At 43.9% G+C, this 68643-nt stretch overlaps 1 protein-coding gene across 1 annotated transcript; it reads left to right on the top strand.

Moving 5' to 3' along the window:
* The first annotated feature begins 25113 nt into the window (after window positions 1–25113).
* LOC139410081 (E3 ubiquitin-protein ligase RNF220-like) lies at window positions 25114–68333 on the top strand. The gene is made up of 14 exons (XM_071155519.1): window positions 25114–25729; window positions 55061–55187; window positions 56069–56111; window positions 58053–58145; window positions 58298–58340; window positions 60117–60160; window positions 62794–62881; window positions 63529–63631; window positions 63923–64009; window positions 64158–64195; window positions 65228–65318; window positions 65790–65898; window positions 68054–68128; window positions 68262–68333. Exons 1-14 carry the CDS (start codon window positions 25114–25116, stop codon window positions 68331–68333), a joined length of 1629 nt encoding a protein of 542 aa, XP_071011620.1.
* Window positions 68334–68643: the final 310 nt, after the last annotated feature.

Below are 68643 nucleotides of genomic sequence, written 5' to 3'. Positions count from 1 at the left end.
ATAGTTTGGACACTGTAGCCCATGTTCTATAGTTGGAACACTGTATGGACACTGTAGCCCATGTCCTATAGTTGGAACACTGTATGGACACTGTAACCCATGTCCTATAGTTGGAACACTGTATGGACACTGTAACCCATGTCCTATAGTTGGAACACTGTATGGACACTGTAACCCATGTCCTATAGTTGGAACACTGTATGGACACTGTAACCCATGTTCTATAGTTGGAACACTGTATGGACACTGTAGCCCATGTTCTATAGTTGGAACACTGTATGGACACTGTAACCCATGTCCTATAGTTGGAACACTGTATGGACACTGTAGCCCATGTCCTATAGTTGGAACAATGTATGGACACTGTAACCCATGTCCTATAGTTGGAACACTGTATGGACACTGTAACCCATGTTCTATAGTTGGAACACTGTATGGACACTGTAGCCCATGTCCTATAGTTGGAACACTGTATGGACACTGTAACCCATGTTCTATAGTTGGAACACTGTATGGACACTGTAACCCATGTCCTGTAGTTGGAACACTGTATGGACACTGTAACCCATGTCCTATAGTTGGAACACTGTATGGACACTGTAACCCATGTCCTATAGTTGGAACACTGTATGGACACTGTAACCCATGTTCTATAGTTGGAACACTGTATGGACACTGTAACCCATGTCCTATAGTTGGAACACTGTATGGACACTGTAGCCCATGTTCTATAGTTGGAACACTGTATGGACACTGTAATCCATGTTCTATAGTTGGAACACTGTATGGACACTGTAGCCCATGTTCCATAAACCAGTTAAGTAACATATCAATAACGCAGCAGTGGAACGACTCACAGATGCCCAGAGGTCCTTGCTGTTGTCGTTATGCCACTCTGGTGTCTCCTGTAGCAGCGTGAGCCAGAAGGGAGCAGGGATCAGCAGGCCCCGGCACCGACCCCACCACAGAGCCAGTCTACTGGCTAATTCACTATTGATCTCAATGCTGGGCCAGTCTTCTCTTCTGCTTGGTTTGGAACTGAGTATCTGTCACAGTTGGTCTAGCTCCCACAGGGGGCATGGAAAAGAGAGAAACCATTTGGCTGTGCTCCAAATGGTACCCTATTCCCTATGGGGGTCATAGGGCTCTGGTCAAAAGGAATGGACTAAATAGGGAATGTGGTGCCATTTGGGATGCAGGCAATGACTGCCTTATAAGTATCAAGGTACACACACTGTCAACACAGCAAAGAATGTGTGAGAATTAGTTGAGGGATTGAATGAGAGGAAGGCGGTTTCTGTTGGACGATGTCGCTAGTGACTCATGATGGATTCCATTTGGAAAAAGAGTAGGAGGGTTCACTTCAGGTAGTGACACAGGTGGCTGTACTTATAGCTCTGAGCTGCACATGTAGCGAAGTCGTATTTATTATATATGAATATTATATATACCTCACATGTGACCCGTGATAAGACTATGCAATTAATAGGAACTATTCAATTTGATTAAAACGAAATAACTGACCGCATAAAAATGATTTAGCTATGTGCAAGCAGGATTATTGTTGAGTTGAAGGAATAACCTACCAAGAAAGAATTGTCTATCAAAAGCAGAAATGTTTAATATCATTGTAAACTGTATTATTACATTTTACAAGGCATAGACATACAGTTGAAGTCGGAAGTTTACATACACTTAGGTTGGAGTCATTAAAACTTGTTTTTCAACCACTCCACAAATTTCTTGTTAACAAACTACAGTTTTGGCAAGTCGGTCAGGACATCTACTTTGTGCATGACACAAGTCATTTTACAGACAAATTATTTCACTTATAATTCACTGTATCACAATTCCAGTGAGTTAAAAGTTTACATACACTAAGTTGACTGTGCCTTTAAACAGCTTGGAAAATTCCCTAAAATGATGTCATGGCTTTAGAAGCTTCTGATAGGCTAATTGACATCATTTGAATCAATTCGAGGTGTACCTGTGGATGTATTTCAAGGCCTACCATCAAACTCAGTGCCTCTTTGCTTGACATCATGGGAAAATCAAAAGAAATCCGCCGAAACCTCAGAAATAAATTGTAGACCTCCACAAGTCTGGTTCATCCTTGGGATCAATTTCCAAATACCTGAAGGTACCACGTTCATCTGTACAAACAATAGTACGCAAGTATAAACACCATGGGACCACGCAGCCGTCATACCGCTCAGGAAGAAGACATGTTCTGTCTCCTAGAGATGAACGTACTGAGGTGCGAAAAGTGCAAAACAATCCGAGAACAACAGCAAAGGACCTTGTGAAGATGCTGAAGGAAACAGGTATAAAAGTATCTATATCCACAGTAAAACGAGTCCTATATCGACATAACCTGAAAGGCCGCTCAGCAAGGAAGAAGCCACTGCTCCAAAACAGCCATATAAAAAGCCAGACTACGGTATGCAACTGCACATGGGGACAAAGATCGTACTTTTTGGAGAAATGTCCTCTGGTCTGATGAAACAGAAATAGAACTGTTTGGCCATAATGACCATCATTATGTTTGGAGGAAAAAGGGGGAGGTTTACAAGCCGAAGAACACCATCCCAACCGTGAAGCACGGGGGTAACAGCATCATGTTGTGGGGTTGCATTGCTGCAGGAGGAACTGGTGCACTTCACAAAATAGATGGCATCATGAGGGAGGAAAATTATGTAGATATATTGAAGCAACATCTCAAGACATCAGTCAGGAAGTTAAAGCTTGGTCACAAATGGGTCTTCCAAATGGACAATGAACCCAAGAATGCTTCCAAAGTTGTGGCATAATGGCTTAAGGACAACAAAGTCAACGTATTGGAGTGGCCATCACAAAGCCCTGACCTCAATCCTATAGAAAATGTGTGGGCAGAACTGAAAAAGCATGTGCGAGCAAGGAGGCCTACAAACCTGACTCAGTTACACCAGCTCTGTCAGGAGGAATAGGCAAATATTCACCCAACTTAATGTGGGAAGCTTGTTCCACAAGCTCCAATACGCTATTCGAAACGTTTGACCCAAGTTAAACGATTTAAAGGCAATGCTACCAAATACTGATTGAGTGTTTGTAAACTTCGGACTCACTGGGAATGTGATGAAAGAAATAAAAGCTGAAATAAATGATTCTCTCTACTATTATTCTGACATTTCACATTCTTAAAATAAAGTGGTGATCCTAACTGACCTAAGACAGGAATATTTACTATGATTAAATGTCAGGAATTGTGAAAAACTGAGTTGAAATGTATTTGGCTAAGGTGTATGTAAACTTCCGACTTCAACTGTAAGTTGCAAGGCATTACTGACAATAAAGTGAAATTTCAAAATGTCTCAATTTCATATTCATCATCTCCAGCACCAACCCAAAATCAACATGCAGTATGTGAAATTATTGCATTTCTATGTTTTGTAGTAATAAATATAGAGGAAGATAAGGGCTTCCAATGACATCCTCGGTGTGCATCATGTAATTTTAACCAATTATGAGTAGGCACTGCCTACTAAATTCCTACTAATTGTCTACTTTGGAATTGGAAAATGTTGCCATTGGAAGCACTTATCTTCCTGTCTTTTTTACTACAAAATATAGAAACGCGATATTTTTACATCTGTTGATGTTGATGTTGAGGTGGTGCTGGAGATGATGAATATGAAGTTGACTTTTTTCTTTTTTTCTTTTTCATAGTATTCACAATCTTGGGATGATCAGAGTGGGCGAGAGAGAAGTCAAGGCCATGCCCCAACAGTCCATGGGAAGGAAAGAGAGGGAGACTGGCCGTGTCCGAAATCTGGCTTGCCTACTACACTGAACAAAAGTATAAATGCAATGTAAAGTGTTGGTCCCATGTTTCATGAGCTGAAATAAAAGATCCCAGAAATGTTCCATTCGCACAAAAAGCTTATTTCGCTCAAATTTTGTGCACACATTAGTTTACATCCCTGTTAGTGAACGTTTCTCCTTTGCCAAGATAATCCAACCACCTGACAGGTGTGGCATATCAAGAAGCAGATTAAAAGGCATGATTATTACACTGGTGCACCTTGTGCTGGAGACAATAAAAGCCCACTCTAAAATGTACAGTTTTGTCACACACCACAATTCCACAGATGTTTCAAGTTGAGTGTGCAAGTGGCATGCTGACTGCAGGAATGTCCACCAGAGCTGTTGCCAGAGAATATAATGTTAATTTCTCGACCATAACGTACAGTAGTTTTAGAGAATTTTGCAGTACCTCCTATCTGCCTCACAACCTCAGATCACGTGTAGCCACTCCAGCCCAGGACTTCTTCATGTGCGGGATTGTCTGAGACCAGCCACCCGGACAGCTGAGCGAGCTCTGGGTTTGCACAACTAAAAAAATTATCTCAGGGAAGCTCATCTGCGTGCTCGTTGTCCTCACCAGAGTCTTGACCTGACTGCAGTTCTGCGTCGTAACCGATTTCAGTGGACAAATACTCACATTCGATGGCCACTGGCACGCTGGAGAAGTGTGCACTTCACGGATTAATCCCGGTTTTTAACTGTACCGGGCAGATTGCAGACAGCGTGTATGGCATTGTGTGGGCGAGCGGTTTGCTGATGTCTACGTTGTGTATAGAGTGCCACATGGTGGCAATGGAGTTATGGTATGGGCAGGCATAAGCTACGGACAACGAGCACAATTTAATTTTACCGATGGCAATTTGAATGCATCGAGATACCATGGCGAGATCCTGAGGCCCATTGTCGTGCCATTCATTCGCCGCCATCACCTCATGTTTCAGCATGATAATGCACGGCCCCATGTTGCAAGGATCTGTACACAGTTCCTGGAAGCTGAAAATGTCCCAGTTCTTCTATGGCCTACATACTCACAAGACATGTCACCCATTGAGCATGTTTGGGATGCTCTGGACCGATGTGTACGACAGCGTGTTCTAGTTCCCGTCAATATCCAGAAACTTCACACAGCCATTGAAGAGGAGTGAGACAACATTCCACAGGCCACAATCAAAAGCCTGATCTCTATGCAAAGCAGATGTGTTGTGTTGTATTAGACAAATGGTGGTCACACCAGATACTGACTGGTTTTCTGATCCACGTCCCTACTTTTAAAAAAAAAGTTATCTGCGACTAATGAATGTATTCCCATTGACTCATTTCCTTATATGGACTGCAACAGTAAAATCTTTGAAATTGTTGCATGTTGCGTTCATATGTGTTCAGTGTACTTACTAAAACTGCATACGGTGTACTAATCGTATTACATACAATTTAGAACATGCTGTTTAGTAAAAAATGAATGCAATAAGCAGCAAATATCAGCATACTTGGCTCATCGTACTGAGACTGCGTAATCTAATGCGCAATTGCGTTGATTCCCGCCATTTGTTCGTTTTGGAACAGCGTGTCCCCTCACCTGAATATCATATGTTGTCAGTCACACGTGGATCTCGAAAGATGATTCTCTTCCTCAATAGTGTGCAGCGAATTCTACTAGATGAAAAGCCGAAATGAGTATGACATCCTGGCCTTGAAAGCATTCTCAATTTTCAAAACTTCACATACTATAAAACTTTCCTTTTTTGCATACCCAAAATGCCTACTATTTAGTGTGTATCTCACCAGAACAGGTCAGGAACAAAAAGAGAAAGAGCAATGCATCTGAGACCCCTCTATAACCACTCAACCATGTTTAGATTCAAAATCTGAGTTGTAACCAATAGCATTTCTGTTGAGTTAACTTCCAATCAGATGTCAAACCTACAGGATCTAAAGACAACAGCACCACTTGCTTCATAGAGACGTGACACGAGGGGGTTGGTGAGGTAATGCAGCATTCCTAAGATGACACAAAGGAACTCTTGCATACAGTATTAATAAAGGAGAGGTCGGGAGTTGGGCCGGCCTACACACAGGACTGTTGATGGAGATTCTATGGATGAAAAACGTTGTTCAACGCCAATGTGTTAAATTATATTTGCTATTATTGGCTGATTTGAAATGGTATGGAAATAGCTAGCTACCTGGAGTTGTCCATGGTCCTGAAAACCACAGTCCTGAAAAGCTCTCTATCTCCTATCCTCTCCTCCTCCCATCCTCTCACTCTATCTCCACCCTCTCCCTCACTCCATCCCTCCTCCTCTCTCTCTCTCCCTCCCTATCTCCAGTAACAACATTCCCTGGACTAATTGGAATGCTGTCAGCAGGTAAATGCTTTGTGACCAGGCTAGTGACAGTCACGCCATCCTACTCTGACTTTCCCGGGGACCATCAGTGTGACGAGGACAGCTTTGTGCCAGTGTCAGCTCAGGGATGTGGGATGTGGCCTTTGAACAGGAGCAGGGATGGCTGGTTGGTACTGACCTGACACACACACACATCACACAGAGCAGCAAAGGATAGGACAGCCACACAAAGCGAGTGGAATGATGCACTGCTGTGGTCTGACAGACTCCACACACCAAGGTTATTATAGTTTTGTGTTTTTGTATTCGTTTTTATTTCTATTAGTTTTAAGATTTTAAAAAAAGAACAAGTTCAGTTTTCAGATTTGATTTACTCGTTTTTATTTAGTTTAAGTTTCGTAATAAAAATCGATGTCACTTTTATATTATTTAGTTTAGGTGTTAGGGACAGAATGTAGCCTGTGTGTCTTTTTTTTTGTGTTTTTGGGGATGTCACTTCTTGCCACTGTGGGGTAGTAATGCATAAGGTGATGGGTCAGGCCATAGATTAGGATTAGGATTATAATTTTTTTATTCATATTTTTTAGGGGGTGCTGCAGTACCCTCGGCATCCCTACTTCCCGCGGCTATGCAGACGATGGTAGATGATGGTGATGGAGTCTGCTGATGATCTTCTAGAGCAGGGGTGTCAAAGTCAAATGGACGGAGGGCCAAATAAAAAAATCAGCTACAAGACGAGGGCCGGACTGTTCGAATGTTCATTGAAAAATTTTTAAATGACGCATATAGTCTAGTGAACCTAATTGAACCTACTGAAAACCTAACAAATATATTACAATATGATCAGATAAATAAAGCAATATTTTCTTATGGCTCTGTCAGTAATCTTTAATTTTCAACAGACACAAAAGACAAATTTCCTTTATATAAATATCCCCATAACATGAACATTAAATGAAAGAAACCGGTATTCAAGGCACCATCAGTAGACTATATTTTCTATTTTAGCAAAAGTGGGCTAAATTTACTTCAAAGAAAAAACAATAATAGCAATTTTCTATCATCCACTCAACTGAAATATTTTTAAAATATAATTGGATTGAAATACAAAAAAATAAAGTGCAAAAATCTATTAATCAAAAACAACACTTTGTTTAAGGAGAAGTAACATGCAGTGAAAACAAATATTAAATTTTAACTTTTAAACTTGAACTGAGTAAAAACTCTAAATATGTGATTGCACAGTAATGTTCACTTGTTTGAGGTTGAGGGTGATACTTGGTGGTGTCCCATCTTTTCCACAAGTTCATCAATGTTCGGGGTAAGGCTCTGAGCTGAAGAAATCCTCAGAATTGAGTGGAGGTGTTCAGCAGTAAGTCGACTTCTGTGTGATGTTTTGTTCAGGTTCATCAAAGAAAACAGTTGTTCACACAGGTATGTGCTGCCAAACATAGACAACGTTTGAGCAGCCTGGATGCGCAGCTGGGGCATTGTGCCGGGGAGGAAACGGGCGAACTCCGCAGCACCCACTGCCGCATATTTTGCCCTCAGTGCATCATTGCATTGGAGGTCAATCAACTCCATTTGGAGGTTTGGTGGTGAGCTTTCCACGTCAACAGCAAATGGGTTACCGAGCAGTTCCAACCTGCTTTTTTGTGCTTCAAAGTCAGCAAATCGGCGTCGAAAGTCAGCGGCAAGCATACCTATTTTATCAGCCAACTGTGTGCTCGGGAACGCACTGGTAGAGAGCTTCTCTTTCATGGTCTGGCAGCTGGGAAAGTGGCTCAAATTTTCTTTCCGCATCTGCGTCTCCCACAGAGTCAGTTTGGTTTTAAATGCCTTCACTGTACTGTACATATCAGAGATGACACGATCCCGACCCTGCAGCTGCAAGTTTATTGCATTCAGATGACTCGTAATGTCACACAGAAAAGCCATTTCACACAGAAACATTTCGTCTCGGAGTTGTGTTGTGTCTTTCCCTTTGCTGTCCAAGAACAGACAAATCTCCTCACGAAGCTCGAAACATCTTTGAAGCACCTTTCCCTGGCTTAGCCATCGCACCTCTGTGTGATAAGGCAAATCACCATGCTCCGTTTCTAACTCCGTCAGAAATGCCTTGAACTGGCGGTGATTCAAACCTTTGGCTCTGATAAAGTTAACTGTGCGCGTGATGATGCTCATTACATGCTCCATTTTCAAGGCTTTACCGCACAACGCTTCCTGGTGTATGATACAATGATAAGCTGTCAGCTCACCTGTCGCGTTTTCCTCTTGCATCTTTTCCCGTATCTTCGCCACCAGTCCGCTCCTGTGTCCACACATCGCAGGTGCTCCGTCGGTTGTCAAACCCACGAGTTTTTCCCAAGGCAGCTCCATCTCATTTACACATCTTGACACCTCTTCATACAAATCATGCCCCGTAGTTGTGCCATGCATAGGACGTAAAGCCAAAAACTCCTCTGTCACGCTTAGGTTGGAGTCCACTCCGCGGATGAAAATTGACAACTGGGCAATGTCAGAAATGTCGGTGCTCTCATCCACAGCCAAGGAATATGCAATAAAATCTTTTCCCTTTTTCACAAGCTGCTCTTTTAGATTGATGGACAACTGGTCTACTCTCTCGGCAATGGTGTTTCTGCTCAGACTCACATTTAAAAAGAGTTGCCTTTTTTCTGGGCAAACTTCGTCACAAACTTTAATCATGCAGTTTTTGATGAAATCCCCCTCCGTAAATGGCCGGGCTGATTTAGCGATCTCTTCTGCCAAAATAAAACTGGCCTTGACAGCAGCCTGGCCTTGTGATTTGGCTTTTTTGAACAGAGCCTGTCGAGATTTGAGGCCTCGTTTTAATTCCTCTGCCTTTTGTAGCCTTTGTTCCATGTCCATATTCTTGTTTTTGTCCGCGTGTTTCGTTTCATAATGTCGTCTCAGATTATACTCTTTCAGTACCGCCACACTTTCTCCACACAGAAGACACACAGGTTTTCCAGCTACCTTCGTGAACATATACTCCGACTCCCACCTTGTTTGAAACCCCCGGTTCTCAGTATCCACCTTCCGTTTTGCCATTTTTGATGGGTATCTGAAAGTTAATTTTACTGTGATGCTGACGACTGCTGTGCCAATAAATATTGAAATGAAGCAGCCTACTGCTCGGTGCGTCACCTTTGCATTGTGGGAAATGTAGTATTGGTGCGTGTAAAAGATCTGCGGGCTGCCGGCTTGCTGCGGGCCGGTTCTAATAATAAATCAAGATCATCCCAGGGGCCGTAAAAAACCTTCTTGCGGGCCGGATGTGGCCCGCGGGCCTTGACTCTGACATATGTGTTCTAGAGGGCAAGTCCGGGAACCAGCCTGACTCTTATAGCCACTGGAGTTCTCCTCTTCCACTCTGTGTAGCACCCACTTGGGTGATGCCTCAGCAGCTCTTGGCACAAAAATAGCTCCCACACAAAGTTCAGAATAGTAGCCAGTAGTCCTCACTACGAGCCCTCCGTCTCAGCATTGCAGCATTCCTCTAGCTCACCTTGCTCTCACACGGCAGGCCACTTCTCAAAGGGTGTTCTCAAAAGATCAGGAATTGGCTGCCAGGTGAAACAAAAAAGCTGGTACTGTGTCCAGATGCCTTTTTCAAACAAGGACATTGGCAAGCTAGCTAGCCAAGCCAAAACATATGAACTTGTCAGTCAATCTGCAAATCTGTGGCTCAAAAACACCAGATATATGCAATGGTAGTCAATGTTATCAAAAACAAGAGCTGATTAAAAATCCTGTCGCAAGGATCTGTACACAATTCCTGGAAGCTGAAAATGTCCCAGTTCTTATATGGCCTGCATAATTACAAAACATGTCAACCATTGAGCATGTTTGGGATGCTCTGGATCGACATGTACGACACTTTGTTCCAGATCCCCACAAAATATCCAGCAACTTCGCACAGCCTTTGAAGATGAGTGGGACAATATTCCACAGGCCACAATCAACAGCCTGATCAACTGTATGCGAAGGAGATGTGTCATGCTGCATGAGGCAAATGGTGATACTGACGTTTTTTAAAGGAATCTGTGACCAACTGTATTCCCAGTCATGTGAAATCCATAGATTAGGGACTAATTCATTAATTTCAATTTACTGATTTCCTTATATGAACTGTAACTCAGTAAAATCTTTGAAAATGTTGCATATTGCATTTATATTTGTTCAGTGTACTTACTTAAACTGCATACTGTGTACTAATCGTATTACATACTATTTAGAACATACTGTTTAGTAAAAACGAAGTGTAATTACGAGTGTAATATCAGTGTAGTTTTTGATTTTCAAACAGGTTTGTTCATTTTTTTTTCAGTTTGCATTTTTTTTTCAGGAATACTTTTCCTTTTCATTTCATTTGGCTCCTCTCCCTGTTCAGGCGGTGCTCGGCGGTCGTCGTCACCGGCCTACTAGCTGCCACCGATCCATTTTTCCTTTTCATTTCATTTGGCTCCTCTCCCTGTTCGGGCGGTGCTTGGCGGTCGTCGTCGCCGGCCTACTAGCTGCCACCGATCCATTTTTCCTTTTCGTTTGTGTCTGTCTGTTTTGTTTACACCAGTGTCCTATTAGTTAATTTCGGTGGGTTTATTAACCTCCACTGCCTGCTAATTCTTTGTGTGGGATTATTTGCTGTTTGTTGCTCTGTTAGGGGTGAGTGTTTGCACCACAGTTTTTTTTTTCCTCACGGTCGTTGTACTGTTTGGATTGTAATTAGGAGTAGAGGTTTCTCCTTCAAGCGTGACGTTATTTCCCTGTGTGTGGGCACTTCGGTGGGTGTGTTTCCCCACCTGTTGTTGTTGTTGGGACTTTCTATAAACGATTGTGCTACTGGGACTTCCTTGCTCTCCTGCTCCTGACTCCTGCACCTACCTCTTCTTAGGAGGCACCGAACACATGGATAAGTTTAGGCTACTTCATGATAATCACATTTGCCTATACCCATCATGAAGTCGGTGCACTGGTGCACAGGTCAGGTTGAGAGAAATTTGAGTAATCAAGGTGACAGACATTAACACTTTCAATACCGCCTTGCACAATCTTGCCTGCATCTAGCTGATCTAGGGTGTAATCATTAGTCCAACAGTTGCAAATGAGAGTTTGTATTCGACAAATTCAGGTATGCTTTCGTTTAAGAAACGTTTTTCAACAGAATCGGCGGAATGAATACACCCCTGATCACATGCAAAAGCAGTTCACTTTCTTAGCAGCCAGATCGTTGTATAATTCCTTCTTGCATCTACGCGCTCTCCTCTTCTCACCTTTTCCCTTCACTTGAGGACTTCAGTGCACAACACATCAGCTGTCTGTGACCAGGCAAAAAAAATAATTCCAAGCCAAACCTTCATATCATAAACGCTAACCGCTACACACAACCTACATCGTTGTCAACCTATTAGCTAACGTCAAGTCAACAACATAGCTACTAGAACTAACATGTTAGTAAACCCACTAAAATTATGCAATAAAGTGTACAGTTAGCAAGCAGTTTAGCAGTTACACTGGTGGCTACAAATGTTTTATTTTTAAAACATTTATTTAACTAGGCAAGTCAGTTAAGGACAAATTCTTATTTACAGCCAACATCTGCCAAACCCAGACGACGCTGGGTCGATTGTGTTTGGGACTCCCAAACACGGCCAGTTGTGATACAGCCTGGATTTGAACCAGGGTGTTTGTAGTGACAGAAACTAGCTGTCATCCGCCTACACCGTGGTGCTACCCTACAGAGTACTGTTGAGGCTATTGTAGCCCTTTATTGCAAAACAATATGTTTTTATAAATTATTTGGTGACGTGAATATGTTTAGTATAGTTTTATCTGAAAATGATCAGTTTTTTTAAACATTTCACTAGTTTTTTTTATTCACTGAGGAGGATGGTCCTCCCCTTCCTCCTATGATAAGCCTCCACTGATTCACACACACACGTCCATTATACACTGACATCTCTCAGATTTTGCCCATACACACATCCATACACACAACATCACACACACACGCACACATGCACCACACACACGCAAACACACACGTGCGAGCACACACACACATGTACCACCACACACACCTCCACTTAAAACACATTTCCCCAAGTGTGTACTTGGACAGAGGTTCTTTTATCAAACACACTGTGTAAACCGTATACACATCCATCGCCATAACGGCTCCGAATGAACTCCTGCCCATACATTATGGGGTGGCTAATTAAACCAGGCTGTTGACAGTTGTCATCATGACCCCTCTGCATTAGCCGTACCATGCTAACGCTAAGTGACGTGTTGACAAGACACAGGCCAGGGTTGTCCTGTCACGCCCTTTGGCATTGGCCACAGGATGTAGTAATGTCAGGTCCGTGCAGAGAGGGGCGTGCGTGTGTCTTTCTGTGTGTGTGTGTGTGTGTGTGTGTGTGGAAAAAGCAGATTGGCTGTGCTAAAATGCAGATGTCCCTGTCTGTGCCATCACTAAGCAGAAGGAGAGGCAGCTCAAGGGGACGGCTGCTCCCAATGAAGGATCTGGGGATCTCTACAACAGGCTTTAAAAGAGCAGCGGTCTTAAAAAACACATTTTAGAGGCGTTGAAATAGCAATGTGTTTCACAAACGCTTAAAAAGTGTAGTGAATTTCATGCAGTGAGCAACTTGTTCAATACACTTAAAAGTAAAGGAGCCTAGAATAACCTTTTGGGGTTCAAAAGAGTGCCACTGTGGGGGAACCTTCTCAGGTTAAAAAGATAGCCGCTGGTCACACACTGGTTGAATCGGCGTTCTTTCCATGTCATTTCAATGCAATGACGTGAAAAACCAATGTGGAATAGACATTTTATTGACGTCTGTGCCCAGGGGGTTGGTTCAAACAGTAACCTTTTTGTGATGGGAGGGGTTCAATCTTAACCTTTTTAATGAGATATTGTAGCGGCGGCAGCCTATCAGAAGATTGGAGACGAGGCTTTTTGGAATGCGCGTCCTTCAGATAGTTATTTTTGGGCACCCATGAGAATAAATGTATTTCCTGTTCATCATGTTAAGTTTGTACTCTACACGGCAAAAATATATCCTTAAATATGTATGCATATTACACATTGTAATATAATATTAATAATATTAACATTGTTGATTACATAAAGTAATAAAGTGTTAACTATTCCAACATTGGGATTTGCATAGGCTCTTGAGGAACTCATACACCTCTATAAGCCTTAATGAAGCTACAAAACTGTCAGTGATCAACCTTAAAATAGTACTCATAAAGGAATGGATAATTATTTACAAATTGCTAGCCATCCCCTAAAGCCATCACCGAAAACCACACATTTTTTACCTTCTTCTGAGTTTGTCACAACAATCCAACTGTGAAATAAATTCAAAGTGCTCCGCATAAGCCAGCAAAAAGGTTCCTCCAGGAACCCTTTGTTATATTGACATTAAAGGTTCCTCCGAGAACCCCTCAACTAGACAAAAGTGCAAATATGAACCCATTGACTGCAATGGTTCCTTGAGGAACTCCAGGGTTCCTCGAGATTCTCCAGGGATCTTTAAGTTACCCCTAACTCTAAGTGTACACACAACGCTTTCCAGATGTAACAATTATGGTTGTTAGCTACATTTAAAGATTTTGCGAATGAAGGAGTAAAAATTACCTATATGGAAGAGAAAAAAATCACCTGTCACTCTCTCTCTCGCTCTCTCTGGTCTCTCTGGTCTCTCTCTCTCTCTTCTCTCCAAGGGAAGGTCAAGGACACATGCATATTCATGGATGGGACTGGCACAGAATCGATGGCTTCTAATTGTTTTCTCCTGGTTCGGCGGAGGGACGTGCCAGTGTCATATTGATCTGTTTGAACTGAGGGCCTCTCACAGATCACCACTGGGAGACCTTTACCTGACTGTGTGTGTGTGTGTGTGTGTGTGTGTGTGTGTGTGTGTGTGTGTGTGTGTGTGTGTGTGTGTGTGCATCTGAAGAATGAGAACCACACCAGAGCCTCATTCCACCATTCATTGAGTGGCCCCCTTTATCCCTTAACATCAAATATGAATGTTAAGCATGTATTAGTGACAGTGCCATATTCCAAGGCTTGAGCTTATCCATTTTAAACTCTCTCACCTGCCCTGACTTTAATTCAGCTTTATCGCTTTGGAACTTGATTGGAGTCTTTAAACAATACAAGGTCCCCTCGCTCTCGTTTAGGTCCTTTGTGGCTGGTTGAACTTTCCAATTTGAACAAGCATAGCTTCAAGATTGTGAGAGAAAGGCAGAGTGAAAAGATGGGGAGAGGGGAAATGAGGGTGGGTGATTGAAAGAGAGAGAGAGAGAGAGAGAGAGACATTAGAGAGAGAGAGAGGAGGTCTTGTTGCACAGTGGGAGCAGTCTGGCTTGTCAAATCTCTGCGGTGAGAGTGAATAGGCATATCTATTCTGAGCGTGGAGGGGTGTCATGCACTGTGGTTTCATGGTTCAGGATAAGACTGAATAAAGCCACAGCGTAGCTCTTTCTCGCTCTCCCTCTGCTGGCCTGAGCCCAATTAGTACAGTTACCAGTGGTCTATGACAACCTGTGGTAATACTGCTCCGGTTTCAGGTACTCTAACTATAAATGAAGGGATGGGTTCTCCATATGTGCCTGTGACATGGTCCTGAGCCTACCAAGCTATCTTTGGTAAGGCTGAGGCTGCCGAGTCTGAGGATGTGCTAATATTGCCACCTTACATGAATGCTTATGGAATGGGGTATTTGTGGTAGGCCGACTAGAGCATGTGTTATTGTGGCCAGGTCCGTGTGTGAAGAATAGGTGTCAAATAATGCAACCCCCTTTCTCGTGACTAAAGAGTCGCGTTCACCAGCTTGACAGAAATAGATTCTCGCTCAGATTAAACTTTTGCATTATGTGGTTATTGAGCAGTGAAAACTTTAATATTGTCGGTATCCCAAATGGTACCCTATTCTGTATGTAGTACACGGGTCCTGGCCAAAGTAGTGCACTACATAGGGAATAGGGTGCCATTTGCGAAGCGGCCTATTTTAGACGGCAGTCAGAGGTTAAGGTACCAATCAGACTATACAGGCCGCAATAAAATATCTGGGACCAGGCTAGGGGTTTGTGTGTTAGGGATTGAATAATGGTATTGAAGAAAGGCTGTCTAAGGTCAGGTGTGCCTGTGTTAGATATTGTAAGAAGAGACCACCAGAGGGGGACAATGATAACAAAAGGCACACCTGACATGTCCGTCTCTAGGAGTGATGATTTTGGATCAGTTCTGCCTTCTATATCACAATGAAAAAAATTACATTTACCTGATTGTAGATCAGCACTTGTAACCTGAAACACTTTATAAATACGGGCCTAGATCCAAACTGCAGGGTTACCCCTTAGAGAAAAGGCGAGAGAGAGAAACAGAGGCAGAGAGAAAAAGAGACAAAACCTACAGCTCCGTGCATATTCTGCTATATCTTCAAGATCTGTTGCTTCCCTTCCCCTCCCTCCTCGGTAATAAGGGTAGGGTCATTTGCCCCCTCCCCCCTTCCCCCTACCCTTCGTCGCGTGGGCCTGTCCCCTCTGTGGGTCCAGACTAATGACTAGTGACAGTCCACTGAGGGGCGCGAGCTGTTTGCAGTCAGCAGTGCGTTTGTTGCTAATTATTTGAAGGGTGTCACATTAGCGTCAGCCTCTTGGCTGCGAGGGGGGAAAGGGTTTGGCGGATGGGGTGTGTGGTGGAGGTGGGGTGGGTGTGGAGAGTGTGATGGGTAGGAGGGGGGAGGTGAGGACACAGCCTGTCACCGCTCCACACTGTTAGCCACTTGACTGCCCAACACTGAAAGCAAAAGACTGGTGGATACAGAATGAATGGACAGCATTATCTCTCAGAGATCCTATTTCTTCTCCTGTCCGTTGAATGTGACAATTTACCTGCAGAAACAATGTCTTGTTTTCGATACCTTTTAGATACAGACAGATTCAGATTTAGTATTTTCCATTTACACCCTACCTTAAATATATACTCAACACGATATGTTCACGTTTCCCAGCACCGAAGCAAGGTTTACTATCAGATGTGCAACTCAACTGCCAGATGACCGGAGTTGGAGAGTAAGAGTGCTTTGAAAACAGAGGATGCTGGGGCGTGTCAGGGGTTAACCCTTCATATGTTTGGGGGGGTCTGACATCAGCCCCCTGGGAGGAAGCGATCAATGATTGGGACCATAATGCACCTCTCTGTATTCCTCCTCACATTCACGCTCGCCGGCTGCTTTGGGAGCTGTCACACACACGTACGGACACAGTCGCCGTGAAGACAGCTCATCTCTCTCTCTCTCTCTCTCTCTCTCTCTCTCTGCTCACTCTTTGGCAGACTGCTCCAGCGCTGTCTCTCTCTATGTTAATATAGTGGCTAACCTCTCTCTCCATGGCAGTACTAGCTGACTGTCTCTATGTTAATATACTGAGCACCGTAGGACTCAGTCGTACAACTACCCACTACCCAGCTGTCTCTAACATACTGAGCTCTGGCTAGTGTGCGTTTTGGAGTCCCTGTACTACACTGCCAGCCTCTGGTTCTCTCTGTCCAAATGCAACCACTACTTCTCCATCTGTTTCGATATTAAGGTTAGCCTTTTTTACTGTCAGGACTGCTCTGCTAAAACATAGAGGCAACGCTAAATATGGTCACCTTCAAGGTTAGAGGTGTTGTGCTAAATACTTGTATTGCTATAGACCTCCTGGACTCCTGGAGAACTCAAAATCAGCCTTAAATCTTATCTACCTCTAATGAGTATGTGGCGATGACTGCTGTAACGAGGTTTACTATTGGCTAAGTCCCAAATGGCACCCTATGCCTTACATAGTAAACTACCTTTGACCAGGGCCCAAACAGTAGTGCACTATATAGGGAATAGGGTGTCATTTGGGATGCAGAATTAGTGATTAATTCTCAGTATTTACTCTCTGTTGTACTCCAGCTATCCAATTAGGAAGTGAGAAAGTTAAAAGACTTACTTAATTAAGTTATAGGGTTAATCATCTTCTCTGGCATCATAATAAGGAAGTAGAAATCTCATATCAAACGCTAATTTAATTTACCTCAGTTATCCTATGATTGCTTTTATGAGAAAGATGAATGTATAAATCTGGTTAAAGAGAAAACGTTTGAAATTAGAATGAACCAAATGAGAGGAAGACAAAAAAAAACGAATACATGGATTTAAAAATAACTTTCGGCCCCATGCCAAAATCTCGTTAGGACACTGTATGTTTTTAGCTTATATTGTTACACTGTATGTTGTCATGACTGTCATGTGAGGATCCAAATAGGTCAGATCAGCTTGGCAATAAATAACTTCAACCAGACCCCCTCTCACCCGCAGAGAGGGGGAGAAGGGAACTGGTGGGAGTTGACAGCTCACACCCTGTTTTAAATAAGGACAGAACATTCAGCATCTCCCTCTCCAATGTTCACCACAGGAATGTGCTTTTGTTTCACAGACATTTTCCCGCAGAAACTAACACGTTCTAAAGCGAATACTGGAACAATATTTCTAACATAGAACGGGGGTCAGATACGACCTAAAATAACACTGATGTTGGTTTGATTGTTATTTGGTGATGTCATTAAACATGTTATAAAGGAAATACTGTAACTTTCCATCCTCTACGTTGTGCATGAAATATAAAAAATGATGAAAGTGTTTTTGTTAAGAGATGGGATGTGATTTTAGAAACTATAAGAGGAAATAGTTTTTATAACTTTGTACAAGTAAGTATTCACCACCCCCTTAAGTGAGGTCAGACAGGGTGTCAGCCTGATGGAACCACCCCTTTTGAACAAACTGTATAAAATGATGGGTTAAGAATAAAAAATATCAGACCAGAGAGACGTGGAGCTGCAGCTCACGTCCAAAGTGGTTCGAACTCTGAATCTCAACACAAGGTTGAGATGATAAAGTCACCTCCCGGACAATCACTGGTACGGCTGAATAGCCGTCCTAAGTAAAGTCTCTAGAGAAGTAAACTTAAGTGGGACCATTGTATTACTCTTCTCAAACCACCATAGTACGCTACTCTCATCACCCCACTGCCCCATGCTTCAAAGAAGCATCTTCCAGAGTGAATGGAAGTAGAATAAACTCTAGTTCTGTTCAGGACTAAAAAGGTCACTGGATACAGGACAATTGCAGAGGAGAACAACAGTAGAAGACGGGTGGGGACCCCTTTTGGATAATCAGAGCCTTACAAGCGTGCAGCAAAAAGGCCCAATTCCCTTTCCAAGGTGGCCTGGTTCCGACAGAAATACACAAAGAAACAAGACATTTCACGTAAATACATTCATGATTCTTTACTCAAAGGGCGGCGGTTTGTGTGCAAAGTATATGATTACTGTGAGAGTATTTTCTAAATGTACCAAAGTATTATGTCTGTCCCTCTCTCTCTCTCTCTCTCTCTCTCACCCTCTCCATGTCTTTTGTAACAAGCAGCCATATTGTGTCAGTCCAAGAGGTTTGCAGATGCAGGGGTTTCGATTGTTCAGAATAACAATATGATACAAGGTTATGTTAAATACGTTGACTGTTTATGGATGTGATAGACCTTTAGAGTTTAATTCAGGAGATGGTAACTCTTTAAAGCACCGCTCTCGTGGTGCCCCAAATCCTAATGAGTTAATTGTTACATGATTCATTTAAACGGGTAACAATTGAACATAGTTAGTTGATTAGATAATTAACAGTCTTCAGATTAATGAAAGTAAAGTCACGACAATGTTGTTACTCTATGAGTGGAGTTTAGCGTACAAGCTCATTTTAATTTATGTAAATATTGGTTAATACTACAGCAGTTGCTAGGAATATTTACATCATGCAAACTATAAGAGCCATTCAAAATGTAGGCTTATCTAAATTGACGATGCACGTATTGTAAACAAGTATGTGGTCAAACGGATTAAAATGACTGCCTCCAGAAGGGATGAACATGAGCCAGCCAAATGACTCACAACCTGCCACAAATGAAGACATCCAATCAACATCACATCACATCATTCTCTGCTGCCCAGGCAGCCCTTTAATTGGCTACTGCTGACTGACCAGTGAGATTCTGTGGCTGGGGGTGACAATTTATTCTTGGCGCCAGTCAGTGCAGTACACCCCCGGCCAATACAGGACAGGCCCTAGCGCCACTGTGCCATAACCTGGCAAAGGCAGGGACATCATTACACTTGAGTGGGCCTGCAGGACACACAAGGCAACACCACCCAGAGCCACAAGTGGTCTGTGAAGGACGGAAGGGCAGAAACAGACTGGCCATAGGGCAGTTCAGGCAAATGCCAGATGGGCTGGTCCATATTTAGCCCAGTGGGTCCTGTCTAGATTGTCGTTGCTTTCTCAGAATAATCATTATTTGTCTAATAATGGGGGCCTCGAGGAAAACAAATTGGCCGGTGTGGGCACCTGGAGGAAAAATAGGGGCCGGTGTGTTACAAATACCCAGGACGATTTCGGGTCCCAGTCCGTCCCTGTGGAAGGGGATAATAGGACGGAGGGGTATAAGCCAGCTGTTAACAGGATGGTGTGTGTCTGTTTGGACGTTCACTAACCAGTCATTTCCAGCCAAGGACAAAATTGGAATTTGGCAGTGCCTTGTAAATTAAATGGTTCATTCAATCACGTAGAACTGTGAGTCTAATGTTAAACTGTCTCTATGTTTTCCAGACTTCCAAAGGTGGTTAGTGCTGGAGTGGCCATTTATATATCGGTAAACCCTATTTATCCGGTGCAGTAAGGTCGGTGAGTCTAACCTTTAAAAAAACGTCACAGACCAATTCCCTTACTGAAGTAACGACCATCCCAAGTCAGACCCCACATCAAGGCATGTCACATACTGTAGGTCTGGAGGTGAGACAGAGGAGCAGCCAGTCAGACTGATGTCCCCTCTTTATATTCCCGTAAAAGTCAGTCTGCTGTCTGCCTCCCTATTTCCCCCCAGAAGCTGGGGTGGGCCGTGAAGGGTTTGTGGACTGGAAGAGGTGAGTGAAGAGTTCAACTTTATGATAGTAGACAGCATAGGGTACAGTGGGGATTGAATTTCTGTATAAAATTATAATGGAAAAGCTACCAGTTTCGGGGACAGTTTTTAAAGCCTGCATGTGGCAAGGCAATGCATTCTTAGATTTTTCTGTCACATGCCAAGTAATGCCACATTGGACCTACCATTCCAAATCTCCACCAAAAGTAACTTAACCCCCATCTTCTCCTTGATTGTGACATTCCAAAATATTCCCAACCCTCCCATTCCCCGTCTCAGAGGTCTCTCCACAGGGGCTCGCTGGCGCTCAAATGGCTGTTCATTACAGACTGAGACCTGAGGGGAAGCAATAGTCGGACCGTCAGAGACACAAAATTGCATGTCACATTAGATTAGCCCAAAGGAACCTCTGGATTGGCTCAGGGGAAGACGGAATTATTTCAATTACATTATTCCCAAAAAGTCTTTAAGCGATACCAATACTGATAAAAACACATTAAGAGTGATTTGTGATTTTCTCGAGTTATGCCATCCAACAGTGTTAAATCATATGTGTGAATAAAGAGGATACTGGGTTTCTTCTATAATGGCACGCTCAAGTATATTTAATGGTGCCCCTTCCATGGGACGGTTGAGCTAATGTAGGCTAATGCAACTAGCATGAGGTTGTAAGTGAGGTTGTAAGAAAATTTCCCAGGACATGGACATATCTGATATTGGCAGGAAACTGAAATTCTTGTTAATCTAACTGCACTGACCAATTTACAGTAGCTATTACAGTGATATAATACCATGCTATTGTTCGAGGAGAGAGCACAATTTTGAATATGAAAAGTTATTAATAAACAAATTAGGCACTTTTGGGCAGTCATAATACAACATTTTTAACAGAAATGCAATGGTTCATTGGATCAGTCTAAAACTTTGCACATACACTGATGCCATCTAGTGGCCAAAATCTAAATTGCACCGGGGCTGGAATAATACATTATGGCCTTTCTGTACAAAAAAATACAAAATAAAGTTTTTTTTTTCTTTGTATTATCTTTTGCCAGATCTATTGTGTTAAATTCTACTACATTCCTTTCACATTTCCATAAACGTCAAAGTGTTTCCTTTCAAATGGTACCAAGAATATGCATATTCTTGCTGCAGGGCCTGAGCTACAGGCAGTTAGATTTGGGTATGTCATTTTAGGCGTAAATTGAAAAAAAGGGGTTCATCCTTAAGAGTTTTAAGCTGATGGAGTTAGGCTACATGGCCTATGCCCTCAGTCAATAAAAATCAGACACCCAATAAATACAGTATAAAATTATTATTTTTTCTTCATTGTAATCCCCTTAAGGACGTTTTGCCAAATCAAAAACACAGGACATGGCAATCAAACTAAGCAGGCCTGTACTGAATAAAGGAAAGGAGACAACTCTATCCTCTCCCCTTCACAGTTTTGTAGAAATGTCCAAATGTTTTCCTTAACATGCGAGACAGACCTTTTATGCATTTTAGCAAGCCTGGACCTAGAACTGTCCAGTGTTGGTCATTTTTTAAGGTTAATGACTTTCCTCAGTCCCCAGCCTATACTGTCACGGTTACACTTAAGTAGCCTAGTAGTTCATTATACTGAAATTGACAAAATGTGTCATTTGGGTGCATGGAAAAAAATGACACATGTAAAATCTCAAAGGTTATGCATTGTCCTATCCTGCAACGAACTATTCATACAGTGAGACAATATCTGTACCTGAACATGTATGTGTGTTTTGGATCTAAAATATACCGCACATTTAAAATCTGGACTAAAGCATCTTGTTCTAAGGATTTGAATGGTCTTGCATGTGACTTATTTGTTGGCTCTGCCAGAAAGCGGAATTATTTTTAAGACAGTTTGATAGCGGTTTAATCACATTTCAGAACATTTTCCAATTGCATGTGGAGGATAGAGGCTAGTAACCTACTGAGGGTAACATTGCACATTCTGAAGGCAGGTCGCAGACCCTCTCCGGAGAGTGATTCGGAGGAGAGAGATAGGCTAGGGTGGGAGAGGAAGAGGGAATCGTCATTCGAAGCGCGGAAAGCCTCTGAGCAGCAGCAGCCGCAGCCCGGTGAGCTTCGCCTCGTCCTCACGTTGTGCCACTTCTTATCTTACAATTCTAACTGGTCTGTCAATGTGAAAAATAAATACTGTAGCCAAGCTTACATTTCACTGCAGATATACTTGGAAATAATCTCGACCTTTTGCAAGCGCGTGTTTCTCTTCTGCTCGGACGGAATAAAGTCTCGACCGTCGCTGACATTCTAACTAGAGAAAGTGTTCGTTGTGTGACTGAAACAACTCCAAGACAGCGTTTAACTAGGTAAGTAGGCTATATGCAACTTTTCCTGTAAAAGTGTTATGGTAGGGCTATTGGGTTAGATTACATTTTGTTGGCTTCTTGTAAGACCTTCATGCAATATCCTATTAATTAGTATAATTTATCATTAGGGCCTATCTGGCTAAATGTTTGACAAGATCAGATATTTGCCCTTGAAGACTGCAGCCGTGTTTCACGCAAATTGGGGTTTGCATTTCATTTGAATAGCCTACTTTTCAAGATGTTTGTTGGGCATTCAGTGGTCCAACATCGTGCGCGGTTCTCAAATCTCTTCCTCGGGGACACCGGGCCGTTTCACAATTTTGTTGTAGCCCTGAACTGGCTCGGATTCGCCTCAGGGGCTTGCTGCTTAGTTGACAAGTTTAATCAGGTGAGCTAGCTCTGAACAGATCAAATACATGGAACTGCTGGTCGTCCCTGAGGAGTTTTTTTTGCTTGAAATATTTCCAATTTACCCTGGCGTGTTTAAGTCGAAATATATAATACATAAAATAAACGAAAAATGAAAGAATTTCTTGAAAGGGGTCTGAGGGATGTTATAACACGCACATTGTTGGCATGAGTATGCTAGGGGTTCAACATTCACCGGGAGCACAAGCCACGAATGCAGTTGACACTTCATGTGATTGGAATTTCTTTTCGTTTAACAAAAGTTTCGAATTTTGCACATTCATACAGTGAAAACGTGCCTATCATAAAACGAAGTAAACTTGGAGTCACGCGATGTCGTCGTGAAAGCATGCCGTTTATTAGGCTACAGATTCAACAAAGGATGATGAACTTCGCAGGGTGGTGAAAGTGCCTAGATGATGAGCTTGATGCTCTTTTCCAAATATGGAGGGTCTTATGCTGGTGACATGATCATCGATGCTTGGCTGCCGTTTGACAAATAACATGAATCTTGCTCCTTTGTCCGTAAAAAAATCTAATCATGTAAGGCCAGGGGTGTTTCAACTCTTACCCTAGGAGGTCCGGGGTCTGCTGGTTTTCTATTCTGTCTGATAATGAATTGCACTCAGGTCTAAATCAGTCCCTGATTAGAAGGGTACAATGAAAAAAACGCAGTTGCACTGGCTTCGAGGTCCAGAGTTGAGTTTGAGGGATGTACGTGCGCTCTAGCCAAAAGCGGTATCTGCGCGCTGTTGGCTAGAGCGCACATGCCAGTACAAGATCTGGCACACTCGCTATATAACACGCATTTTTGGGGGGTGAGAAAACCATCAGTATAATACAAAATTGGATGGAAAATAATTACACTTGTATTTTTGATTCTGCATATGGGAGTTTAACCGCAAAAGTTATTTTATGTGCACCATGTGATCACACACAGTCTTTTATCTGCAACAAGTCAATTAGATGGAAACACATCTCTGGTGGGAAAATGCGCATCTTGTTTTTATGCGGATTTTAGAATATTCGCATGAAAATCTGTCGCCAATTGGATAGAAACCTAGCTACTGTTCAATAAAATGGGAGATTATCACTAACAAAACTATCTCTTTCATAACTAAAGATTGTTTTCAATTAAATACAACTGCTGTTCAGATATTATTCTTTAGCCTACAAATGAGTTAATTTCAGAAACTGTAACATCGAACAACATGAATTATTCGTTTCACAATCCTCTTGGACATCTGTACAATTAGATTTTAGAATTATCTTTTGTTAGACACCAATATTGGGATTATTTTATAACGTGTTATGCGGGCCACACCGAAAACAAATTTAATCCCAAGATCAATCGATAAATTGTAGTGTCAATCACATGGAAATGTAAGAGTATTAAAATGTTTTCTATTGGGTTCTTATTTCATTAACTTGTCATAGAATATACATTTTTACAATAAATGCTGTTTCACATATAAATATCATAGAACAAAAGGAAAATAAGTATTCAATTGAGAGCCACATTTTCCTATTTACTGTGATGATCATCATAATCTTTTTTTGATATTGGGCAGATTGCAAACATATATGGACTGATAGGCTATTAATGAGTCATAAACAAATACCCCGTAAACTACACCATCATTTCAAGATTTTATTTACATTATATTAATTATTACAATATGATCTGCTATATGTTCTGCTATATTTCATGTTTTTTTTAGCTTAACTCTTCATTTAATTAAATATATTCTCAGTTACAAATAAATATATTCTCAGTTACAAATAACGTTTTTTCCAGTGCTATCAAAGTATTTCTTAACAGAATTGTCCAGATTTGAAGAAAAAAAATCATTTTGCACATGTTTTATTTTAACGTTATTATTCAGCATTTGCATTAGTTCATTGTGAGAGTCATCGTTCTCTATGTGTCTTCCATATCTCTTTCTTAAATACCCCTCTTTCTTGACAATTGTATTTGGATAATCAATGCTCTTCTCTCCTTATATAGCCCTATGAGAATGGACTCACAGTGAAGTTATTCTACATCATCTTCAAATCACACCAACACTCAGCCCCTCCCCCTGACCAGTCCCTCCCTCTATAGGACTAAGGGAGGCGTGGATTGGATGGACCTCCACCGTCCCTCTTTTAAGATGGACAGCTCCTCCTACCTGCCCAGTCCCCTGGCCTCCCCAGCCCTGATGGTGCTGGCCTCCACAGCCGAGGCTGGCCACGATTCCTCCATCCCCTGCCAGGCCCCACGGCCTTTCGGTGTCCCCATCTCCGAGAAGGACCTCCACCTCCCCTTCCCCTCCGGCTCCTACACATTTGCCTCCATGTACCACCGCCAGGGGCCCGTCTCCAGCCATGGCACCTTCCCCGCCAGAGACTTCCCTGCCTCCCTGCTCCACCTCCACCCCCAGTTCCACCCCCCCAACCTGGACTGCTCATCTCTAGAGATGCTCAACCACAGCGGGGTAGGCGCCTTCAGACCCTTCTCCTCCCTGCCTGAGGAGAGAGAGGTCAGGGGTTATCAGTCAGCCTTCACCCCTGCTAAGAGGCTCAAGGGCTGCTATACCGACTCGGAAAGGAAGCAGTATGAGTTTGGAGGAGGGCGTATTCTGTCTGGTTCGCCGTGGTCGCTCAAAGCCGCTGAGGATTCTGGGAGGAAGTTGTTTGCGGTGTCTGGCCTGCTGTCAGACAGTGAGGCCTTGTCTAGTCCTGAGGACCGTAAGGATGGCTGTGAGTATCACCCTACTGTCACGTGTACTGCTCATAACACATTTATATGTTGTCATATAAGGATTGTGCGCATTGCACTCTTTTAAAAATCCATGGTTTCAATACAATCGATCGAATGACAGTTATGGCCTGCATCTTGTCAGTGTATGTGTGTTTTTTTTGGAGTGTGCCCTTTTTACTCTTTGACAATCTTAACCAAAGTTTTTTCCTGGTTGTGCAAAGTATGTGACACTTGGTGGAAAACAGCCACCAGTCCATGTTTCTGGTCATTGGTCACAAAATGAACATTAGTACCTACACTGAATATAGTTTTTGTCATTCTGGTTGAACACAGACACAAGTATGGAGAGATGACAAAGGAGGGGAAGTTTGAGCAAGCGACACCCTGTCAGAGATAACGAGGTGACAGAGAGCGAGAGAAGGGGAGCGAGAGACGATGCGATGCTCAGCTCCACAAACGACACCCTTAGCTCAATATGACCACCCACGCCATTATGAGCCATCTGATTTGTTGACAAATAAGGAGGAGAGGTGTCAATCAGAGCGGCAGGGCGAGAGCCACTCCTTATTATGCTAGAGGATAATTGCCCGACGGTGCTGGGGCACCACAGCGTTCGCCTCCCCTCGCCTCCACCTCCAAAGAGCGGGAAGGAAGGTAGACACGCCACCACAAAGCATGATGGGAAATCAAACCCCCTCACGGCCGTCAAGGTGTCGCCTGACATTGAAATCCCCCGTAGAGAGAGGACCCACAATCCTTAGTAGATCAGAGGAGGGCCATGTTGAAAATAATGACAATGAGTGAGGAGAGAGAGAGAGAGATAGAGAGAGAGAGAGAGAGAGGGAGAGGGGGAGATGGGGGAAGGATTGAGGGATGATGGAGCGGGGAAGAGGGGTGATATCCCCCCGTATCACCTTAAAGAAACGTTTCATCCCACACATCAAGGCCTGGTGCTTGGATGAGTTGTCTTGAGAAAAGTTTGTGTGTGTGTGTGTGTGACTTTGAGAAAACTTATTGGTTTTGACAACATGCTGCTGGTTGAATAACAGGGACAGGGTGGATGCTGCCTGGGAGACAGAGTGGCAGGAATCCCAATAATGAAGCCCCAAATAAGGACAGGATAGGAAAGATGCCAAACAGGTGTGTGTGCGCACACGCGTGGCTGTGTCTGTGTGCGTGCGCGTGTGTACACTTGCACTCGTGTGTGTGTGTGTTCTTAAATTAGTGATGTAACAATTGTGTGCTATAGCTTGCAAAACAAACAAACGTGACTCTCGGTGACAACCAATGTTCCCTCTAATTCTTTTAGGCACTGAGCTAATTCCTGGTCTGCCGAGCGCAAACTTGAACGTTGTGAAAATGCTGTGCGACATCTGGCGAGAGTGTACTGTGAACACTGAGGCTGTACCCGCTTTCATTTACAGTTATAACAATGGCCAAGTAGGCTACTGTGGCTATTTGATCATAACGTAGGCCTATCAGAGTGGCTATAGAAAAACTATGGAGAAAATGCATCCCGTAACGTTTTAACATGGAAATAAGTCTTCTATCGTTCAGCCTACAGTAGCAGCCAATGTGTGGTGCTCAACGTAGGCCTGCGTTCCATGAGACTTTTGGAGAAAAAAAACATGCAGGGCTTGACATTAACCTGTTTATCCACTTGTCCTTCAGACAAGGAGGTGACTGAAAATGTTGTGTTGTTTGATGCAAGAAACCACTTTACAAAAAACTATTTATTACTATTCCCACACCATTATTACAGAGAGTCAGACAAATGATGCTACCCTCTGCCTATTGGCTACTTAGCTTATTCAAGACTGTCTCAAAATACAACACTGCCCCTTTAAGACAGAAAAAAATATATTTCCCTGACTTGTTTTTCAAAGATGGCTAGAAATGCACATGTTTTGTGTTCTTGTAGGAAGCAACCACTCCCTCATTGTGGACTAGAAATTAGCTATACCTGGGCTCACTTACTAGCAAAGAACATGAACAAGTGTACACACCTGGCTACGTGCAGCTCTCGCTTTGATCTCATAATAAGCGCATCAACTCATGACTGCTCATGCTGTAAAGACAGTCCAGTTCAAAGTGAATGGCACAGATCCATATATGGAAATGGTCTATTTGTGTCCTGCAGCTCTGAGTGGTTATGGTGCACAAGTCTGTGTAGAGTATGGGTCGTGCCTGTTAATGCAATAGAATCCTACTCCAATGTGTTCTGCCTACAAGAAAATGTATGGTATAGTTTGTTTTGTTTCGGTATGTTGCATTGAAAGTGGCTAGTATTGCGTTGATTTATTCACAATTCGCACAGTAAAGGGAAACGTTGATAGAATTAACTATAGGAGAAACTAGAAAGTTGAGTGGAGTTCAATCTCGTGCTTCTTTGTGTGGGCTGATATTTCTTCTGTGCGGCAGTCCCGGGGTAACTGCGCGCCCATGCACAGCTTATAGGGAACATTGGCGACAACATAAAGCAGATTTTTCCAACATTAGGACCGTTTTCCTCAAGAAAGTAAGTCTACTTCATGTTTTGTTTCCCTTCCTTCCTTACTTCCTAGAATCGCGATACTGGTATCATGACAAACCTAGTTTATATTACCTCCGAACATAGAGGATAATTTGATTAAAGTACAGAGATGGACAGGGGCAGAATAGGGTTTCCCAACCCATAGTGGGTACTATGCAGCTCAAATCAGTTTGGGGGAAATGAATTCTGAGTGATGGAAGCAGCTTTTCCTGCTTTATCCAATTTTATCGAAGCTCAGGCAAACTAAGGGCTTTAATGCAATTGAACTCCCGGGACTTTTCGAAAGGCTGATGTTTCGTTCCTCTTCACTGACTAACAGGCAGCCACTTCAGGGCCAAAGTCTTAAGTGTTAAGCTTCAAATCTTCGGGGATGGAACTCTTTGGTTGCTATGTCGACAACCTGGCCCATACACGACAATACATGACACAATACAGTACATGTACATAACGTAGTCCTACATATGTAAATGCGTGACCCATGCATCACAATGAACACAGAAAACACACAAAGAAAGCAGCACATTTGTTCACAGGCATTCTTTCTACACAGGTATCTCTCTCTGTTCTATCAGCTTCTATGCGCTTAAGAGAGTCATCCATTCGCGCACCCTCTCCAGTGGATGTCTACCTACAGTATCTCACCGTGAATGGGGATATTTTGTGCGAGTGTATCAGTTTTAAACAGTTCTACCTGCTTTGGCCAGACAGGCTTGATGTGGTAATCCTTGCTGGGTTTGCCTGTTGTCTTCTGCATCGTCGTGTTGCTTGTTGACGTCTCCTCTAGTATCCAAACCACAACATTACCCTAGGGGCCATATGTATCAACCGTCTCAGAGTGTAATTTAGGATCACTTTTTAGATAACAACGGATGACTGCATGGACGGGGGACGGGGGGGGACCTGATCCAAGATCAGAAGCAGAGATACATACGGCCCCAGACGTTCTCTGTTTCATCTGAAGATGTTCAGACGAGCAGTGGGATGTGACAGCTGTTCAAACAGCCTCTCTCTTTCAAAGGGCAGATGTCTCCAGCGAGGCGAATCATGCTTATTTTCCTCAGGGAGATGTTTCAAACTTGAGCTGTAACTAAAGGGGTACAAGAACAGAAGTGGGAACAGAGGAAGAGAATGACAAAACACCACGTCCTACCACAGCGTTCAAGACACAGACAGACAGTGTTGATCTTCCCGTGATTCCCTGCGTCGTTATCGCACAGTGTGGTGGCGAGTTTCAGTTACTGTAAGGGAGAGTTCGGATAGCTAGACGCAGCTGGAGCGTCTAGCTATATGAATAGTAAACGTAAGCATGTGAGAAAACAGGTTGGTAGAATAATTATGCCATTAGAGAAAGGAGCAGGTGTGTGTGTGTGTGTGTCTGTCTGTGTCTGAGCGTGTTTGTGTGTGTGTCTATGCGTGTGTATGGGTGTGTGTGTGAGAGGCTACATCTTGGGAATAGAGAGCAGAGCAGATAGATGTGTATGCATGAGCATCGAGCGGTTCCTGTTGATCTCCTCCCCTGGGTTGTCAGCTAGGTGTAAACTGTGTCTTATCTGAGGCTTCACTCAATACACCCTCAGCTGGACAGCTGCACTGGATAACATGCCTCCCAGTTATTGAATGAGGACACACAGCTTTGATAAGAGGCAGTCTACCTTGCACACGCACACACGCATGCACGCACACACACACACACACACACACAGAGGTGATAGACACACACACATAGGTGATAGGCACGCACACACACACACACACACACACACACACACACACACACACACACACACACACACACACACACACACACACACACACACACACACACACACACACACACACACACACACACACACACGACATATGGAAACTGTGTCTGGAACCAACTAAACCCATAAAGCATCACATGAGAAGTAATCCCTGTGCCAAGTCGAAATCTGTGCCCCAAAAGCCTTATTCCCTACAAAGTGCATTACTCTGGGAGGCCTATGAGAATAGGGTGTCATTTAGGAAGTAGTCTACAATTAACCTATGTGATATTGATTCTGTACAGGCAGGTTGGTGTTACCTTGAATCCCGTCACAGGCTTGTATAACATACCGTAAAGGACTCTTGAACACTGAACACATCTGGTGAACCCAGCCCTGGAGTGCAACCCTCAAATGTTTGCCCACTCCCATTCTGTTAACTTCCTTGGGCCTCGCTTCCACATCATTGGAGGATTTAGCATCTATCTATCCAGTTATTCCAGTTATCCCATAAAATAATAACTAATTCCCTCAACAGCAGATTCCACCACCCATCCTGATAAGGAAGGCTTCCCACCATATCTGTGTCGAATTCAAGAAACTGGGAGCAGGGCGCATTAATCCGAGATTCCGTCAAGCTGCTGAGTTCCCGAGTCACGGTTTGAGTAGGTGGTCGTACTGTACATCTGCTACAGTGATCTTCCCTCTCCTTGCCATACACAGCGAGGGGGGGGGGGGGGGGGTCATTAAGATAAGGAAGAGAGAGAATAACCCATCCAAAAATCCCCAAATCTAGAGGTTCTAATGGTACGATCCATTTGACAGCTGTGTTACCATAGATGAAGAGAATGTCTGAGCCCGGTGCTTCACTGCTGCTCTGTGTTGACCGTGTGGGCTGATTTCAGACACATAAGAGAATAAATATTTTAATGTAATGACGACTGTGTTTGATGTTCGAGGGCCGTGGTTGACTATGTTTGACTGTTGCCCTCCTGTTGTGGCAGTAGTTGGTTCCTCTAATGTACTCTTAAGTTGAGGAGCTTTCATCTTAGCAGGGGATGGGGACCTCTGTTATTCTATTTTTATTTACCTTGATCTTTTCTGGACAGGAGAGGCAGTTTGTGGAAGTTATCCATCCACAGCACCCACACACAGTACATTGATACAGTGCCTTCAGAAACTACTCAGACCCTTGGACTTTTTCCACATTTTGTTACGTTACAGCCTTATTCTAAAATGACAAAGCAAAAACAGATTTTTAGAAATGTTTGCCAATGTATTAAAAATATAAAACATAAATAGCTTATTTACATAAGTATTCAGACCCTTTGCTATGAGACTCGTAATTGAGCTCAGGTGCATCCTGTCTCCATTGATCATCCTTGAGATGTTTCTACAACTTGATTGGTGTCCACCTGTGGTAAATTCAAATGAATGAACATGATTTGGAAAGGCACACCTGTCTTTATGAGGTCCCACAGTTGACAGTGCATGTCAGAGCAAAAAAACAACCCATGAGGTTGAAGGAATTGTCCGTAGAGCTCCGAGACAGGATTGTGTCGAGGCACAGATCTGGGGAAGGGTACCAAAACATGTCAGCAGCATTGAAGATCCCCAAGAACACAGTGACCTCCATCATTCTTAAATGGAAGAAGTTCGGAACCACGAAGACTCTTCTTAGAGCTGGCTGCCAGCCTTCCTAGAGCTGGCCGCCAGACTGAGCAATCGGGGGAGAGGGCCTTGGTCAGGGAGGTGACCAAGAAGCCAATAGTCACTTTGACAGAGCTCTAGAGTTCCTCTGTGGAGATGGAAGAACCTTCCAGAAGGACAACCATCTCTGCAGCGCTCTACAAATCGTGCCTTTATGGTAGAGTGGCCCGACGGAAGCCACTCCTCAGTAAAAGGCACATGATAGGTCGCTTGGAGTTTGCCAAAAGGCACCTAAAGACTCTTAGACCATGAGAAACAAGATACATTGGTCTGCTGAAACCAAGATTGAACTATTTTTCCTGAATGCCAAGCGTCACGTCTGGAGGAAAACTGGCACCATCCCTACGGTGAAGCATGGTGGTGGCAGCATCATGCTGTGGGGATGTTTTTCAGCTGCAGGGACTGGGAGACTAGTCAGGATCGAGGCAAAGTATAGAGAGATCCTTGATGAAAACTTATGTAAATGTGATATTTCCATTCTTTATTTTTTATAAATTAGCAGAAATTTGTAACAACCTGCTTTTTCTTTGTCATTTATGGGGTGTTGTGTGTAAATTGATTTTAGAATAAGGCTGTAACCTAACAAAATGTGGAAAAAGTCAAGGGGCCTGAATACTGTCCGAATGCACTGTATATCACAAGAGGATAAACCCCCATCCCAAACTATCCTTAAAGGGGCAGTGCAGTCAAAAAAGTTACACAGATAATGTGAACATTTTGACATGCATTTTGACAATGCTCTATTGTGTTAGAGCTGTTTTTAAAAAATACCTGGAATTTAAACTTGTTCAGGTGGGATGGAGTTTTGTGAAGTCATGGCCCAGATCACGACATCACAATCTGATCTGATTATTGTGAACAATGACCAGTCATCTTTTATTTGCATATGTATCCTCCTACTTTAAAGGGGTAGGCTCTAGAGCAGGGGTCGCAGCCAACCTTTATAGCTCGCCAAACAATTCTGAAAGTACATTCAATTTTCACGTGTTCAACTGCAAACTGTCATAAACAAATCTCAAAAGTATAAGCCACCGCAAACTCCTAGCTACTATCTAATCAATGCAACATTGATATTATCCCACCCCTGGTTAGCCACTATTGGCTTAAAAAGCCAAACCTAAGACAATATATGCCAATTAATTTCCAGCAATATTTCCCCTGCGTGTTTGTCTATCACAACGTGTGTAACCAATTGGTGTGATAACCGTCTTGTGGGTTGACAGAAATACTTTCCCCCAAACCTTCTCAAATAAATATTAACTGCAAAGTAGGCTTACCTGACAGAATTACAGTACCAGTCAAAAGTTTGGACACACCTATTCATTCAATGGGTTTTCTTTATTTTTACTATTTCCTACATAGTAGAATAATAGTGAAGACATCAAACATATGAAATAACACATATGGAATTAACCAAAAAAGTGTTAAACAAATTCAAATGTATTTATACTTCAAATTCTTTAAAGTAGCCACCCTTTGCCTTGATGACAGCTTTGCACACTCTTGGCATTCTCTCAACCAGCTTCACCTGGAATTCTTTCCCAACCGTCTTGAAGGAGTTCCCACATATGCTGAGCACTTGTTGAGTGCTTTTCCTTCACTCTGCGCTCCAACTGATCCCAAACCATCTCAAATGGGTTGAGGTCAGGTGATTGTGGAGGCCAGGTCATATGATGCAGCACTCCATCACTCTCCTTGTTCAAATATCCCTTACTGTCACGCCCTGACCTTAGTATTCTTTGTTTTCTTTATTATTTTGGTTAGGTCAGGGTGTGACATGGGTGATTATATTTTTTTTGTCCTGTCTAGGGCTTTTGTATGTTTATGGGGTTGTTACCAGTCTAGGGGTTTGTATGTCTATGGTTGCCTAGATTGGTTCTCAATTAGAGGCAGCTGTTTATTGTTGTCTCTGATTGGGAACCATATTTAGGCAGCCATATTCCTTGAGTATTTCATGGGTGATTATCTATGTCTATGGATGTTGCATGTTTGCACTCTGTGGTGATAGCGGTCACGTTTGTTCAGTGTACTTCGTGTTATTTCGTCTTACATCACGCTGCGCTTTGGTCCTCCGATCCTTACTACTTTACTGACGAAGAGCGTGACACTTACACAGCCTGGAGGTGTGTTTTGGGTCATTGTCCTGTTGAAAAACAAGTGATAGTCCCACTAAGCACAAACCAGATGGGATGGTGTATCGCTGCAGAATGCTTTGGTGGCCATGCTGGTTAAGTGTGCCTTGAATCACTGACAGTGTCACCAGCAAAGCACCCCCATAACATCAAATCAAAGTTGATTTGTCACGTGCGCCGAATACAACAGTGAAATGCTTACTTACAGGCTCTAACCAATGGTGCAGAAAAAATGTGTGTGTGTGTGTGTGTGTGTGTGTGTGTGTGTGTGTGTGTGTGCGTGCGTGTGTGTGTGTGTGTGTGTGTGTGTGTAGGTAAAGAAATAAAACAACAGTAAAAAGAAATTTGAACAAAGAGTAGCAAGGCTATATACAGACACCTGTAAGTCAGGCTTATTGAGGTAGTATGTACATGTCGGTATCGTTAAAGTGACTATGCATATATGATGAACAGAGAGTAGCAGAAGTGTAAAAAGAGGGGTTGGCGGGTGGTGGGACACCATGCAGATAGCCCGGTTAGCCAATGTGCGGGAGCACTGGTTGGTCGGGCCAATTTAGGTAGTATGTACATGTATAGTTAAAGTGACTATGCATATAAGATAAACAGAGAGTAGCAGCAGCGTAAAAGAGGGGTTGGGGTGGGGGCACACAATGCAAATAGTCCGGGTAACCATTTGGTTACCTGTTCAAGAGTCTTATGGCTTGGGGGTAAAAACTGTTGAGAAGCCTTTTTGTCCTAGACTTGGCACTCCGGTACCGTTTGCCATGCAGTAGTAGAGAGAATTGTCTATGACTGGGGTGGCTGGGGTCTTTGACCATTTTTAGGGCCTTCCTCTGACACTGCCTGGTGTAGAGTTCCTGGATGGCAGGCAGCTTTGCACCAGTAATGTACTGGGCCGTACACACTACCCTCTGAAGTCCGAGCAATTGCCGTACCAGGCAGTGATGCTCTCGATGTTGCAGCTGTAGAACCTTCTGAGGATCTCAGGACCCATGCCAAATCTTTTTAGTTTCCGAAGGGGAATAGGCTTTGTCGTGCCCTCTTCACGACTGTCTTGGTGTGTTTGAACCAATCTAGTTTGTTGCTGATGTTGACACCAAGGAATTTGAATCTCTCAACCTGCTCCACTACAGCCCCAATTGATGAGAATGGGGAAGTGCTCGGTGCTCCTTTTCCTGTAGTCCACAATCATCTCCTTAGTCTTGGTTACGTTGATGGATAGGTTGTTATTCTGGCACCACCCGGCCAGGTCTCTGACCTCCTCCCTATAGGCTGTCTCATCATTGTTGGTGATCAGGCCTACCACTGTTGTGTTGTCAGCAAACTCAATGATGGTGTTGGAGTCGTGCCTGGCCATGCAGTCATGGGTGAACAGGGAGTACAGGAGGGGACTGAGCACACACCCCTGGGGAGCGCCAGTGTTGAGGATCAGCGTGGCAGATGTGTTGCTACCTACCCTCACCACCTGGGGGCGGACTGTCAGGAAGTCCAGGATCCAGTTGCAGAGGGAGGTGTTTAGTCCCAGGATCCCTCGCTTGGTGATGAGCTTTCATGATGTTGAACGCTGAGCTGTAGTCAATGAACAGCATCACACCTCCTCCTCCATGCTTCACGGTGGGAACCACACTTGCGGAGATCATTCGTTCACCTACTCTGTGTCTCACAAAGACAGAGGTTGAAACAAAAAATCTCAAATTTGGACTCATCAGACCAAAGGCCAGATTTCCACCAGTATAATGTCCATTGCTCTTGTTTCTTGGCCCAAGCAAGTCTCTTCTTCTTATTGGTGGTTTCTTTGCAGCAATTTGACCATGAAGGCCTGATTCACGCAGTCTCCTCTGAACAGTTGATATTGAGATGTGTCTGTTACTTGAACTCTGTGACGCATTTATTTGGGCTGCAATCTGAGATGCAGTTAACTCTAATGAACTTACCCTCTGCAGTAGAGGTAACTCTGGGTCTTCCTTTCCTGTGGCGGTCCTCATGAGAGCCAGTTTCATCATAGCGCTTGATGGTTTTTGCGACTGCACTTGAAGAAACTTTCAAAGTTCTTGACATTTTCAGAAATGACTGACCTTCATGTCTTAAAGTGATGATGGACTGTAATTTCTCTTTGCTTATTGGAGATGTTCTTGCCATTATATGGACTTGGTATTTTACCAAATAGGGCTTTCTTCTGTGTAGGGCCTTGTCACAACACAACTGATTGGCTCAAACTCATTAAAAAGGTTGGTTACTATGTGATTCCATATGTGTTATTTCATAGTTTTGATGTCTTCACTATTATTCTACAATGTAGAAAATAGTAAAAGATAAAGTAAAACTCTTGAATGAGTAGGTTTGTCCAAACTTTTGACTGGTACAGTATTTCACGAGTAAGCATATCATTTGTATCTATCATTTGTAAACTTTGCCATGAAATGAACAGCAGCAGTACAGAGCCATCACTAGACTGGCACATTAGATGGCACATTCCTCACTCGCTAGATGTGAAATTAAAGTGTTTGTTTTCTTCCAGACCTAGATGAAAATGGTTGTGTGATGTGATTTAAGCATTAAAATGGACTCAGAACATCCAACTTCATTGTTTTTCTACGGAAAATTGTAACTTTGAGAGTGAAAAACCCCCCAAAAATCTAAAGCCAGGGATAATTTAACTGAGAACATCATTTTGGAAAATAGAAAGGGGGGGGGGGCCCTTTAGAGTTGTTTATTAAACATTATTTTACCAGTTATATTGGCAGAACATAGTGCCCTACTTTCTCTTGCACACTAACATTAAGGAACTTGAAAAGAGTTGTGGGGAAGAGTTTCATGGGAGAAGAGAAGAATGGGCCGATTTAATGTCTAGAAAAACTTTTGTAGCTCTCGACATTTCATTTTTTAAATAAAATATCTCTCATGCTCTAGAGTCGATACCAGATCCTATCCGCCAATCAGGGCTGTGTTGGTAAATATCTTTACATTTGTATCAACACGCCCACACGATCAGACTTTCTATATCAATGGCAAAAGGAGGCTCGGGGAAATAAATGATAAAAAATATATATTTGGAGTTATTTCTATGAAATGAACACACACAGTGATTTATTAGACATATAGTGATGATATAGACTTATTCCAACCCAATGTATGCCCTAAACTGCCTCATAGTTCTAGACACCCACTCCAGTCCAACCAATCTCTATAGTCCCAGGTAACCTTCACTGTACTGTCATCTACACTGAGTGTACAAAACATTAGAAACACCTTCCTAATGTTAAGTTGCACCCTTTTGCCATCAGAACAGACTCAATTCATCGGGACATGGACTCGTTCCACAGGGATGCTGGCCCTTTTTTTTTTGACTCCGATGCTTCCCACAATTGTGTCAAGTTGGCTGAATGTCCTTTGGGTGACGTGCCATTCTTGATCCACACGGAAACTGTTGAGGGTGAAAAACAGATCGGTGCGCCTGGCACCTACTACCATACCCCGTTCAAAGGCACTTAAAGCTTTTGTCTTGCCCATTCACCCTCTGAATGGGACACATACACAATCCATGTCTCCATTGTCTCAAGGCTTAAAGATCCTTCTTTAACCTGCCTCCTCTCCTTCATCTACACTGATTGAAGTGGATTTAACTGGTGGCATCAATAAGGGATCATAGCTTTCCTTTGGATTCACCTGGTCAGTCTATGCCATCGAAAGAGCAGGTGTTCTTAATGTTTTGTATACTCAGTGTATAGTGCACTTATTTTCATCCACTCACCATACACACCCGTTCAGTGTATAGTGACAAGGGGGGGTTGGAATCATGGAATCCATATGTTACAATGTGTCAGTCAGCCCAGTGCCCCCACAGCCCCATGGCATGGGGCAAGACTGGAGTTATAGGCCTGGCAGCGGATTTCTACAGTAGCAATGGGGAGAGAGAGTGGGTAAAATCTGTGTCCCAAATGGCACCATATTCCCAATATAGTGCACTATGTAGGGAAGGGGGCGCCTTTTGGGACTCGTCCAGGGTAACACTGTATGATGCTGGATGGCGTCCCTATTACAGTGGTCATTGGTGATGACTGGCGACACCTGTTTGGCTGCTCAGTGAACCATCTTTTTTACAGCTGTATTAACTACCATTTGTCTGGAAACGTTTGTCTTCCTTTATCTTTCTGCATTCCCCTCACATTGTCACAAACAGTAATTCGGCAGTTGAACAGGATGCGGGAGGAGAGAGAGAGCGAGAGAGAGAGAGCGAAAGAGAGACAGAGCTAAATAAATAAATAAAAGAGAACTAGAACGAGAGAGCGAAAGTGAGAATGATAACAAGAGAGAGTGAGAGAGAGAGAGAGAGAGAGAGAGATGAGAGAAAGCGGGTCTCATTATGAGAGCGGACCAGGGGTCGTTAAATCAACAGTCTGCTTTAACAGAGCTTCCGTCTCCCTGCACCTGATCGACTTGCTGCATCATGTGATTCCGAACGCTTCTCTCTCTGATCTCACTTCAAAGATCCGTGGAGGAAGAGGTAGTGGGAGAGGGGGAAACCCAGTGGGGAGGAGGAGATGAAGGGTGGAGGGGGCTTTGGGTGGGTGGCTATAGAGAAGGCTACACTCTTAGAAAAAAAAGGTGCTAAGTAGAACCAAAAAGGGTTCTTCGGTTGGTCCCCACAGGGGAACCTGTTTTTGGGGATAGGTAGAACCCTTTGCAGATGGTTCTTCATAGAACCCCCTGTTAATGGTTCTACCTAGAGCCCTTTATAAGTGCTTCTACAAATAACTATTTTATCGTCTAAAGGTTCTTCCTAGAAACCCTCTATGAGCGGTTACACTAGCCTTATTAGCCTTTAAAATGTAACTATTGTTAACAATATGTGTATCACAAGGCCTTTCTTTGAGGGCTTTCAAAGTGATGTGTAATTCCTATTGGAATCCAGCCAGAGTGAGGATATCCTTCAATTGTAACTTTTAATCACATACATCGTCTAAACTTGGACAACCATCTCAGTAACCGGTGCAATAAGTATGACTACTATATACTATATGCTATGTACAACTATAATAACTACTGACAGATTGGATTCGTTTTGAAAAATGTACGTTATTTATCTTGTGTATAGCATAAGGTCGATCAACCAATCAATGCACATGCAAAACATACAGATATTGAAACAAACAATTCTCAAAAATCAACCTGCAGTAGAGCATGCTGGAAAATATCATAACGATGGGAGTGTTTTACTCTACACAGAGAAGAAAGTACACAATCGCACTAACCTCAGGTTACTCTGGTTAACACCAAAACGGGATTTTCTTTTACACCACTGAGTGTTGAGTTAATTTAACTTCTGAATCAACAGTAGGTAAAACTGGCCAATTTGCTGTATAGCATACACTTTATTTTTTATTTATTTATCCGTTATTTTACCAGGTAAGTTGACTGAGAACACATTCTCATTTGCAATTGTAAACAGAGGATTATTAGGTGACCATGATGGTCCGAGGGCCAGATTGGGAATTTAGCCAGGACACTGGGGTTAACACCCCTACTCTTACGATAAGTGCCATGGGATCTTTAATGACCTCAGAGAGTCAGGACACCCGTTTAATGTCCCATCCGAAAGACAGCACCCTACACAGGGCAGTGCCAATCACTGCCATGCTGCATTAGCACATTTTTTTTTTAGACCAGAGGAAAGAGTGCCTCCTACTGGCCCTCCAACACCACTTCCAGCAGCATCTGGTCCCCCATCCAGGAACTGACCAGGACCAACCCTGTTTAGCTTCAGAAGCAAGCCAGCAGTGGTATGCAGGGTGGTATGCTGCTGGCGAATAAACTGCTGGTTCACTCATGTTCCCTTCTTTTTCTCCTACTCTCTGCTCAATAAAACCACAGAAAATACTAATTTGAAAGACAGAAATCTTAGCAAAGATATCAACTAGGTCAGCAATGAATAATTTGAGATATTATGTAAAATTATTAAGGGAATAGCAGATACATGCACACCTATTCCCATACAGGTACAGTTTGAAACATGCTCACGTTCTCTTTTTAAATTTAGCAGTATCAGATTACTCAAAGTGTAAACACTGAGGTAAACACTAATGCTCAGGCACTATTTAAAAGAAGAAAACAAAGCTCACAATAAAAAAGCATATTCAGATCCAGAAGGATTCTACTGTATGTCCAATCCCTTTTAACTTCCAAGGAATCCGTCTTGCCTCTCTAAGAAAAAACATTATTAGGATGTTTTATTTTACTAGTTAAAAACAAATTCTTATTTTCAATGACGGCCTAGGAACAGTGGGTTAACTGCCTGTTCAGGGGCCGAATGACAGATTTGTACCTTGTCAGCTCAGGGATTTGAACTTGCAACCTTCCGGTTACTAGTCCAACACTCTAACCACTTGGGTACCCTGCCGCACTAGGCTACCCTGTTAAAGGTTCTCGGTAGAACCCTTTGCCTTACAAAGAACCCTCATCTTCCAACAAGGGATTTTTGAACTCTTGTTTTCCAAAATGGTTTCTTCAGATGAAAATGGTTCTTGGTAAAACACTATCCCTTGGCAAAGAACCCTTTTTTTTCTCAGCGTTTATGGCCGCGTCCCAAATGAAAGGGTGTGTGATGTGGGGGTAAGCAACTAGATTCAGGCGGGGGCCGATTTCTTTTCCGAGCGGATGGTCGGGCGACTGAAACATAATTATAATTGTACACTACAAATTGACCTCAACTAAGCCCAAAGAGAGTTCATTTCATACCTTGATTACATTGAGACACAATCACGTCTTTTTATTATCATTTTTTTTTTTACTTTGAGGGGCCCAAAAAAAATCCCGGCTGTTGCCAACCTCTGCCCTATGGGCTCTGGTCAAAAGTAGTGCACTGTATAGGGAATAGGTTGCCATTTGGGGCGAAGGGGAATGGGGCCGCGGTTGTCGATCACTGGCTCAGTCAGAAAAGACCACATCCCCTGTTCTGTCCCCGGAGTCTAACAAATCACTCAGGCAGATAGAAAGGGCAGGAAGGGCAAACACACAGGTTAAACAGACACTTACTGAAGATCAGCACACACAAGATGACAGTCTAACTGTGTGTGTGTGTGTGTGTGTGTGTGTGTGTGTGTGTGTGTGTGTGTGTGTGTGTGTGTGTGTGTGTGTGTGTTTGCTTGTGTGTGTGTGGGCAGGTGGAAGCGAGGGAGGGAGGGAGGGTGTGCGTGTGTGTGTTTGCGTACCTACCTGCATGCTTGTGTGCGTGCCAGCGGGCGTGTGTGTGTACTCTGTGCGCTTGTGTATGTGTGTGCACGAGTGCGTGCGTAGATCCATGCATGTGTGTGTTGCCACAGACCTCATTATACAGCATTAGACTCAGACCTCCTGCTGCTTACTTCTCGCCCAGCTGTGAAGCAGATCTATGAAAGCAGAGGGACCCACAGACCTAGAAAGCTCACTCATATGACCTGTGACCTCTGAACCACAGCAACAACACCCATGTTTTCTCACAAAACTCTATGCATCCCAAATGATACGCTATTCCCTATACAGGTGTGCTATCTTAATTTGACCCTATTTTTTTCGCAGCAATAAAATAATCCTGCAGCGACAGGAAATGTTCATGTTAATTATTATCCTGATCATTTTTTTAGTGGTGGATACATTTTTCATTAGGGCAAATAAAGTCTTACATTTTTAAAGTGTAAATTATAAACTTTAGAAGCCTTTTTTTAACCCTTGAATACTGGGGTCTGGTCAAAAGTAGAACACTATATGGAGAATAGAGTACAATTTGGGACGGGGTTCTGTTCTCTCAATACAGTTAAAGTAACCATGAACGTCCAGGTAAAAGTGTACAGAGAGTGACCCCTCACCCCCTCCCTACACCCCCAGCTCTGTATGAGGGGTGTAAACTAAACACCTCTCTGTGCACCACTGAGAATACCAGTCCCCTGTGACCTTAAATCACTGATCTGGTAATTGGTAGGAAAACAGAGGTCCAGCAGTATATAACCTTTTATGTGTTGTCTCAGCTATTTATTATGGTGGTAAAGAGTCTGTGTGTGTGTGTGTGTGTGTGTGTGTGTCTGTGTGTGTCTGTGTCAGGGGTGATTTGGCAGAGTGCTTGAGGAGGGTTGATGGTGGATGATGCTAATTGTCCTCGTAGACCACACAAGCAGTGCTGGACAGTATAAACCTGGTTAAAGGCAGGCAAATTAAGAGGTCAGTCCATAATTGAATGAGTACCCGATTTCATCAAATAATCCAAATAATTGTAGGAATTTGCGACGGTGTGAAATGTCCCATATCCCGCTTGCCGTAGTGTAAGCTTACTCCTCGGTTAAGCTGTGCGTCTGTCTCTCTAAGAATTTTTTTCTAAAACTCTCAAATAGGGGGGGGGGGGGGGGGGGGGGGGGTCCCGGATCTGATTAATTATATTCTGTGCCAACCACGCACATTGTAATGCAGAGAATGTTATACAGAATTATACAGTATTGAGTATACAAAATCCCAGGGCAGTCAGTGTTATAGCAGTATCATATCACTGGGTCTGGGTGGGCTAGAACCGAGGCCAGATTCTAACTGGCGAAGGTCCAGGCTCATTAGCTCAAGCCACTCTTTTGAAGCTCTGTTCAGTGGAGGAGAGAGGAGATTGAACTTTTCAGCTGAAAGTGGCCTGGCTACAGCACCGCGGCATGACTTGGATTGAACAAGAACAGAGAAGCGAGGATCTATAACTGGGCCGGCGTTGCCAATGGTCTTTGTTCTTCTGTGTTAGCAGACGGGGAGGGAGTATCGCTGGGGGCGTATTGATGAGCGAGGAGCGAGCTCACCAGGGCTACAGACACGTATGCGGTCAAACATTCACGCAAATGCGCGCGCGCGCGCATGTACGCAGGCACACGCACGCACACATGTACAGTGCCAGTCTACATTTTGGACACACTTACTCATTCAATGGTTTTTCTTTCTTTTTTACTATTTTCTACATTGGAATCATGTAGTAACCAACCTTCTTGATGTGTTTAAGCCAATCAGTTGTGTCGTGACAAGGTAGGGGTGGTACAGAGAAGATACCAAGTCCATATAATGGTAAGAACAGTTCAAGTAAGCAAAGAGAAATGACAGTCCATCATTATGCGTCCACATCTGAGATTTTTTGTTGTCTTTGTGAGACGCAGAATAGGTGAACGGATGATCTCCGCATGTGTGGTTCCCACCGTGAAGCATGGAGGAGGAGGAGTGATGGTGTGTGGGTGCTTTGCTGGTTACACAGTTTTTCAACAAGAAAATCACCCAAAACACACCTCCAGGCTGTATAAGGGGCTATTTGACCAAGAAGGAGCGTGATGGAGTGCTACACTAGATGACCTGGCCTCCACAATCACCTGACCTCAACCCAATTAAGATGGTTTGGGATGAGTTGGACCACAGAGTGAAGGAAAAGCACTCAACAAGTGCTCAGCATATGTGGGAACTCCTTCAAGACTGTTGGAAAAGCATTGCAGGTGAAGCTGGATGAGAGAATGCCAAGAGTGTGCAAAGCTGCCATCAACAAAGGGTGGCTACTTTGAAGAACACCAAATATCAAATATATTTTGATTTATATAACACTTTTTTTGGTTGATTCCATATGTGTTATTTCACAGTGTTTATGTCTTCACTCTTATTCTACAATGTAGAAAATAGTAAAAAATAAAGAAAAACCCTTGAATGAGTAGGTGTGTCCAAACCTTTTGACTGGAACTGTACGTGCACACAAACACACAGGCGAATGCACATTCACACACACACACATGCACACACGCTGGCACAAAACATCGGCCACTGTGTTTCTCCACTGTGGTGTGAAGGCTCCCTTTATTTGGCTGCCCTTATCCCAGTGATAGTGCTGGGTCGGTGTCTGTGTGTCTTGTTTGACTGACTGTCTTCCCCTGAATAAGTCAACCGCTGCCCTGTTCAACCACACTGGCACACTAAATGAGAACCAGCTACTCTGGGGGTTCAGACGTCCAGACCTACCAGCGATTTTTTGCATGACTCTGTGTGTGTTTAGGCATGTGTCTTCCCACTGGTCACACACACTGGTTGAATCAACGTTGAAACATTGATTTGACGTTTGTGCCCAGTGGGCTGTATGTATTCCGTAATGAAAGGATCCGTCTCTCAGATACAGAAGCTGACTTTTAGTCGGACAGACAGACAGACACACAGACAGACAGACAGACAGACAGACAGACAGACAGACAGACAGACAGACAGACAGACACACAGACAGACACACAGACAGACACACAGACAGACACACAGAAAGACAGTTGATGTGCCAGGCTGTGTGGGGAAACACAAACACTGGTTGATCAGTGCACCAGGGCCCGTATTCACAAAGCACCTCAGAGTAAGAGTGCTGATCTAGGACCTGTCCATGTAATCCTGGTCATTATGATCCAACAGTTCAAGCTGATCCTAGATCGGCACTTTAGGAATGCTAGCTTTCTCTGCTATGTCTCTCATCCCAGCAGCAGTGGTATGTGACTGTGAGACAGCATCTGATATTATCTGTATGTGGAGAGACAGAAGCCGGATCACTTTGAGGGCTATGTGTGATGTGGTGCTGGTCGCTATTAGTACTGTTTTCCTGTTTCCAACCTCTCACACCTTTGCTGTATGGGGGGACAGGTGTGAGTGTGTAGTATGTGTGTGTGTCTCTGTGTCTGGGTGTGCGTGTGTGCGAACGTACAGTATGTGTGCGTGCTTGCGTGTGTTTGTGTGTCTGCGTGCGTTCATGCATTCGTGCATCCGTGACTCGAGGTCCCCTGCTATCTAGAAGTCCCATTGACTGTGAGTGTTCAGGGTCAAAGTGCTTGATGCAATCAGCTTCAGAGAATGAGCCTTTCATTTTCCCGCATTAAGCACTAATTGACAGGCTGTTGACAGAGGGAGGGACAGGGAGAGAGGGAGAACGAAAAAGGGAGCGAGATGGGGAGAGAGGGAGACCAAAAAAAAGAGAGCAAGAGAGGGAGAGAGGGAACGGGAGAGAAAGAAAGGGAGAGCGCGAGAGGGAGAGAGGGAGCGAGCACGAAATAAGAGAGTGAAAGACAGAGGGAAGGGGAGAGAGGGAGAGGGAGCGAGCACGAAAAAAAGAGAGTAAGAGAAAGAGGGAAAGGGAGAGAGGGAGCGAGCACGAAAAAAGAGAGCGCGAGACAGAGCGAGGGAGAAAGAGGGAGAGACAGAGAGGGAGAGAGAGCATGATAAAAAGAGAGCAAGAGACCGAGAGAGGGAGAGAGAGAGAAAGAAAAGCCCAGGCCAGCAGTGTGTGTTAATCAGTGGGTCGACTAATAGCAATCTGTATTTTAAGGGCCAATCTAATTAGACCTTTAACGAGGGGCTATGATTACTCTATTAGCCCCTTAATGCCTCATTCAGACCCACTCAGGCCACACACACACACACACACACACACACACACACACACACACACACACACACACGCTTTATTGACAAGAGAGAAATGTCTCTCTTTCAGGTGAATGGACTGGTGTACTCAGAGTCCAGACAATTCAGATAAGGAAACTAGAGCAGTCCACCAAGATGTATAGCCGGATGATAGTGTCATCATGACAGCGGGATCCAACTGTCACTGTAGGGCCCATGCTCAGCCGCTAAAAGTAAATGTTATCTCCCACTTGATTACCAGTGTTCAGCTGATGTCACCTAACCATCACTTAGCCTGTGACAGCTTAGCCTGTGACAGCTGTGACCTCTCAGACGAATAAACTTTGACCGGATTTGATTTTGATTTGTGAACCGGCTTATATCATCCCGTCACTAACGCTCCACTTAAAACCTGCAGGCATAAAGCTTTGTACTGCAGGTATAACGCTTGTTATAAGTATGTGTGAGCCTTCATAATGTGTTATAGTAACGTCAAAGCCAGAGGCATCCATATGACACAATGGGAAGCTGAAGCGGAGGGGCACTGTTCCTCTACAGGTGTTGGACAGAGAAATCTTACCCCATAAATATTGTGTTTGTAGTTCTGAGGTTTAGACATAGTCCTATTTATATAATGACCAGCCCCAAGGGCAACCTTAACTTCACCGCAACTCACACTCTCTCCTTTCCCTTTTTCTTCTTCTTCCAGACCTGTAGATCAGTATCAAAGATCATTGAGCCATGCATTTCAAAGAGGCAGGATTGATTACAGTCTGAAAAGACTAGAGGCAGAGTTTGCCTTCGGGGTGAACATGGTCTAAGAGGAGAACCTGGTAGTTGAGACATGGCTGCCGAGTCCACTCTCTTTCTTATTTGCGGATAGAAAGAGATGATTGGCCGAGGACATGCACGGCCATGGCCACAGCTGTCGGAACTATAGTGACCTGTAATGGAGAAGAGAGAGGAGAGGAGAGGAGAGGAGAGGAGAGGAGAGGAGAGGAGAGGAGAGAGAGAGAGAGAGAGAGAGAGAGAGAGAGAGAGAGAGAGAGAGAGAGAGAGGAGACAGAAAGAGGCAGAAAGAAAAAGAGAGACAGAGAGAGAAAAAGGGAGGTTTGCAATATTGGTTGGAGGTCTTTGTTCTGATTGACCTGTGGTCAAAGGGCCTTGTCATTGATCGGTGGGTCATCAGAGAAGGGCTGTGGGGCTGAGGTGGTTCACAATGAGTCAATTTGAGGTTGAATTCCACTAGGAGTTGAAAGATGGAGCACAGCTGCTCAACTCAATATTTGCCTCCTTTTCTGCATCAATTGGGAGATTTACTCTGATATACTGTAATAAATATTTTCCTAAGCCTAGAAAAATATACAAGATCAGAGTGAATCTCCCAATAGGTGTTGAAAAAGAGACGAATATACCTATGAGTGTGTTTACATCGCTTTCTTTCATTAATCCATAATATTCTGAACTGTTCTCTCCATATATTCTACTGAGTCTGTCGAGAAAATTATAATTAAAGGTGCACCAATTTTAAAGGTTTGGCTTTAGATAAATGTAGAGAAAACCCTGTTGACAAAGGGAGCTGATCATGGACTACAGGAAACGGAAGGTCGTGCACACCCCCAATCACATCAACGCGGCTGTAGTGGAGCGGGTCTAGAGCTTCAAGTTTTTTTCGGTGACATGACAACGCCTATTCCCCCTCAGGATGAAAATAATTAGCAGGGGCCCTCAGATCCTCAAAAAGGTTCTACAGCTGCACTGTTGATAGTTCTTGACTGGCTGCGTCACCGTTTGTTATGGCAACGGCCTGGCATCCGACCACAAGGCGCTACAGAGGGTAGTGCGTACGGCCCAGTACATCACTGGGGCTGAGCTCCCGCGCATACAGAATCTCTATACCAGGCGATGTCAGTGCGAGGCCCTAAAAATGGTCAAATACTCCAGCCACCCAAGTCATAGACTGTTCTCTCTGCTATCGCACAGCAAGCAGTACCGGATCGCCAAGTCTTTTTTTGCACTGACTCTATCTCACAAATACTACACTGGCACTCCAACACACACATACACAAACACACACACTACATATGCTCACACACACACACACACACACACACACACACACACACACACACACACACACACACACACACACACACACACACACACACACACACACACACACACACACACACACACACACACCCTTTCTTTGACTCTGTCCCTGTCGTTTGTGCTCTGTCCACAGTCCCTCTCACTATCTCTGCACATGACTTTCACACACTTTCACACTCTTCACACGAGCTGCTGCTACTCTATTTATTATCCATCCTGATTGCCTCGTCACTTTAACCCCTACCTACATGTGCATATTACCTCAACTACCTCAACTACCTCGCGCCCCTGCACATTGACTCGGTTCCGGTGCTTGTTATTGTTGTTTTGTTGTGTTACCATTTTTTTTCTCGTACTTTTTTAACTCTGTGCTGTTGATTTAGGGCTCGTAAGCGTTTCACAGTAAAGTCCACACCTGTTGTATTCGGCGCATGTGACAAATAAAACTTGATTAGATTTGAATAAAAACGCCACGAGAGCATCTGTTGGCCAGCAAGTGGGAGGGTTCTCAGCAATTGAATTAAATGTATTCAGTATTCAGGGAACCAAGCTTGCAAAGCCCGCTACGCACCTGCATAAGGCAGTGGCGTGTATTCATGGATGCCAAGAGAAGCCAGGCTTCCCTCAAAAAAGGACCAAGAAAGAAAGATAAAATAATGTATCATTCGCCTTTGTTTTCATCATTTCCTTCGATTCACAAATTGTATCTCACCGTAGAAAGCATCCGAGCGAGCAAAATGGGATGGCATATCACTGCAGAATGCTGTGGTTGCCATGCTGGTTAAGTGTGCCTTGAATTTAAAGTCCAAGTATACAGATTTGACGGTATTCTTGCAGAAAAATGGAATATGAATGCGAATGTCTCCTTCACGATTTGCCCAAATGTACCCGGGGATTTCACACTAAAAGGTTCACTTATACTTCAAGTTTTCCATCTGAAACTTTGCACATACACTGCTGCCATCTTCTGGACGGAATTACAACCAGAGTGATAGCTATAACTGTGACCTTTCTCTTGCATTTCAAAGATGGTGGTAAAAAAAACACTGGTTGTTTTTATTCTTTGTATTTTCTTCTACCAGATCTAGTGTGTTATATTCTCCGACATTTAATTCATATTTCCACAAACTTCAAAGTGTTTTCTTTCAAATGGTACCAAGAGTATTGGAAAGATTGCAAGATTAGAACGCTGTCGCGGTCATCCCCCTCTTCAAAGGGGGTGACACTCTAGGCCCAAACTGTTACAGACCTATATCCATCCTGCCTGCCTTTCTAAAGTATTCAAAAGCCAAGTTAACAAACAGATCACTGACCATTTCAAATCCCACCGTACCTTCTCCGCTGTGCAATCTGGTTTCCGAGCTGGTCACTGGTGCACCTCAGCCACGCTCAAGGTACTAAACGATATCATAACCGCCATCGATAAAAGACAGTACTGTGCAGCCGTCTTCTTCGACCTGGCCAAGGCTTCAGTGTCAGTTCAGTGTGTCAAATCGGAGGGCTTGTTGTCTGGAACTCTGGCAGTCTCTATGGGGGTACCACAGGGTTTAATTCTCGGGCCGACTCTTTTCTCTGTATATATCAATGATGTCGCTCTTGCTGCGGGTGAATCCTTGATCTACTTCTACGCAGACGACACCATTCTTTATACATCTGGCCCTTCTTTGGACACTGTGTTAACAAACCTCCAAACGAGCTTCAATGCCATACAACACTCCTTCCGTGGGGTCTCCAACTGCTCTTAAATGCTAGTAAAACTAAATGCATGCTCTTCAACAAATCGCTCCCCGCCCCCGCCCGCCCGCCCAACCATCATCACTACTGTGGACGGTTCTGACTTGAATATGTGGACAACTACAAATCCCTAGGTGTCTGGCTAGACTGTAAACTCTCCTTCCAGACTCATATTAAGCATCTCCAATTAAATCTAGAATTGGCTTCCTATTTCGCAACAAAGCCACCTTCACTCACACTGCCAAACATACCCTTGTAAAACTGACTATCCTACCAATCCTCGATTTGTCATTTACAAAATAGCCTCAACACTCTACTCAGCAAATTGGATGCAGTCTATCACAGTGCCATCCGTTTTGTCACCAAAGCCCCGTATACCACCACTGTGACCTGTATGCTCTTGTCGGCTGGCAAGGTATATCTCCAGCAGGTATATCTCACTGGTTATCCCCAAAGCCAACACCTCTTTTGGCCACCTTTCCTTCCAGTTCTCTGCTGACAATGACTGGAACCAATTGTAAAAATCGCTGAAGCTGGAGACTTATATCTCCCTCATTAACTTTTAGCATCAGTTATCTGAGCTGCTTACCGTCGCTGGAGCTGTAAACTGTAAAATCTGTAAATAGCCCATCCAACTACCTACCTCATCCCCATATTTGTATTTATTTACTTGTTTTGCTCTTTTGCACACCAGTATTTCTACTTGCACATCATCATCTGCATATCTATCACTCTGGTGTTATTGACTGTACGTTTGTTTATCCCATGTGTAACTCTGTGTTGTTGTTTTTTTTTATCAAACTGCTTTGCTTTATCTTGGCCAGGTCCCAGTTGTAAATGAGAACTTGTTCTCAACTGGCCTACCTGGTTAAATAAAGGTGAAATAAATCAATACATATGCATATCCTTGCTTCAGGTCCTGAGCTACAGGCAGTTCGTTTTGGGTCATTTCATTTTGGCGAAAATTGAAAAAAAGTGGGCTATCCCTAAGATTAACACTTTTTTGGTTATTTCATAGTTTTGAGTTCTTCACTATTATTCTGCAATGTAGAAAATAGTAAACATGAAGAAGAACCCTGGAGTAGGTGCGTCCAATCTTTTGACTGCTATTTTTGTAATTCATATATTTTTTAAATTCAGATTTTTCAGAGGGTGCAGCACCCTCAGAACTCCTACTTCCCGCGGCTATGCTCCACCAATTATACATTTGTCAACTCAATGCTTCTGAAATTCCATTTAAAATGTAACATAAATGCACTGTAATTCAAGCTTTAAAACTCCATTTTTTTCCCTCCCTGCCTCATGACAAATTGTGTACAATAGCAGGATTTTTGCATTAAAGCTGCACCAACAAAAACTCTTCCCCGTGACAAAATGTGTAGAATTGCAGGAAATTAGCTTGAAAACGACAAAATGCTCTTTCGCAGACTGTGTTCGTTCGGCCAAGTACTGCCAAAGTCAAAGTCAAACTTATTGTATCCTATTTATATCTCACTCGTTGTTTTCTGATTATGAGGGGGGTCCCTGATGAATTTCCTATTACGAAAGGGTTCCCCCGGCCCCAAAAAGTTTGAGAACCCCTGCCCTACTGGGAATTACAGTGCTGTCCTCCATCTGTACTTCTAATGTACAATGTAGACATAAGACCCATCAACAATGAGTTAATACAACCTTTATTAGTCAATGACTAATCATTACAGTCCTAATGAGACATTGATTAAAGGCAATGAGGGAGGGGCGGTAAGGATGGTGGTGGTGGTGCGGTATCTTGAAGACATTATACACAATGGATTGGGTGGTGTGAGGTGAAACTGGGAACCATGGCCCATAGGGCTGGTCAAAAGTATTGCACTTAATAGGGAATAGTGTGCCATTTGGGAACCAGAGGATGTGTGTATTACGGTAATTGATCAGTAAAAACAGTTAGGCAAGAGTATTTCTCAACATCACGTTTGCTTTTATTTTTTATTGTATACCCGGGGAATTCTGGGATGAATAAAAATTCTGAAAAAAAACCTACCGACCCTTTTGAAAACCACGGGAAATGGGAAATGGCTCTCAGCATATGTGTTAGCAGCTACAGAACATGGCCTATTATGTCACTCGTTAAATAGCCTACCTCTCAATAGGCCATTATTTCCCCAATAAAAACAAACGGCAGCCCATTTCCCTCCGCCATTTACTTCAGAGAGCCTTGCGGCGTCCCAAATGGCACCCTATTCCCTATATAGTGTACTACGTTTGGCCATGATCCATAGGGACCCATAGGCACTACATAGGGAATAGGGTGCCATTTGGGACGTAGGTAGGAAGTGTGTTCCAGGTAGGAAGAAAAGCGCTGAGTAATATCCTGTAATATTTTTGATGTGATGTTTTTAATGGGAAGCAGGTTGTCGTGGGAGACAGGAAGGGGCGGGGCACAGGTGTGGTGGGAGCCAATTACTTTTATGGCTCAGGTCTCCTCTGAACGCTTGCCAACTACAGCCCCCACAAGCCTCTGCAATCTACCCACTGATTACACATAATAGAGCCTGTGCTTATTATGACGTTAAAGTGGAAAGGGAAACAAATTGTTTTTGGGTCTGATGATGGTAGTTAGGGCGCGGTGTCAATGTTTTATCATACCAGATAGGCATACAGTTAGCCTTGATTTCCAGCCTTCCTTTCTGAGCTGAGTGATGAACGAGCACGGCATCTTGAGACTGGCATACAGCAAGACGCAGGCACACAAATCATCCCTGTACCATATCCCAGCCATTCAAAACGATCCAATCTTGACCATTGCCCATGTCTGTCAATCATAGTTATACCACACCTCCAGATTTTGCCACTGCGGGTTATTCTTTACAACATGTCCAAATAGCCTTGTTCATGCCCTGGCCTAATGTCACAGGGTGACATCAAGCCCTGATAACATGTGGCATTCTGTAAAGGTCACGTCAGCCATCTCAGCTACGCGTGTCTCTACGGTAGTGGCACCCGTCATATGGGCGCTGGCATCAGCGATTACCACAGCCCACAGGGTGACTATGGTCTTTTTAGGGATGTTTGTGTGTGTGTGTGTGTGTGTGCGTGTGTGCGTGCGTGCGTGTGTGCGTGCGTATGTGTGTGTGTGGTTGTCTGATCTCTCTGTGTTGGTGGTGTGGCTATACGGGATAGAATTGATGTCTTATACATACAGCAGGCCTATGACTTTAAGCACTTCCTGTGTTTCCAGGATCCTATAACCTGCAATAACAACAGTTCTGTCTGACATCAAATATGATTTCCCTCAAATAGAGCATTAGTGTATTGAAATACATTGTACTTCACGGACCATATGAGTCATTTAATTGTGAGGGGATTAGACAAAAACTCAGTACAGTATTTCTACAGAACATTCCTCTCACAGGTGACTCCTGTGAAAGGCCTTGGAAGATAAGATATAGATTGTATTTATTTTGTGCTGACATGCAGTCACACTGCTCTGTCGTCCATATGATTTCCTCCTGACAACAACAAACCATAACAGAAAGACTATTTCCTGAATTTTGATTGATTTTGAGATTTGAAAATGGGATTACTACTATAGGTACAAAAGATGTTACCATAGGAGCCGGGAGAGCATGAAACTCGCAACGCCAGGATAGCGGTTTCGATTCCCGGTACCATCCGTATGTAAAAAAAAAAATTTGCGCATGTCTATAAATCGGATTCGATTAAAGCGTCTGCTAAATGGCATTATATTATATTACAGGAGTGTTAGGAAGTGACTTGTTGTGAACTGTTGTTCCTTCTGACATTCTCTGTTTTTTTGTTGTTGCAACAAACCATTTCCTCTGACAGGCCACAACGTATCGCAGGTTAGCGGTACAGTACCTCTACAACTGTATGGATATCATTGGAGAGTCAAAGGCTTCAGGATGTAACCTAGGAGGTAGCCTAACCATGATGCCACCATGCATGTGTTTGCCCTCAGAAACAGAGACAGTGTAGCCTAACCACTGGCCTAACCACCAGCCTCTCTAGTGAGGGATGGGACCACCGCAGAACAAAGAGCAGAACAAATGAGAGTGCTACACATCTTTGGCAGCCTGGGGGGGGAACAGCTTTCCAGACAGAGAGGGAATCCATCAGCTCCTGTTAAATGGGGAGATAGCTAGCTAGCCACATAGGCTAGTTTACTGCCCCCTTGTTATGTGTCTGAGACCACCCCCCCCCCCCCCCCCCACCCCCCCCCTCCCAGGCTCAGCAGTGAGGCTGACTGATGCTGACACATTTTTCTGGGAGGGGGAAGGGGGAATGGGAGAGGGAGTAGCCGCAGGAAGATGTTGGGGGTTGGGGGTTCTAAGATTTTTTTTCACCTATGATGGCGCACAATTACATTTTTTGCCAGCGCTACAGATGACTATATAGGTCCAGTAATACAGGAGTAGACAAAATATATATATATATTTTTTGTCATATATTTGTTTTAGCTACTTCCCGCGGCTATGGGAGGGAGAGATGTAGGAAAGGAGGGGGAGGAAGCATGTGTACAGGGTGGTTGTGATGTTGATGTCACGAATGTGCACGCATGCAGGTACACACACACACACACACACACACACACACACACACACACACACACACACACACATACACACACCATAATTAAGTCTTGGTCATTAAAGTGCTTTTTAGGACAGATATAGCTTCAATCAGGGCTGGGAAACCATCCCTAACATGGAGGTTGCCTGGTGCAGAGAAGAGTCGACAGGATATGGTGGAGGGAGGATGGGGAGGGAGAGTCTACAAAAACGGGGACAATAAAACCACCTGAAAATCAAATCCCATTCCTCTTATCATGGCGCCATTCAGAGACGCTTATCTCACCAGGTAATGTGGTTGTAAATTCAATTTCAGCTCCGAGATTTCATTGTTTACTAATGCCTGCGTGTTCCGGGCCGGGGAGCGCTGAAAGCCCGGCAACGCTCGATGCGTGTCGGGAAAACTAATTTAGGCTTCCGCGAGGGATGCAAAAAAGGCGCGAGGAACACAGAATGACCTGTCACTTTCCCAAGGACACTGAGCGTTTTTTTTGTTGCTATTTGCGGCCATGTTTTATTCAGCAACCATTTTTCCCCTGTTTGGGTCCTCATTAGGCACTCGTAGCTCAGCTGATGTCAGAGGGGACGCCAACCTGCTCCCAGCATGCCACATGTCATGTATTTTGTCCTTATGAGTGTCGCTGATGTGTTGTGTAATAGGTTCCTGAGGGAAGCAGATAGGTGACTATACATGCTGCAGGCCCCTAATAGGCTCTCGGGTTGAACATCTGTGTGGCTCACTTGGTGGAGCATGGCACTTGCATTGCCAGGGTTCGTGAGTTCAATTCCCATGGGGGACCAGTATGAAAATGTTTAACCCTCACCACTGTAATTGGCTCTGGATAAGAACCTCTGCTGAATTATGTAAATGTGAAATGGCTGGTGTGATACCCTGACTTTTTTGAAATGGTGATAAGTCGGGCCTACTTTATGAGGCCTTTGTTTTTATTCATGCCATTGCTATTGACCGTGCTGTATATTCCCTCTGTAATGGCTATGTTATGGCCTTCTCCAGTCTGGTTGTGTTGAGGTGTAGAGGGAAATACGATGCAGAGAGATGGCCATACCTTTCTACATGTGATTAATGGCTCTCAGGAGTAAAACACCTCATTTACCTGGTAAAATGTTGATATAGTATAACTCCCTTCCCAGCTGGCTGCTTATGGGCATATACCATCAGTGAAACCCAATGGGCCGGGTGGGCCGGGCTAATGTTCCCATTGACAGCCTATGATGTAGGCTCACTGACAGGGTGGTGGCGGTGTGTGTGTGTGTGCACTAGCGTTTTCGAGCACGTGTGTGTGTTAAACCTGAATGTGATTTGACACCGAATATTCGAATGACGTACTCTTGCCTCCTCCCTCCGCCTTTCTTCCCCTCTCTGTGTCAGTAGGTAAGGGGAACATCCTGTATGACTCCCAGGCCCCAGTGTGTCCTGTGTGCCATGCTGTGTTACGACCAGGTGAGCTACAGGAGCACATGGAGCAGGAGATGGGCAGACTGACACAGTTACAAATCAGGTAGGCATACAGAAGACTGCACATACGTGTCCTCGATTGGTCTTTAATACATACGGTAGTTGATCGTTTTCCTTCTTTTCACCTCCTGTCTTTCTTTCTCTGTGTCTTTCTTTCATTCTTTATTCTTGATTCTTTATCCTCTCTCTCTCTCTCTCTCTCTCTCTCTCTCTGTCTCTCTGTCTCTCTCTCTCTCTCTCTCTCTCTCTCTCTCTCCCTCTCCCTGTCTCTCTCTCTCTCTCGCTCTCTCTCCCTCTCCCTGTCTCTCTCTCTCGCTCTCTCTCGTTTAGTGCTTCCAGATGTGGTTGTGATTATTAATATTTACAGATAGCTGGAGGGCCCCTCCATCATATTTCCTGTCTCCTTTGTCACTGGCGTGTAATGTTTACAAGGTGCCTCATTTTTCTCAGCATATTTCATAACGGCACTCCTGCCCCAGGCGACACTTCCTACAGCTAGGCCAATATAATGCCTCTATAATGCCTGCTCTCAATGCCCATAATCAGCTAACATGCGCACGCACGCAAACACACACACACACACACACACACACACACACACACACACACACACACACACTCACGCACTACTTGCTTAGGCCACAATAATGATTTGTCCAATAAAGACATTACTTGCCAAATCTGCTTAACAACCGTGCTGAGGACAATAATGGCTTCAAATTAAACATGGCCCTTGGGTACTAGGTGTGTGTGCGTGTGTTGTGTGTTGTGTGCGCATGTATGTGAACCTTGGACAATAGATAGGCTATCGGTACCACTGGCATGGAAAATAAGCAACAATAAACAGTGTCAATGTTCAGTATTGTAGCATTTGTTTCCTGTCTGGGCACCCTCTAAATGTTCTTTCTATCTTCCTTTTGACAGTATTAATTCAGTGCAGAGGGACAATCCATTAGGGGCTTCAAAGGTAAATACATGCACCTATGGTCACCCCTTGACTTCTTGCACATTTTGTTACGTTACAGTCTTATTCTAAAATTGATTAAATTGTTGTTTTTTCTCTCATATATCTACACATAATACCCCATAACGACAAAGGAAAAACAGGTTTCATAAATATATATATATTTTTTAAATCTCATTTACAAAAGTATTCAGACACTTTACTCAGTACTTTGTTGAAGTATCGTTGGCAGCGATTACAGCCTCAAGTCCTCAAGTCTTCTTGGGTATGACGCTGCAAGCTGTATTTGGGGAGTTTCTCCCATTTCTTCTCTGCAGATCCTCTCAAGCTCTGTCAGGTTGGATGGGGAGTGTCGCTGCACAGCTATTTTCAGGTTTCTCCAGAGATGATAGATTGGGTTCAAGTGCGGGTTCTGGCTGTGCCACTTTCAGAGACATTCAGAGACTTGTCCCGAAGCCACTCCTGCGCTGTCTTGGCTGTGTGCTTTGGGTCATTTTCCTGTTGGTAAGGTGAACCTTCGCCCCCAGTCTGAGGTCCTGAGCGCTGTGGAGCAGGTTTTCATCAAGGATCTCACTGTACTTTTCTCCGTTCATCTATCCCTTGATCCTCCCAGTCCCTGAGGCTGAAAAATATCCCCACAGCATGATGCTGCCACCACCATGCTTCACCGTGGAGTTGGTGCCAGGTTTCCTCCAGACGTGACGTTTGGCATTCAGGCCAAAGAGTTCAATCTTGGTTTCATCAGACCAGAGAATCTTGTTTCTCATGGTCTGAGAGTCTTTTGGTGCCTTTTGGCAAACTCCAATTGGGCTGTTATGTGCCTTTTACTGAGGAGTGGCTTCCATGTGGTCACTCTACAATAACGGCCTGATTGGCGGAGTTCTGCAGAGATGGTTGTCCTTCTGGAAGTTTCTCCCATCTCCACAGAAGAACTCTGGAGCTCTGTCAGAGTGACCATCGGGTTCTTGGTCTCCTCCCTCACCAAGGCCCTTCTCCCCTGATTGCTCAGTTTGGCCAGGCGGCCAGCTCTAGGATGTCTTGGTGGTTCTAAACTTCTTCCATTTAAGAATGATGGAGGCTACTGTGTTCTTGGGGATCTTCATTGCTGCAGAATTGTTTTGGTACCCTTCCCCAGATCTGTGCCTCGAAACAATCCTGTGTCGGAGCTCTACAGACAATTCCTGGGTTGATTTTTGCTCTGACATGCACTGTCAACTGTGGAACCTTATATAGGCAGGTGTGTGCCTTTCCAAATCATGTCCAATCAAATTTACCACAGGTGGACTCCAATCAAGGATGCACATGAGCTCAATTTCGAAGTCTCATAGCAAAGGGTTTGAATACGTATTTCAGTATTTCAGTTAAAAAACATGTTATACATTTCCAAAAAAATCTAAAAACCTGTTTACGCTTTGGCATTATGGGGTATTGTGTGTAGATTGATGAGGGGAAAAAATGATGTAGTCTATTTTAGAACAAGGCTGTAATATAACAAAATGTGCAAAAAACATGCACTGACATGCACACGCACGCACGCACACACACACACACACACACACACACACACACACACACACACACACACACACACACACACACACACACACACACACACACACACACACATACACACACACACACACACACACACACACACACACACACACACACACACACACACACACACACACACACACACACACACATACACACACACATACACACACACACACACACACACACACACACACACACACACACACACACACACACACACATACACACACACACACACATACACACACACACACACACGCACGCACACACACACACACACACACACACATACACACACACACACACATACACACACACACACACATACACACACACACACACACACACACACACACACCTTTCTTTGACTCTGCGCTTTGTCCGCAGTCCCTCTCACTATCTCTGCACATTAAACGTGAGGGGGGATCTCCCGCCTCTCCCCCCTGCACTCCTGAAGACCCCCACTCAGACAGATACCAGGTAGGTGCTTCCCTACACACACACACACACACACACACACACACACACACACACACACACACACACACACACACACACACACACACACACACACACACACACACTTGACAGTTCTTTTGTGAGTAGATTTATCTTCTCTTCTTATTCCACAGACGTTTCTTCGTGTGAGGACCAACAGACATACAAGACTGAATGGTATGTGGTCAGAAATAATTATGATTTCAAAGAAGAGCTGTTGTTGGTTCAGATGGGTGGGGTAGTTGGGTTACTGCTTTTGCAACAGGGTATTTGGCTGCAAAATTATAATCAAAAGGCCAATCATCGGGTAGGATATATTTATGGAGATTGTTAGAAGAGGCATTGAACTGGGGGCAACTGAGCAACCAGTCTGACTGTCCCTACAACTGTCACTGAGAGAACTGTAACTTTTTGACCTAGCACCAACACGAGCAGAGGATCTGTTAACCCCTTGACTTTTCACCTCATGATATGTTAACAGTCGATTACCTCCGCTTGTGCAGGTGCTACGCCAAACCCACCCCATTTCATCTCCATAACGAAACTCCCCTAACCCCAGACAGCACACAAACTGGTAAGAGGCACGAGCCACAATATAATTATATTGAGAACTATTCTCACAGACTAGACTCACAGACTATTTTTTTTAAATAAATTAGACATTTTGGGAAACAGACTTTTGATTTTTCAACCATAAAACACATAACATTTTTTTAGACAAGAGCAAATTATTTCCACATTGTAGCTTGTAGTCTGCTGATTGCTCGCCATATCTTCGCTGTGCAGTACACGTGTATAAGTAGTTACTTCTGAAACCATGGTTTGTCCAGTATCCAGTAGAGAAACCTACCTTTCCTCTTCCTCTATCTCCAGCGTGAATAGGTCTCAGTTGGCTTTGTTGAGGTCTACTAGCTTTAATGACAGATTATACAGTACAGTATAATGAGTTTCTAAAGAGACGTTAGGGAGAAGATTGGCCTCTTCTAGCTGTTAGTTAATCAGCCTGTATTTTTTTTTGTCCGTTTGACAAGAGTTGCGCCCCAAATGGCTCCCTATTCCCTATATAGTGTGCTACTTTTGACCAGATCCTCATTGGCCCTGGTACAAAGTAGTGCACCATAAAGGGAATAGTTTGCCATTTGGGACACATCCAAGGCCCTCATCTATTACCATCTCCTTAACCCTCATTATCCGGGTGGGTCATGGTTAGTGGCTCTCTGTCCCTGGTGGCTACTGTCATCCTACTGAAATTACACTCTACTAAAAGTTAATGTCCCCATAGGCAATCTGCAGTTAAGAAAACAATAAAAAAAAATGGAGTCCACAGTTGTTGTTCTACTGTGTTATGTTTCTTATTGTGTGTGTCATTGAGTGTGTGGGTTGGGATCGGGTGTGTGTGTGTGCGTGTGTGTGGGCATGTGTGGTGTGTGGGTGGGTGGGTGGACGTATTTAACTATACTTGTGGGGACCAGAAGTCCCCACAAGAATAGTAAACAAACAAAAATGTTGACCAACCGGGGACATTTTGTTAGTCCCCACTATGTCAAATTCTATTTCTATAGGGTTTAGAGTTAAGGTTAGAATTAGTGTTAGGGTTAGAATTAGGGTTAGGTTTAGGATTAGGGGATAGGGAAAATGGGATTTTGAATGGGACTGCATTGTGTGTACCCACAAGGTTAGTTATACAAGACTGTGTGTTGCGTGCTTGTGCATGTATTTGTCTGTATTCCAGTCTATATTTATTATTAGGAGCATCTTTCATGTTTACCCCCATTGTTAGAAAGCAGAAGCAATACTTCTCTACTTTATCTCCTTCATTTGGGTGTTTACTGTATCATGTGTTGCTCATTCACTCCAAATAAGGAGTTGTGCAGCCAATTTCTAATACTTAGCTCTACGGACATATTCTAGTTAACCCTCTCTGCATGTCTGTTTGTGTGGGTGCTCTTTCAGTCAGGATCGGCAAGCTGAAGAGGAGGAAAGCTGACGAAGTTCAGGTATATTCTTAAATAGTAACTGGCATTGTATTGTAGGCGACAGTAGCAAGTAGAAATATATTGTCGTGAGTGTTGTCCTGGATGAAAAACTGAGCAATTTCCCCTTAGTCAAAATTAGCTATATTGTAAAAATTCATGTTTTTTTGTGCCTTTTGTTAGGGTTAGCCATTAGGGTTAGCAGTGCGGTTAAGGTTAGGGTTTGGTTTTGTAAGGTTGGCATGAATGATTCGGGAGACAGGCGCAGGAATGCGTAATATTTGTTAAAATTATACCTAAAATTACGGCGTGCCAAAGCAGACAAACACGTAACAAAAAGACAGGGTTGAAACCCAAACAAAAGAGCGAGGTGTACCTTGAACAAATAACACACACGCACAAATTATTAACACACGGGATGAGACCGTAATCATCTGCACAATTCACAAGGGAACCAAAGCCCAAAACACACAGCACAGGTACTCACACGCACCAACGGACATTGTAACAATAATCGATAGCCCAATGGAAACCAAAGGGCACAACTCAGCAAAATAAGAAACGTCCTTTTCAGGATGCCTAAGACAGTGCTACAGGGAGACAGGACGGACAGCTGATCATCCTCACAGTGGAAGACCACGTGTAACAACACCTGCACAGGATCGGTACATCTGAACATCACATCAGCGGGACAGGTACAGGATGGCAACAACAAATGCCCGAGTTGGCCTCCCGGGTGGCGCAGTGGTTAAGGGCACTGTCGTAACCGGCCGCGACCGGGAGGTCCGTGGGGCGACGCACAATTGGCCTAGCGTCGTCCGGGTTAGGGAGGGATTGGTCGGTAGGGATCTTCTTGTCTCATCGTGCACCAGCGACTCCTGTGGCGGGCCGGGCGCAGTGCGCGCTAGCCAAGGTTGCCAGGTGCACGGTATAGCCTCCGAAACATTGGTGCGGCTGGCTACCGGGTTGGATGCGCGCTGTGTTAAGAAGCAGTACGGCTGGTTGGGTTGTGTATCGGAGGACGCATGACATTCAACCTTCGTCTCTCCCGAGCCCGTACGGGAGTTGTAGCAATGAGACAAGATAGTAGCTACTACAACAATTGGATACCACAAAATTGGAGAGAAAAAGGGGTAAAATTAAAAATAAATAAATAAAAAAATAACAAATGCCCGAGTTACACCAGGAACGAACAATCCCTCCATCAGTGCTCAGACTGTCCGCAATAGGCTGAGAGATGCTGGATTGAGGGCTTGTAGGCCTGTTGTAAGACAGGTCCTCACCAGACATCACCGGCAACAACGTCGCCTATCGGCACAAATCCAGCGATTGGACCAGACAGGACTGGCAAAAAGTGCTGTTCACTGATGAGTCACGGTTTTGTCTCACCAGGGGTGATGGTCGGATTCGCGTTTATCGTCGAATGAATGAGCGTTACACCAAGTCCTATACTCTGGAGCGGGATCAATTTGGAGGGGGAGGGTCCATCATGATCTGCGGTGGTGTGTCACAGCATCATCGGACTGAGCTTGTTGTCATTGCAGGCAATCTCAATGCTGTACGTTACAGGGAAGACATCCTCCCTCATGTGGTACCCTTCCTGCAGGCTTATCCTGACATGACCCTCCAGGATGACAATGCCATCAGCCATACTGCTTCTTCTGTGAGTGATTTCCTGCAAGACAGGAATGTCAGTGCTCTGTCATGGCCAGCGAAGAGCCCGGATCTCAATGCCATTGAGCACGTCTGGGACCTGTTGGATTGGAGGGTGAGGGCTTGTGCCATTCCCCCCAGAAATGTCCGGGAACTTGCAGGTGTCTTGGTGGAAGAGTGGGGTAACATCTCACAGCAAGAACTGGCAAATCTGGTGCAGTCCATGAGGAGATGCACTGCAGTACTTAATGCAGCTGGCCACACCAGATACTGACTGTTACTTTTGATTTTGACACCCCATTTGTTCATGGACACATTATTCCATTTCTGTTAGTCACATGTCTGTGGAACTTATTCAGTTTATGTCTCAGTTGTTGAATCTTGTTATGTTCATACCAATATTTACACATGTTAAGTTTGCTGAAAATAAACGCAGTTGACTGTGAGAGGACGTTTCTTCTTTTGCTGAGTTTGTATACAAATACAATCAGTGGGAATAGGGGCCAGGTGTGCGTAATGAATGTTCCGGAGGGATCTGTGACAGGTTTTAAATCCGATTTTATGACTTTGTGATTGTGCCAGCTAGTGACCACTGCAGAGCTGCCTCCAGAACAAGATTCATGATAAAAAATGCTAACCTACGAGACAGCAAGCCTAGCTATTCCTTGGCAGCCGTCATATTGTATACCATACTGGATGTCTTAGAAAGATTGATGACGGATGGGGCAGGTGAATTGGTCCTGAAACAGGTTAAAAGAGCTTTGTGCCCATCTGTGCTTAAACCCCTGATATTGTTTACTGCCCATTAGGCTCAGCGTGGTCATGTTTCTTCTGTACCTTAGGTTACCCCTAGGAGATACATCAGTGACAACCAAGGGCTGTGAGATATGCATTTGCGTTAGGCAAAAACAAAATGTTGTGTGTGTGTGTCTGTGAGTTTGTGTGTATGTGTCTGGCTGCGTGGCTTCATTATGCATACATGTCCCGTGTGTGTGTCTTTCCAGGACATTTTGGTGGACCTGGGAGGAGAGGGGGAGCAGTGGAGGGAGCGGAGGAGGTTACAGATGACCTCCATGCTGGGGGGGTTTAAAGGTAACTGGGTGACCCTCTGACTGGGTCTTGGGTCTGGTGCAGTGGGGTGGATCATGTGCCTTGGTGGTGGTGAGAAAGACACTGGACCTTTCAGTCCAGATTATGCTGCAGTATCTATAAGGCTGAATTTGCGCTCCCTTATCTAAGAGAGCTCTACCCTGAGGGTTGGAGATAGGGTTCCAACATTTCCAGGTATTCCAGAAATCATATTCCCCTCCTAATTCCAGGACTCTTCCAACCAGGATGTCTGGAAAACCATGGCATTTTGGGAACGTTCCCGGAATTCTTTGACCCTTGTTGCAGAAAAGGGGAGATAGTCTAGGTGACATGGAGAAATGTTATGAAACACTTCACCCATTTTGAAGTTTTCATCATTTACTACTGAAAAGGGGTTTTCAAGTGTCACCTTTCAATGGCCTCAGATGGGCAAAAACGTCTCACCTCTCATTGGCCCTGAACATCTGCTCTTAGCACTCAATAGTCAACATGACACTGTCTACCGTGTGAGAATGTGCTAGGTGAAAGTGAGGATGCCAGAGAGGGTATGTCTCAAATGGCACCCGGTTCCCTTTACAGTGCAAAAGTAGTGCGCCATATAGGGAATAGAGTGCCATTTGGGATGGAGATAATAATGAGGCTCTCCTCAGGGTCGGTATTTGTGAGCAGCAGCACATCTAATGAGGGCCGTGGCGACAGTGATGCTGACCTGGACGTTGATGGAGACGACACCGTGGACTACGGAAGAGCACAGTATCCTTCTAATTGACCAATCCCCCGAAATCCCACACCATCGACGAGAGTGTGGCAGCATTGAAGAAGTTAACATTGTTGCACACAGAACAAACAATTCAACAAGGGAACAAATGTGCCTTTGTTGAATGCAGCAACAGTCAGACATAGAAAGAAGAAATGAACCTACGGTGAGAAATGCAGGACACCACATAAAGAGTTCATATTCCCCTCAGTCGGAACATCCATTCGACCATGTATATTTCTGTTGTTCCCACTGCATGTTTATGTTTCCTTAGCCTGGTGATCCAGATATACAGAGGCAGACATCATCCCCTGTTCACAACGGGAGCCCGGGGAGGTGGAGGAGAGGAAAGCACCGAGGGGGGCTGTTTTAAAGTACGCACCGCCACGGGCGGTACTTCCATGGCCTGTTTCTATGTTCCCATCGCCACAACAACAACAATGCCTCGTTTTTTGTGTTGTTATTATTGTCTGCACTAACTGTCTTGTTAGTTCTAAATACGATCCTACTTTTGTTTCTCAGTGTTGGAACTCTGGACCATTCAAAATGGACAAATGAGGGTGAGAACAGCTACGGTATCAGTACATGTGGTGTTTCGAATGAGCTCATGTGTAGTACTTCATTAGTTGGATAATACACTTTTTCTCAGTAGTGTACAAGCAATCTTTGGATCTGTGTTGAAATGTATCTAAAGCAGAACAGCGATGATCAAATGCTCAAATACATTTACACAACTTTTGATCATTTTCTTGCCTTGGTTCCCCGACTTGCATATCTTAGACCACCTTTTGCAAACCATTAAATACAAATGTCAGCAGTGAAGGCAAAATTCGCCGTTAGAGCTACAATGTGTACGTTTTTGGGGCGGCCCGACCAAATTCACATAGAAGCGAGAGTTATAGATCTCTCATTGTCATTGAAAGCAAGTCTAAGAAGCGGTAGGTATGTTCAATGTTCGCTATTTCTATGCGTCCCGTTCTTTAGTTCACGTTTTTTGACTTTCAAATAGCTAAAAATACAATATTTCTTGGTTTAGATGGGACGATTATACTCTGTACAATGACTGCCTGTTTTGTCACCAGAAATTAGGCGAACTATTCGAATTTTAGCAACCAGGAAATGGCGGGTTGATTCCTGCATATAAAAGGAGAGTAATTGCCCATAATCATGCACCTTTGGATAGTTTTACTTCTGTCTATGAGGATTTGCTGACAACACAGGAAATGTGTTGATCTACTGGGGTTTCTAAAACACAGACTAACTTTCTGTTTCCTCTGCTTGGACTCGAGAGTTAAAGTAGCTATGGATGCGGTAATCTTTTTTTTAGCAGGCAGTCGTTTTCTTTTGATGAATGCGCTTGCAATTTTGATGGTAGAATGTCGTTTCGATCAATGTGTTTCTGTTTTGAGAAGGCAACCACATTTAGATAACGCATTTACTGTTTTGCAAAAGGCCACAGAGTTCTGTGTCTTTGTGGACTCTGTTTTGAATATCAACAGCGTTGTTTCAAAAAATATGCTTGTACGTGATTGAGAAAAACTGTAATGATTGGCGATGTCCCAATTTAAAACGATAGTCCTCTTTTGCTACAGGATGTCCATCCACCAGCAACGAAGAACGCAACAAACTGGACAACAGCATTACCTCCGTACACAGGACCTGTAAAAACTGTGACATAGAGATGTAAGTTCTGAAAATTCAATTGTGAAAATGTTCCACATTACCATTAACTACGTGGTGCTGTAAACCGTCCCAAAAATCCCAACCTAAACTCTGTCTTTTCCCTAAGCTCATCTATAAATCAAGCTCAACTCATAGAGAAAGACTGGTGGTGACTGAGTGTGTATGAATGTGAGTGTGCCTGTGTGTGTGGTACTTGCCCTCCCCCTCTCTCAGCACTGTTTTCTCTTCCCATGATAAATGAGACAGTGAATGCTGGCAATGTGACTGCTCCTAAAATTCATGCTCTATGTACATGTATACCAGCTAATCATTTCATCCGTCTTTGATTTATAAATGACTCTGGTCTCTTCTTCTCCTGTCCCCCTCACTCCCTTCCTCTCTCTCACTGAATATGTGTGTGTGTGTGTGTGTGCGTGTGCGTGCGCGTGCACGTGTGTGTGCGTGTGTGTGTGTGTGTGCGTGTGTGTTCAGGGTCTCTGAGGATTCGGCACTCACGACGCTCGATGCACTAAAAACCCGGATACGAGACCTAGAGAAGCAGATGTCCAGAGGAGACAGATACAAATGTCTCATCTGTATGGTGAGTGTATGGCCTGAATCCCAGCCTGTTTGTGCTGTCATGCCAACTCCTTGTTACTCATTATCATTGTTTATATTGACAATGAACAATTGAGTTGGATAAGAGCACAAAGGAGTCTGGGACCAGGCTAGTTTAGGATAGCAGTACTGGGAGGAATCTAGTTCAACAGAAGCACTGACTTGTATCCTGATAACCTTCCGTTGAACTAATTAAACACACTATGAGACCCAAAGTAAGCACATTCCAATTGAACAATTGATTTAATCCGGACTTTTGAGGAATGTATCACAGCTACTGTAAGTATTCAGACCCCTTGACTTTTTCTACATTTTGTTACATTACAGATTTATTCTAAAATGGATTCACCAATCTATACACAATACCCCATAATGATGAAGCGAAAACAGGTTATTTGATATTTCTTTTTTTTTTTTTTTTTTGCAAATATATATATATTTTCTTACCTTATATACGTAAGTATTCAGACCCTTTGCTATGCGACTCGAAATTGAGCTCCGGTGCATCCTGTTTCCATTGATCATCCTTGAGATGTTTCTACAAATTGATTGGAGTCCACCTGTGGTAAATTCAATTGATTGGAAAGGCACACACCTGTCTATATAAGGTCCCACAGTTGACAATGCATGTCAGAGCAAAAGCCAAGCCATGAGGTCAAAGGAATTGTCCGTAGAGCTCCGACACAGGATTGTGTCGAGGCACAGGTCTGGGGAAGGGTTGTGAAAATGTTCTGCAGCATTGAAGGTTCCCAAGAACACAGTGGCCTCCATCATTCTTAAATGGAAGAAGTTTGGAACCACCAAGACTCTTCCTAGGACTGGCTGCCCGGCCAACCTGAGCAATCGGGGGAGATGGGCCTTGATCAGGTAGGTGACCAAGAACCCGGTGGTCACTATGACAGAGCTCCAGAGTTCTTCTGTGGAGATGGGAGAACCATCGAGAAGGACAACCATCTCTGCAGCTCTCCACCTATCAGGCCTTTATGGTAGAGTGACCAGATGGAAGCCACTCCTCAGTAAAAGGCACATGACAGCCTACTTGGAGTTTGACAAAATGCACCTAAAGGACTCTAAGACCATGGGAAACAAGATTCTCTGGTCTGATGAAACCAAGATTGAACTCTTTGGCCTGAATGCCAAGCGTCACGTCTGGAGAAGACTTGGCATCATCCCTACTGTGAAGCATGGTGGTGGCAGCATCATGCTGTGGGGATGTTTTTCAGCATCAGGGACTGGGAGACTAGTCGGGATCTAGGGAAAGATGAATGGAGCAAAGTACAGAGAGATCCTTGATGAAAACCTTACTCTACAGTGCTCAGGACCTCAGACTGGGGCAAAGGTTCACCTTCCAACAGGACAACAAACCTAAGCACACAGCCAAGAAAACGCAGGACTGGCTCAGGACAAGTCTCTGAATGTCTTTGAGTAGCCCAGCCAGAGCCTGCACTTGAACGCGATCGAACATCTCTGTAGAGACCTGAAAGTAGCTGTGCAGCAACACTCCCCCATCCAATCTGACAGAGATTGAGAAGATCTGCAGAGAATGGGAGAAACTCCCCAAATACAGGCGTGCCAAGGTTGTAGCGTCATACCCAAGAACACTTGAAGCTGTAATCGCTGCCAAATGCACTTAAACAAAGTATTGAGTAAGGGTCTGAATATGTGATGTTGTGATAATGTGATATTTCAGTGTTTAATTTTTTATACATTTTAAACAAATCTAAAACCCAGTTTTTGCTTTGTCTTTTATGTGGTATTGTGTGTAGATTGATGACGGGAGGGAAAACGATTTAATTCATTTTCATTTTAGAATAAGGCTGTAACGTAACAACATGTGCAAAAAGTCAAGGGGTAGCTGTTTCATCCATCCTAGCCACTTAACTCATCCATCCACTCATCCATCCTCTCAAGCGACACTAATACAGCAGATACAGACACTTAGCGCCATCTAGTGACAACTGTCTCCCATTTAATCAGAGTGGGAACAGGACAGAATGTGGAATGTGTAGCACTGTGTAGCACTGTAATCCAATACTGTCTGTCTGTCTGTCTGTCTGTCTGTCTGTCTGTCTGTCTGTCTGTCTGTCTGTCTGTCTGTCTGTCTGTCTGTCTGTCTGTCTGTCTGTCCGTCCCTATAGGACACATATTCTACGCCCCTCACCTCCATCCAGTGCTGGCACGTCCACTGTGAGGAGTGCTGGCTCCGCACACTGGTAAGAATAAAGAATAACGGGAAGAAATCCTGTCAGATAACGCTAAAGCTAAGGAGCATGATATAAGAGATATTACATACAACAAATGGTATTTCTGTCAAGCAGTCACGCATGGCTGTGTTTTGTCTTCTAGGGGGCTAAGAAGCTTTGTCCACAGTGTAACACCATAACTTCACCCGGGGACCTGAGACGGGTGTATCTGTAGCCCGGCGGGGCCGGGGAAGCACAGACCTTTGAGGGGGACATAAAGGTCAGCTGGCCTGTCAGAGATCACCCTTGTCTTTGCACCTTAACCCCCCCCCCCCACCCACCCACATTCCGAACTGAGTAGGGGCGCACCTCATGAATAGATCGTACCCATGACTGGGTATTGCACAACGATCAGTCCTCATGTCCTTTTGACGTTTTAGGTTTGACATTTCACCTTTGGTTCGCCCAGCTGGATGGTGTTCGTTAGTTCCCTGCTCACCTCCACCTTTAGTGAGCCAGGACAGTTCTAAGAGGAGGACTCTGTG

The sequence above is a fragment of the Oncorhynchus clarkii genome, chromosome 5 (assembly GCF_045791955.1).
Source record: "Oncorhynchus clarkii lewisi isolate Uvic-CL-2024 chromosome 5, UVic_Ocla_1.0, whole genome shotgun sequence".
Classification (NCBI taxonomy): domain Eukaryota; kingdom Metazoa; phylum Chordata; class Actinopteri; order Salmoniformes; family Salmonidae; genus Oncorhynchus; species Oncorhynchus clarkii.
This window is presented reverse-complemented; position numbering and strand designations above follow the sequence as displayed.

Bases quoted from the DNA above. Each gene is read 5' to 3' on its own strand.
- LOC139410081 (XM_071155519.1), top strand. From the start codon at position 25,114: ATGGACCTCCACCGTCCCTCTTTTAAGATGGACAGCTCCTCCTACCTG. The intron at 58,341-60,116 runs GTATGTGGTCAG...GTGCTCTTTCAG, and splicing joins CAGACATACAAGACTGAATG to TCAGGATCGGCAAGCTGAAG. The intron at 64,010-64,157 runs GTACGCACCGCC...TTTGTTTCTCAG, and splicing joins CCGAGGGGGGCTGTTTTAAA to TGTTGGAACTCTGGACCATT.